Source organism: Mytilus trossulus, chromosome 8 (assembly GCF_036588685.1).
Source record: "Mytilus trossulus isolate FHL-02 chromosome 8, PNRI_Mtr1.1.1.hap1, whole genome shotgun sequence".
NCBI classification, from domain to species: Eukaryota; Metazoa; Mollusca; class Bivalvia; order Mytilida; family Mytilidae; genus Mytilus; species Mytilus trossulus.
In genome coordinates this window covers 75963369-76035457 of record NC_086380.1, presented here as the reverse complement: position 1 = coordinate 76035457, position 72089 = coordinate 75963369, and the positions used below count along the sequence as shown (strand labels likewise).

The 72089-nt window shown below is 32.5% G+C and overlaps 2 protein-coding genes, 2 long non-coding RNA genes and 1 pseudogene across 6 annotated transcripts; 4 read left to right on the top strand and 1 right to left on the bottom strand.

Moving 5' to 3' along the window:
• The first annotated feature begins 35607 nt into the window (after positions 1-35607).
• On the top strand, positions 35608-54857 carry LOC134728006 (uncharacterized; annotated as a pseudogene).
• LOC134681411 (uncharacterized) lies at positions 39129-41124 on the top strand. 3 transcript variants are annotated; one of them, XR_010100627.1, is made up of 3 exons: positions 39129-39199; positions 40410-40572; positions 40926-41124. It is a non-coding gene; the product is annotated as an uncharacterized LOC134681411 (long non-coding RNA). The 3 variants fall into 3 exon arrangements; XR_010100628.1 differs by having other exon boundaries at positions 39166-39276; XR_010100626.1 differs by lacking the exon at positions 39129-39199 and adding an exon at positions 39312-39640.
• On the top strand, positions 44887-46621 carry LOC134681412 (uncharacterized). The gene is made up of 3 exons (XR_010100629.1): positions 44887-45001; positions 45506-45611; positions 45844-46621. It is a non-coding gene; the product is annotated as an uncharacterized LOC134681412 (long non-coding RNA).
• LOC134728005 (uncharacterized) lies at positions 54670-57912 on the top strand. Its single transcript, XM_063592406.1, has 4 exons — positions 54670-54684; positions 55155-55347; positions 55748-55879; positions 56440-57912. The coding sequence occupies exons 1-4, from the start codon at positions 54670-54672 to the stop codon at positions 57258-57260; spliced, it is 1161 nt and encodes a 386-aa protein (XP_063448476.1). The 3' UTR covers positions 57261-57912.
• An 11178-nt stretch (positions 57913-69090) lies between these two features.
• Positions 69091-70740, bottom strand: LOC134728004 (uncharacterized). Its single transcript, XM_063592405.1, has one exon. It carries the CDS (start codon positions 70738-70740, stop codon positions 69091-69093), a length of 1650 nt encoding a protein of 549 aa, XP_063448475.1.
• Positions 70741-72089: the final 1349 nt, after the last annotated feature.

The window sequence follows — 72089 nt, the reverse complement described above, 5'->3', positions numbered from 1 at the left end:
AACCGAATAAGGAAATCGAAACCGAATAAGGAAATAGAAACCCAATAAGGAAATAGAATCCGATTCAGGGAATAGAAACCGAAAAAGGAAATGAATATGAAAAAGGAAATGAAAATCGAATAAGGAAAAAGAAATTGAATAAGGAAACGAAAAAAAATGAGGAAAAAAAAAAATTGAGAAAAAAAATTTGAGGAAAAAAAATTGAGGAAAAAAAATTTGAGAAAAAAAAAATTTTGAGGAAAAAAAATTTTGAGGAAAAAAAAATTTGAGGAAAAAAAAATTGAGAAAAAAAAAAATTTTGAGGAAAAAAAAAATTGAGGAAAAAAAATTTGAGGAAAAAAAAAATTTGAGGAAAAAAAAAATTTGAGAAAAAAAAAAATTTGAGGAAAAAAAATTTGAGGAAAAAAAAATTTGGAGGAAAAAAAATTTAGTTTGGACTTGTAATATTTTTCAAAATTTGAATATCGAAAAAGGAAAAAGGAAAAAGGAACCAACTTGTGTCTGGTATCTTTTTGTTGTTCGTTCGTTGCCGTGATCATACTACCCTTTTTATTCTTGATTGTTAATGGTTGAGGATTGTACGGGGTAGATAGTTTATCTTTCTTTTCCTGTTTAACTAATACGGTATCTCCTACTGTAAAATCGGGTACTTTTACTGAATGTTTTTTCTCGAAGTATGATTTCATTTTAATTTTGTTCTTGTGGTCTTCTTTTCGAACTTCACTGTCGGCTTGGTTATTTATTGAAATGTTCGGCATTTTTGTATTGATCTTCCTTCCAAATAAAAGTTCTGCCGGGGACACGTTAGTTGTTGAGTGTGGTGTTGCTCTATAATTGCGAAGAAATGTGTGTATTTCTTGCTTCCAACTGCGATGTTCCGTTTGAGCTGCACGAATTGCTTTCCCTATAGTTCTCATGAATCTTTCACTTTCCGCGTTAGCGCGAGGCCATAACGGAGTTATTTTGCGGTGCTTAAAACCCATGTTATCTGCAAAATTTCGGAACTCTCCTGAATTAAACGGCGGTCCGTTGTCTGTTTTCAGTTCTTTCGGTATTCCAAAAATTGAGAAGGTTTTGTCTAATAGCGGTATGACAGATTTTGCGGTTAAACTGGTTAAAGTTTCTATTACAGGGTATCTTGAGTATTCATCAATTATAACCATAACGTAATATCCATTCGGAAATGGTCCACAAAAAGTCCATGCTGAGATTCTCCCATACATTATTCGGTATCTCGGACATTTGTAATGGTTCGAAAACATTTTTCGGGGTTGACGCTAAACATGGTATACATGATTTACATGTTTGTTCTACTAGAGGGTTTGGATGGGGTTAAATGATTAGAGAATAATGCCCTTAAAAAATGAAGATTAGAGAATAACGGGCCAAAAAATAGTAGATTAGAGAATAATAGGGCTTATTTTTGGAAGATTAGAGAAAAAAGAGGTTAATTTTTTAAAGATTAGAGAAAAAAGGGGTGAAAATTAAATGTTTACAGAATAACAGACCTCCCCATCCAGACCCTCCTACTAGTTTGTCTATTCCAGGGAAGTATACCTTTTCACGTAATAACTGTTTTGTGCGTACTGATGCCCTTCATGTGCAAGGTCAATTACACGCATTTGTAAATCTTTCGGAATGACGATTCTATTATCATGCAGTATGATCTCCATACACTACCAACAATTTGACTAGCAATTACATGTACATTAAATGCCGCTATATTAACAGTACTTTTAGGAAACATCACTAATCAGTACATTAAATGCCACTATATAAACAGTACTTTTAGAAAACATCACTAATCAGTACATTAAATGCCGCTATATAAACAGTACTTTTAGGAATCATCACTAAACAGTACATTAAATGCCGCTATATAAACAGTACTTTTAGGAAACATCACTAATCAGTACATTCATTTTTATATAATTTTTAGTAATGTTGGGAAAAAGTTGTAAACAGTACTGAGAATTTCTGTCTTTTTCAGTACTGAAAATTTCAGTCTTTTTCAGTACTGAAAATTTCAGTCTTTTTCAGTACTGAAAATTTCAGTCATTTTTCAGTACTGAAAATTTCAGTCATATTTCAGTACTGAAAATTTCAGTCATTTTTCAGTACTGAAAATTCCAGTAATTTTCCAGTACTGAAAACTTTAGTCATTTTCAAAAATAAACTCTTTGTCATCTTTAAGTACTTCTTAACATACAATACCAGATCAATGTTAGAAAATATAATGTTTTTTTTTTATACTGCAACTAGTTCTGATTATTTCATATAAAATATAGTAACACAGCTATATTGTGTACGATGTCAATTTCATCATGGAACACTTTCTCCACAATAAGGGGTCCATTAAGGGATGAAAATAAGTTTGACATTTGTGTTACGATTTGAGTAGCTATCAATTTATTTATTTAAGTTGCAGTTTAAAAACAATATTAGGTCAACGTCAGAAAAATATATTTTTTTTGTACTCGGCGCCAAAATGGGGAAGGGCTTAGTAGAACTTCGTCCTTCCCCAGTTTATCGGCCTCATACCAAAAATATTAATACTGATACTGAGAAACTGGGGAAGAACGAGATTTTACTGCGCCCTTCCCTTTCCCAATTTTATTCAGAATACCAAAAAGTTTAAATCTTTATGACATTGACCTAATATTGTTTTTGTACTTAAACTTAAATTAAAACATTGATTTTTAAATCGTAACTATCATATATTGATAGCAAAATATCAAATTAAGTATTATCCCTTGATGAACCTCTGATGGTAGAGAAAGTTTTACATGATGAAATTGACATTGCACAAAATATAAAAATCAACGACAACGGAAGCCCAAAATGAAGGGTGTTTTAATCTTTTGCTGACGACAACTTCTAAATCTACTCAGGACCAGGATTCTTTAAGGTAAAAAGTTACGAACGTTATCAAAGTATTTCACATTTGAATATGGTGGTCCTGAAATCAAATAAGGTGTTCAAACTTGGGGTATTTTTAGTTGGGAGCAAAACTATGGAAGGGAATATCCGCCCAAATTACACAATTCTTTATTTGTAAAATGGCATGCAATTTCTTAATTTGTAAAATGTCATTTCTTAATTTGTAACATGTATTTTTTTCATTCGTTACACGAATTTCTACATTTCTTGATTTGTGAAATGTAATTTCTTGATACATGTGTAAACCCATTTTCTTAAATTGTAAACGTATTTTCTCCATTAGTTTCATAAAATTTTTATATGTAGTCACTTTGTTTTAGTCACGTTTTGTGAGATTGCGTCTGTGTAATAGTTACCGCTGCCAGCCAAAGAGAAGTGCGTTTCTATAGAAAATTACAAGTTACAAATCAAGAAGTTTGACAAGTCAAAAGTTTGACAAATCTAAAATAAAATAGCTGTGGAGCCATGTTAACTCGTACCTTCGCAAACTCGTATCCAATATTTACCAACGTGTATTTCTACCGTTGCACAATATATCTCAACTTTTAAAAATGAAACCCATTTTCAGACATTTCAAGTAAATTTAAATGATATTTATAATTCATTATGTAAAGTTAACGTTAGTGTTTCCCGATTTTTGTTTGGAAAAAAATATGAATATCTGGTGCCATCTAATACTTTCGAATAGACCTATTTTTTCAATAAATTGTGTGTCAGGTTATTTATTTTTAAACTACCACAGAACAAACCTTCGATATTTGTGATTATCAGGGCTTAGTTATTTATTTTCAAAATCCTTTCCTCCTCCATGCGTCGCCAGTAAACTTAATTTGCGACCATCAAATCCCCAATTGATGCCGTCGGAGCTTAAAATACAATATTGTTATCTCCATTCAAAAAGAAACTGACAGAAAACAACGTTAAAACATGTATTTAAAATCTGTCATATGCCGTCTGCGCTTGCGCGTAGGTCTCATAGCATCAATAGTCAATTAATGCATGTGTAAGAAAGTGACGTTATCCAATCAAAATGAACGTTACCAATGTTGTTGCATTAGAATATCAAATAGTCGTCCCCATAGTAGGACACTATAAGGACAACTAGATAAAAAAAATAGCAAAATAAACACACACGGACAATTACAGTAAGTACAGTAACCTTTTGTTATTCTAAGGATTGGAATGGGGCAGGAGGATCTTTTGCGAATTTTTTTATTCATGTTAATTTAACTTGTCGCTAATCATGCCCATTGCTTCCAGCTCTTACCAGTCCACCATATTCATATTCAAAATACTCCTGCCACCTCCCCCTTTTAACAAAACGAATGACCGAATAACACTGTTATTATCTGAATAACACTTGTAATGACCGAATAACACTTCAAATGATTTTCTCCTTATTGAACACGAGTTTAAATTGATTGATTGTTTGTTTTTTGTTTTTTAAATCAAGCGACTAATATTTCATAAATGTTTAGACAAGACCCGAAATTAAAAGTCATGTATACAATATCATAACAAGTAAGAAGATGTGGTATGACTGCCAATTTGGCAACTATCAACTGAAGTTCAATGAAGTAGTATTATCAATTTATATAACCAACTGTGTGGCCTTAAAAATGACAAATATCCATACTGTACTAGTACTGTATTTGAGTTATAAAAGGCAACGACAAAAATGTGAATCAATTAAGACGAAATAAAGTAACTCATATACTAGTGCTAGTCTCAAGTATTTTTGGGACTGTCTGTTTACGGTCCTTGGACAGACAATTTACTTAAATTATTCCCTCATTTTTGCATTATGCTTGACGATACTTACTTGATATTTGTTATATTCAATGTAGTTTAAAGAACAAGTTTAACCGATAGGGGACCATATATATTGCCATGCAATAAACAACTTTCGAGTTCGATGCATTTCCGTCAAAAACTCTGGTTTAAGTGAACATCATTTTTTACTTTTTCCGCGTACGTTTAGTGTAGACAATATTTTTATTATGAAAAATACAAGTATAAATTAAAATGTCAATTGTTCTTGAACAATTGAGAGGTCTTTCCTTTTGTAATGTAAAATACATGTTCCAATAGACGTAGAATGTATTGAAAAGTTCTTACACACAAAAAACTTATAATATAAAAATTCAGAAACCTAAAACGGGGGTTATGCCCCTTACTGAAAGGTCAAATCTCTTCGGTCAAATGAATAAAAAGTTGCGCCTCATCCACCTCAACGTTTTTAACTATTTACTATTTCTGTAATTACAAAACACATTCGCAATAAGGATTCAGAAACAAGCAACAATTGCTTATATTAATCTGTCTCCTTGGTAAATTAAATACAGTAACACAAATATATTAAAACTACATGCTCTGTTACATAATAAAAATATTGATAATGTCAGTTGAGTTACACAATTCGTGCGTTTAGGGGCATCATCACTTCCGTTCCAATGTTGAGCGAGTGGTTGCAAAACTACATTGCTTTATTGTACAATCTTTATTTTTAGTGTATAATGACGATGATGAACGGTAATAGTGCAAGAAACAGGCGATCCCCTCTATCTAGTAAATTACGTCGAAAAAGCGTGCATAATTGACGGGTTTAATGCCTAATATCACTTATTGCCGCCGGTGGCGGATCCAGAGGGGGGCGTAGAGGGCGTACGCCCCCCTTTGCTTGGACTTTTTTTTTTGTAAAATGATTAATCAGACTTCGTCAATTTTGCCATTTCCTTTGTATTTCATTTTTATGCGACAATTCTTTACTTATAAAGATAATTTCGCTGGTATTTACTGATTGTGTCAAAGTCATGTGATTCTCTATGGTGGAGGTGACCAGTGCGTAAAACAAGAAATATCTATAAAAAAGATATCCGACGTATTTAAATTTGAGTTTAATATGTTTAAAACTATCATTTCGACAACCTTCAGAAGCACAATGACTTAATGATGCAGAACCTCTTTAATAAAATCTCCATCTGAATGTAACTACAAGAAATTCTTTACTTAGTCTTGTTATATTAAGGCAATAATATATAAAAATATTGTGATGACACCTAAAACTTTTATTTGTCAAAAAGATATGATTTTCAAGACGTTTTTTTCAAACACACCAAATCACCCATCATGACAGCATTTTGTCCAATCACAGAAAGGATTTTCGAGCATTCGTATTCTGTTGCCATAGTTAAGCGGTTTTAAGTTCAAAGGGCACAAAGCGAAACTATACCGACTACGTCGGAAAAAACGTCACTCAGTCATTTTGAAATTCAAAATACAGTAACACATTGATTAGGCTGAGGATGACAACCATGCATGAAACCTTCAAAACGACACAGGATTGACCAAGAACGTAGTGACTTCTATTTCACTATTCAACCAAACAGAAAGTAAAACTTTATTACACTCTCATGAAAAAAATAATCCGCAGTAATATTATTTACCAACGAAAAAATGTTTAACCCCAAACGCCCCAGCCCTATTTTATAATAACATGATAGTTAAAATGAACATGATAGCTGAATAATGATCCACAGTCGGTATATTAAGCTCACTCTGGATAGCTTTAAAGTCTAAGGTACGAACCATTTGAATTGAGGAGGCAGTCTAAGGTATTTGAGAAAAAAAAATCTGACTCTTATTTTTGCATTAAATAAAAATTCTGGTCTTATCTGGATTGAAAAGAATAATCTTATCAAGTTTTTTGCTAATAGAAACGGAAATTTCCAACCGAATTATTAAGAATTAAATGAACAATATGAATAAAAAATAGGCGTATATTTTTTTAGGCCGGGGTTGCATATCTGACCGGAGTGTCTGTTTCGCCGAACTGTTATATTGAATACTTTTTTTTCAAGACTGCAACCTGGCTGCTGAGTGTGGCCTTTATCACGGTCTCCATTTTTTCGACCGCCATTCACAAATTCCATGTGTCATATCAGGTTCATTCGTATCCTTTGGTTGATTTGGAACCCCAGAGGCGGATTTAGGGGAGGAGCGGGTCCCCCCCCTTTTTTGGAAAAAATATGGTTGCTTAATATATAGGGAATCACTGAAGCGTGACTGGAGCGGGCCCCTCTTAGGTCAGTCAGTGGGCCTAAATGAGTATAAAGCTTTGGTTCCATACTCATGAACATTTTATGATAGACAATCATTAGGGAGAATACAACATTAAAAATGTCCAACCCTTACACTTTACAGCAACTATATAATATACTTGTCTTCGCCAGGTACCATTTAAAAAGTGCATTTTACACTTATTTTATGTTTTTTAGCCAAAAAAGGTCCCAAAAACTATTAAAACTTCGCCCCCCCCCCTTTTTCAAAATTTCTAGACCCCCCTGGCCGCTAACATGTACAAAAAATTAAATATGATTTTTTTTGTTCATTCATTTATGAAAGTAAAAAAGTCAAATAATTATTCGCATAAACAGCCAGTATAAAACAATTTTTTCATGAAATTGCCTCCTTTGAAAGTATGCAAAGTGCATGCCGGTCATAATTTAATTTGTTGAATGAAATTTTTTTTTACTATTAGCGGGTGCCATAGGAGGTCCACTGGAATTTTTAGCGAGAATAACTTGGGATGGAAGGAAGGAAGAAAGACCAATCACAAGTTGACTAACATTTGTTTTCTCTGTTTTGATTAAATTTTGAAAATAAAGCTTTCAAATGAGAGTGCATAAGATAAAAGGATTCCCTGAGGAACACCTCCTTTTTATGCTCTAAATATTCAACCCTCGAATTAAGATTTTCGATCTAAATTAAAATGAAAACCTTGCTTTCTAATCGATCTTTATAATGTGCCGGATCGGCAACTTTTTTATTTTATTTCATAAGAAAAAATCTGCATTGGCGTTAAACACATGCACGTTGTCTGCTTGGATACCCACCACAAAATGAAATAAATAGCCTAACTCCAGAATAATAAATTCTTGCATCGAGGAGCTTACCTAAAGATAAATACCGAATATGGAAAGTGAAACATAACATCTGAAGGCGGGCACATAGAAGAAAAGAAGGTTTACTACCTAAATTCAATTTGTACTTGATCCGAGTTTTGTCGTAATAGAGAAAACAACACAAGCGACATAAGTATCTACTTTATACGTTAAATGTTACTTAACAATGGTATTTGTACTGATGAAGCGTAAACTTCATGTTATTTATACCTTCCAAGCGTCATTTCAACATACATTATACATATGAAAGTGAAAATTAATAATTTGGATTGTCTTTCTTTTCCCAAAATCATGTTTAGACCGTTAAACAGGTGAAAACGTACATTTATTAATCACTGACTTTGCATGCGTAAGATGGTAAGTCCGTGATTGTTTTAACAAATTCATATATTTTTTTGACAGTAAGCTAAAATATACGATTTTTATAGAAAAAATGAAATATATCAGTATGTTTTAATTTAAGGTGTCATATTTGATACATTTTTTTCCAAATTGATTTGTTAAAGTTTTCGGTGAAGACGACATGTGTATCTTTACAGTTGTTATGTTAATGCGCAATGTTATTTATCAACCGATGGACACTTATTTGGATTATTAGAAGATCTTTGTAGAGTCCCTAGTCATCAATTCCAATTTTTTTAAATGCGTTGCAAGGATATAAATCAAGATTTTAAAATTATAAGGAGTCAAAACAGATAAAAGGAAATGTAGCTGATGGCTTCAATTTTATTTTTTTCCTCTTTGAAAGTTTATTCTCTTTCATGCAGAAAGAGCAAGAGTCATTACAACATATGTAAAGTAAATTTGAGGAAATTTCAGTCATACACTGGTACACACGATTTCATATTACATTCATTTATTTTATAGTCTGAGTAAAGCCGTTTTTAATTAATATTCTATAGTCCGTCTTTTCTGTTTGTAATATTAATATACTGCTGGTACAGTGCTGTATCAGGTTTAGGGTGAAGGTTGGCCCCTGTTAAAACGTTCAAATCCGCTGCATATATTCCTAAGTCAGGAATTTAATTCAAGAACAGTACTTGTTGTTTGTTGGTATGTTTGATAAATGTTTCTCGTTTTGGCAAATAGATTAGAGCGTCGGTTTTCCTGTTTGAATTGTGATACAAAAAATTAATGGTCATTTTGGGGCCCTTTATAGCTTGCTCTTATGCTCATTGTATTCTGCTGTTGCTTGGGATAGTTATGATGTTGCTGTTAATTTGCTGCTTTAAATAATCAAATAAAAGAAATCACATCCAAACTCATTGCATGATTTTTTTTCTTTATTTATATGTTTATGAATTTAAAGAAAAATACCCTCTGTTCGTTCTTTCCTCAAGCAACAGCAGCAGCATAACTACTTAGGAAGTGAAATGAGAACGACAAAAGTTGCAGGAGCATTGAAAAAAGTTTATTATGGAGAGTTGTCTCATTGGCACTCACACCACATCTTCCTATATCTATTAAAAAAATCTTAATATGAGTATTTTAAGCAGCAGCAACAACAACTCTCTATCCTCGACTAGCGGCAGCAGCAAAACACACACAAGAAGGTAGTGAGCACAAGAGCTGTAGATGAAGTAAAAGCATTACATGGAAACACCTTGTATATGACTCAAAATAAAGCAACAGCAGCAGCGGCAATACTTTAAAGTGTGAAATGAGCACTACTTCACTAGGCCGATATTTAATAACACAACTTGAAAACGTCACAGAAAGCACCCAAATTAGAATTTTAACCTATCAATATAAATAAAAAGATGTGGTGTGAGTGCCAATGAGACAATTTTACATCCAAGTCAAGTCCATATATGAATGTGAGAACGCAGACCTTATAGAAAACACCCCAACCCGTAAAGCCCTGTCTCGTAGTTGCAACGTTATAACGCCCAACATTGATCGATTCTGTTCCGGAACTATTTTAACTTACTCCATCTTCTAGTAAAGAGTTGGCCTGAGCTGGAACTTGCAGTGATTTGCATTGTAACCCAAGATAAAAAAAACAAAAAAAAAACACCTAGAACTATTTCTATACAAATCTACCCATCCAAGAAGTTTAGAACCAAAAAGGCGGAAAGATGTTGAGACTCCCAATCGGCACTCCAGGGACGATAAAGAAACTAACATCGACTGTATAACGTAATCCAACATTGAAGTTTAAATATATCTTCTCACAGATAAGATGAAGTCTTTTTTCCTACAGATTCAATTTAGTTTCGCGAAATGTTGCAAAATTCTGAAGCGCAAATTCAATGCATGATTTCTCGAAAAACCTTTTGAAATTAAATGATGCTGTTAGTATTCTTATCACGGTAGACCAGTTGCCGCATCACAATGTAAGTGGTATATTCACATCACCTTATGTCATGCATCTGATATTTCAGGAAGCTATCATTTGATTTTAGGAGTGGGGGGGGGGGGGGGGGCTACGATAACTAATTTTCCCATTTTATGAATCGAAAATGATTTCCTTCAATTTAATTTGTTTTACAATGTACTCTTATTTTCTTTGTGTATATATGTTTAATACCTGTATGACTTTGGATGATGATGTGTGCGATCTATTTTTTTTGTGTAACCTGAATGGCAACCTGTCTTATAACATGTTATTGTTTGTTGTACTTTTACCTAATGGGTAACTGTATCGAACAATACAGGTTGGCCATAGGGTTATTTAACTCAGGTAAATTTCATTTTTCCGGATCAGATAATTTTTGTAACGGAGAAACATTTTCGGAAATTCTACTTACCAATTGTCGTTGTTCATTTCTCGTCGTCTCCTTGTCGCTTCTTCAAAGCCTTGATCCAAACATAAATGTTTTATTCCTTCTATTTGTGTTACATTTTATCCTTATAATTGGAAGCGTTGAACAAAATCCTGGTCCAATTGAACATGAAAACGATTTTTCTCGTGAAACTGTTAACTCCATATCAATATGCAATATTAACATTCGTAGTTTACGAAATAAGATTGATTTCATTCAAAATTTCGCAGAAGAGTTTGATATTGTAACAGTCACTGAAACGCACTTAGATCCAAACATAAATAACGAAGAATTAATGATAGATTCATTTTCACAAAATATATTCCGTAAAGATCGTAATAACGCCGGAGGAGGCTTACTCATTTATACAAAAGATGATATGTCAGTCACCAGAAAAGGTGTACTCGAAAACCACATTGACGAAACTATCTGGGTGGAGATCAGAGGTAAAGGTCAAACTTTTTTATTATGTTGTACTTATCGACCGGAATGGTCAGGTGTTGAATATTGGACACGGCTAAATCATGCTATAGAACTTGGTTATCAGTATACAGAAAACATTGTGATTTCTGGAGACTTGAATTCAGATTTATTTTCGTATAATAATAATAAGTTATATGATATAATTCATCAATTTAATTTAAAAAACGTTATTAATAAACCAACAAGGGTAACTGATCACAGTAGTACTTTACTTGATCCAATCATTTTAAGTGATGCTATACAATTTTCTTTTTCTGATGTACTGAATGTACCTGATAACATCAGTGACCACGATGCCTCTATTATTTTTTTACAATGTCCAAAGTCCGAAACAAAGTCGTTTAAACGGGAAATATGGTTATATGAAAAAACAGATGTTGAAAAGTTTTCAAATATGTTGAATGCAATTGAATGGAATGAACTCTTTTCCAATGTTGAGGAAGTAGACGAAATGGTCACTATATTCACTGAAAAAATCCTCAGCATTGCAAGAGAGAGCATTCCAACCAAAATAGTAACTATACGTGGTAATGACAAACACTGGTTTAACACTAATATCAGAAAAGCAATTCGAATAAGGGATAGATTACGAAAAAAATCAATTAAATCTAAAAAAGAAACGGATATTAATAAATATAAGAAACAGAGGAATAAAGTGAACAATATGAAAAAGGAAGCGAAAGAAAATTTTGAGAAAAACTTGGAAAATATAATACTAGATAACGCTTCAGATTCTAAGACTTATTGGAAAATTATGAAGATGCTGATTAAGCCAAATAGAGGATCTAATAACATACCCCCATTAAAAAATATTCTTAATGATAATCGTTTTGAGGAGTTCGCCGATAGAGACGACGAGAAATGCGACATTCTAAATAAGTATTTTTGTTTCATTTCATCGCTAGCAGATGTTGATGCTCAATTACCCGATTTCGACAAAAAATCTAACAATTTATTGAATGATATAGTGATTAGTACTAGTGAAATTGTTGATATCATAAAAACTATAAATCCCAAAAAAGCGTCCGGCCCGGATGTCATTAGTCATAAGATGCTTAAAATTTGTCCCGACAAAATTGCAATTCCATTATGTATTATATTTAATAAATCCTTGCATCAGTGCAAATATCCTTCCAGCTGGAAAATTGCAAATGTCATAGCCTTATTTAAAAAGGGGGATAGTTCATTACCTTCAAATTATAGACCTATATCACTCATAAATTGCATAGGCAAAGTCATGGAACGTGTTGTATATAAATATGTTTACAACCACTTACAGAGATTTAAATTAATTTATGAGTATCAATCGGGTTTTCTTCCTAAATGTTCAACGGTTCACCAACTGTTAGAAATATATAATTGCATATTGAACTCACTTGAAAAGAAAGAGATAAGTTGTTTCGTTTTTTGCGATTTCTCTAGAGCCTTTGATAAAGTTTGGCATGATGGTTTATTACATAAAATGAAGGCTTATGGTATAAATGGAAATCTGTTAAAATGGTTTAGAAGCTACTTAAGTGATAGAAAACAAAGGGTGGTTATCAAGCAATCTTCTTCAAAACTTTGCAGTATTTCAGCTGGAGTTCCTCAAGGGTCGGTCCTTGGACCATTACTTTTTATAATATATATAAATGATATTGCAGAAAGACTTATTTCACTGTGCAGACTCTTTGCAGATGACACATCGTTCAGCTGTGCGGATCGTGTTGCTTTTCAGATAGAAACTGTGATAAATCATGATCTAGAACAGCTGAACGAATGGTCCAAAAAATGGTTAATGTCTTTTAATCCAGATAAAACAGAAATTATGTTATTTTCTAATGTTGAAACCCCAGAAATGAACTTTATATTCAATGATAAAAATATACCTATTACAAATATGCATAAACATTTAGGGGTTACATTTAGCAATGATGCTAAATGGAATGCCCACGTTGATAATATTATATCAAGCACGTCTAAACATATAAATATGCTAAGGAAGTTGAAATATAAACTGAGCAGGAAAAATTTAGAAAAACTCTTTTTAGTTTTTATAAGACCTTTATTTGAGTATGCGAGTGAGGTTTGGGATAATATTGGGGTAGGTTATGTCAATAAACTGGAGCAATTACAGCTCCAAGCTGCTAGGATAGTTACGGGCTTACCTATATTCACAAGCTCAAGGGCTATTTATGAAGAACTTGGATGGGAAACATTAGCTGAAAGAAGAGAGAGAAGAAAAATCCAAATGTTTTATAATATTCAAAATAATAATGTTCCAGAATATTTGTCAAATTTAATTCCCCAAAAATTACAAAGTATGACGGTTTATCCTCTACGCAATGGAAATAACATCATTATTCCATTCTGCAGACTAGCATTAACTAATGATTCTTTTATTCCATCAACCATACGTCTTTGGAATAATCTTGATGATTCAACTCGTGATGTGGAATCAATTAATAAATTTAAAACTGAACTAAAAAACCGTTACCCTCAGAGTAATATTTTTGTTCCGAAGCAATATGAATTTGGAAATCGAAAATTGAATATAATTCTCACCTTACTTCGATGTTTTGCATCATCCTTAAACTATGATCTATATAGGGTCAACATTATTTCTGACCCTTCCTGCCGCTGTGGTGTTAATCGTGAAGATTCCTACATGTATCATTTCTTTTTTAAATGTATATTATATTCAAACATACGAAATAAAATGTTTGAAAGTCTTCGCTGGCTTCCAAATGATTGTAAAATTAACATAGAACTACTTACCTCGGGTAGTTGTCTTCTTACTTTAGAGCAAAACCGAAACATTTTCAAAAATGTCTTTGAGTTTATTAAAAGTTCGGAAAGATTTCAAATTGTCTAGGTAGCAAACCATGATCGCACACACATCATCATCTAAGATTTCTTCTCCCTTTTTTTTGTCCTTTTTATTTTTTTTTAATTGTTTTTTTTTTTTTTTTTTATTATTATTATTTTTATTTTTTTTATTTTTTTTCTGTTTTCAAAATAATTTATTCATTTATATATTTTTATTTATTTTTTCTGTATTATTATTGTTTTCTTTTTCTTCAATCTCCAATTTTCCGTCTTTTGATCCATATTTATATATATATTTACTAAATTAGATATACCATTCTTTACATGCATGCTCATACATATATTTTTGTATTATATTGCTATAAATGTTAAATGGAGAAGACTTCATAAGTCTGTTTGACTTGTGTCTTATCCAATTTGTACTTTAACAAATAAAATATGTTTAAACTAAACTACGATAACAAAATTGTGTCCTGCATTTTTTTAAAGTTGTAATTTCTGTCCTCATTTTTATTTTATTTGGTCCTGGTTTTTTTGCCAAGTTGCTCATCCTGCCTTTTTTTCAATCGAAACTCATGTCCTGTATTTTTTAAATCAAAATTTCTGTCCTGCCTTGTTTTTTAAATTTCATCTAACCGGAACTTGTACAACCTTATCTAAAAAAATCTAATGATGAAACAAATGATTAAAGCTCTTTGACTGAAACAAATGTGTAATGCTCTTTGATAAAACAAATGTTTTAATCTCATAGGTTAAATTCGTTTACATGGTGTCAATAAGGGGGTATAAAAGCGTCAAAAGGGTGATATGAATAAAACAAAAAGTCATTTATATCACAGAAAACTATTTCTTGTAGGAAATTGTTGTTTAAAAACAAATTACATTTTTGCTTCGTATCACTAATTAATTCTTATCTGTCAAGTTCGTAATCCAGTCGTAGCTTTATTAGTTACGACAACAATTACATGAACCGTCAATGAATTGTAGTCTAGGCCTTTTATCTGCAATATAGTAATATGCATTTTCTACACAAAATGTAAAGCTCTGGATCGACTCAGTTTTGAAGAGACCAATAACTGTGATAGACTCATTTTTTAAAGATTAACAATAAATTATTAAAATCCTAATTAATGTACAAAAAAATTAACGAAAAACAAATATGTAACACGGCACCAAACGACAACCACTGAATTACAGGCTCTAGACTTGGGTACAGGCACATATGTAAGTAAAACGGGGTTAAACATGTTAGCGGAGTCCCAATCCTCCCCCCAAACTGGAACAGTGGGGTTATAGTACAATATAAGAACGAAATGTAAAAATCATTTGAAAAAGGCTTATCTGTAGATATTCGGTCCTTCATGTACCTTTTGGGAACCCGCAAATATATTTGCTTTTCTCTTTATTTTATAGCAACGTTATGTTACATTCTTATATATGACGTTTAAAACCAAGACGCAAATATAGGCTGATTAAGGAGGTTTGCTACACAGTTTTTAGACATTTTGTCAGATTTTCGCAATCCTCGGGTTTTACCCTTCAATGTGCCTCGAATTTTTTTGCCCATTAACTCCCTTTTTATTCATATTTTCATAACATATATTTAAATAATCCATTTTTCAAAATCTTATAAAATCCTTGTTAATTTTCATAGTTGTTTTAAATAGATTGTGGCCAATGTAAAATGCATGAAAAGTCTAGAGAAAATTGTTTCCCGCCGAATTTTCAACGACTTATGTCTCGAAAACATGCACACGGACCGTCCATTTTTTTCAGCTTTTATAGTTTCTTTAATTGTATACTATCAATTTATAACAGTCTTTTAAAAAGCTTGTTATTTTAAAATAGAGTAGCAATCATCCTTAAGTTTAACTTGGGTTAATTAAACTAAATCGATTTGTGTGGGACTTGACGTGCTTAATTATCTAAATAACATTTAATTGATTGATATACATGTAGATCGTTACTCATCTAGTGTTGACTGGTTATACAAGTTCCTGACCTGTGAAGTGGAGCTGTAGGAGACTTTATTATATTTGTTTGACTGTCTACCGGGTGGTCTTGTCTGTCTGTCTGTCTGTCTGTCTGTCTGTCTGTCTGTCTGTCTGGTCATGTCTGTCTGTCTGATTGGTGGTCTAGTCTGGTTGTCTTGTCTATCTGGTGGTCTTGTATGTCTGTCTATCTGGCGATCTTGTCTATCTGTCAGTTTATCTGGTGTTGGTGTCCGTCTGTCTGTTTATCTGGTGTTTCTGTCTGTCTGGTGGTCTTGTCTGTCTGTCTGTCTGTCTGTCTGACTGTCTGTCTGTCTGTCTGTCTGTCTGTCTGTCTGTATGTCTGCCTGTGTCTCTTTGGTGGTCTTGTTTGTGTGTCTGTCTGGTGGTGTTTTTTTTATGTCGGTCTGTCTCTCTGATGGTCTTGTCGGTCTGATGGTCTTATCTGTCTTTCTGGTGGTATTGTCTGGCTGGCAAATGTCCATGATTAAATCCAGATTAAGTTCGAATATGTTTGGGTCTTATGAGTTTGACCGTGTTATTCTTTATATGTTGGATACAATCCACGAGCCTGTGTCCACACTTATTTCATTCGATATTTCATTAACGTGTTTGCAAAAAGTTCTTCCCCAAAAAAACCTTCGTTACTTATGTGTTCAACCTTACTGTAGATACTTGTTTAAAGAGATGTTTGGTACAATATAACCAGGAGATTGCCACTCAGATGTTCCGTTAATTTTCTTTCAAATTTTGACATCATAGAAGGAACGCACAATCTTTTTATTTGTTTAAAAATTTGGTGCGGAGGGGTATTTTATTTCGTACAGACAATTTGATGAAGTATATATGAAGCATAAAGAATAAAACTTTTAAAAAATCCTTTGTTTAACCAAAAAAGATGAATGGTCGATATCTAACAATATAAACAATCAGATAACTAACTACAAGGGGGAGAAATGTTGATTTTAAGCAACTATTGGTTACCGTATGACCTTCATTATTGAGCTGAAGTCCAGACCCAGGGCTCAATTTCAGATTGCCTTAATTATGTACTGACGACAATAAACAAACAAGAACTATCTTGAAATAAGATATACGACACATGTATAATGATTATGTTGGCGTGAAGTTTTTATCAACCATAAATATTCATCTTTCGATTTTTTTATATAATTTCACACATGGTGATTCTGACTTGACAATAAGGTTTATCTGACGGGGTTAAAAAAATCTTCAAAATACTAGTTATGATAACTATACGCCAAACACAACTTTACGTCAAACACAACTTTAAATTAGAGATACAACCTATTTTGGTGTGAATATCGTGGATATCGTCAACAAAGTCAGATGATATTTGTATTTTGAGATTTTTTATTTCAATTATTATATTATAATAATAATATGCTTTGACTTATTTTATTAACCCTTGACATTTAAATAAAGTATAACAGATGTATAGCAGTGTCTCCAGTTATTGAATCCTAAACTGGATATCAGCTCTTTATACCTTCCTTTGCTTCCATTTATTACGATTATTTTTCTTGCGATTTAATGGTTAATAATTTTAAGTTACCAGAATCATTAAATACTAAAAAAAATCTACACTGCTTTTTCAAGTTTAAGACGTGCATGCTAGCTTAAAGATCGACTAATTGTGCACTGACGAAATCTCTTTTTTGGAAAAGGAATTAAAACGAGAAAACAAACATGTGCAAACCAAACACAAATATTATAAGCTGCAATTTAGTCAAGCACTGAGAAGCATATGACCGAGCAAAAATTATGGCGGTGGACAAACATGTTTACCGACTCAGAACTCTCTCATAAGTTTAGAAAGCGATGCAACAGCAGTCGGTAAAAATCAGTTTAAAAAGACAGTTGCAACAACTCACAATACATAACTCGTAAGAAATAGTCTAAGCTATGACATAGATTAACGATCTGAGATAATAAAGTCCGGGATGACTACGTATGAAAAAAATGAAAGACGAAAACATTTCAAAAAAGACAACACCAGACCACAAAGCAGAATTAATGGCATTGGGCTGTATCTGTTTTTTGATCGGTTTGTTTCTATCAAACACGTACAGTATCAACCAACAAAAGATTGTTTAATTGTCCAATGTATTCATGATTCCCTAACTGAAAATAAACGTTTTCCACTAATGTTGTCTTAATTCAAATATCCTAATTAGATTAAGGAAAAATATGAAGATAAAGGCGAAATTATGGCTGAATGCATTCAGGAAAAAGGGAGACAATTCAATCTCAAATATAGTCTTAATTGTGATTTCTTACGTATACTTTATGTATGACGTTAGTAAAGTCAGATATCGAGAATTCTCTAATAAGTATTGTTTATAAGTTACATAACATTTGGTTAAGGCAATTTAGGCCGTGTTCACATTGACCTAAAGCCGGTGTTGTGTTAGTGTAACTCACACGTAAACTAAACACAATTGCGTTCCCATTGATAAAACTCAATGTTTACATGTAGTGTAAATCATGTTTTACCTACACACAGTCGATAGTCAATGTAGGCCTTGTGTAGGTTAAGTGTACACAAAACTAGGCATTAAGGGCATTAGTTTTATCGTGTATATATTTAAGGAGGAAACTATTTTTGAGTAAAATTGATATTTTTGATAATTATTAGTTGAAACTATTTTTGAGTAAAATTGATATTTTTGATAATTATTAGTTGTCCAAATTTGACAGATTTTTTTTGTTAGAAAAAATTAACGTACTTTATTAACCCCTAATCAAGACTCAAAGCAGCATAATTGCCGAACCCATAAGGCAGCAACCAATTGATTTTCGGTGTGTGTGTGGGGGTTGGGGGGGGGGGGGGGGGCTATTATAGTCGAGTATAAAACATAAAGGCAAGGGGGTGGGGTGGTGAGCTATGGATTTTGTTTTGGAAACAAAAAATGTTTCCAGTTTTAATCATACGTTTTTTGATTGAGTTAAGTCTGCCAATTGATATTTTATCGTATGTTTTTCTATGTTGTGATGTTATGCTATTGTTTCAGAAAAAGGGAGAAGGTTTGGGCCCATTAAAACGTTTAATCCCGCTGCAAATGTTTGCACCTGTCCTAAGTCAGGAATCTGATGTACAGTAGTTGTCGTTTGTTTATGTAATATATACGTGTTTCTCGTTTCTCGTTTTGTTTATATAGATTAGACCGTTGGTTTTCCCGTTTGAATGGTTTTACACTAGTAATTTTGGGGCCCTTTATAGCTTGTTGTTCGGTGTGAGCCAAGGCTCCGTGTTGAAGGCCGTACTTTAACCTATAATGGTTTAATATTTAAATTGTTATTTGGATGGAGAGTTGTCTCATTGGCACTCACACCACATCTTCCTATATCTATTTTGCCCTGAAATTTTTTTTGTTTGTTTCACCCTAAGCTGCCACTATATATAATGCTAAAATTGATTTCGACTTGTCACCAAAATTTGTCCTGAAAAAAATCAATAGCTCACGCCCCCCCCCCCTTCCACAAAAAATGAAGTAAATAGTTGCTGCCTAATTCATTTGAAAAGGTCTTCCCGAATCGACTTGACGTACACAGAAATATTCGCCACTGGTTTTTACTCAAAAAACGATTCACGCATAAATGCATGACTGAAAAAAGTGTGAGGTAAATGATATGTTTGTCTAGTATCTCAGTTCCGTTAAAAAACACGTAAAATAAATTAAAAAAACGTTACCCTATTCCTTTACCAAATACTCCTCGGAGAAGAAATACCATTTGAGACAAACAGAAAAAATAAAAATGTAGTGATCCCTAACATCTCAATCCTTTTTTTTTTGGCTGTAAGCACGCTGTTGCAACTAACGTTTTCTAATGCGTTATCCAGACATCTCTAGTGTATTCAAACTACTGCAAATTATATAAAAATGGCTTTCATAAAGTAACAACCACTTAACTTAAAAAAAGGGTGAGGGTTATTTTTTTTTATCTGAGTCAGATTTTTTTTCGCGCGTACGTTTTTATTCCTTTTTTTCCGATGCTGGTAATCAAATACTTTTTCTTCAATATTTAACACTATAAGAAAATTAACGGTACCAATGTTCTTGCACCAGATGCGCATATAATGTATGGGGAAACTCTTGATTCAGAATAATTTTTTTTATCATCTGCATGAACATTTTTTTTTTATCAATTTGGGGATCGGAATATTTCCATTTGAAGTCAAATGGTTGTTCCCTTACCGCTAGAAAAATTTTCCAAAAATTTTGAATTCAGTTCTACGTAATGAACATTTAAATGACATATAGTTTACAAGTGGGAACAAATCTTATGTACAGGTAGCTTAACAAGGTGTATAGATGTGATCAAATGTAATGTGAAACCAGTGTACACTACACTAAACTAATTGTAAACATGTTTACTCTACACGGCGTTTGGTGTGAACACGGCCTTAGACTAAAGTAAAAAATAGAAAAAAAAAACTTTTTTTTCATTTGTATAGGGGCATAACTCTAAAATGGTAAGAATGTCAGACGAAACTAAAATTCAAACTTGATCCGTTTTTTTTTGGTTGTATTTAGCATTGTTTATAAGTTTCATAACATTTGGTCTAGACAAACTAAAGTTTATAGCGAACAGAAACGAAAAAAAATCAGCATTTTTTTTAAAAGGAGCATGGTTAAGGTGACCACACCATAATTCAAACTTGGTCTGTGTTTTGTAATAATAGGCAGTGTGTATATGTTTCATACAATTTGATTGGGGCAAACTAAAGTAAGAGAATGGAAACGAAAAATTCAGCTATAGTTTTCCAATTGTAAAAGATATAATAAAAGACCAACACAGGCTAAAGGTCCCGACTTCGGTCAGACACAAAAAGGCGGCTGGTTAAAGCCGGTTTTATACACGCCCATCATTTCCCCATCAACTCTAGCCAATGTAGACATATGTTATTTTAACGTCCACAATTTTGGGTGTCATTGTCAAAGAATAAATTTTGAGGTCCCTAACGAATATTACCCGGCTCTACAGCTGCCATAAAAAGTTTACTGTAAACGAAACTTGCAGAAGGGGTCTTTTACAAATATGTACCATGATAGCTTGGTTGCTGTATCTTCCTTTACGTTTAATATGACGGTGCTAGCTATGAAATTCAATTATGATTAAACTGCAAGCTCTCCGCTGTATCTCAAAAGGCTATCTGCTATTTCAGAAAATCTAATAGTAGTGATTATCAATCCATTTTATTTTTACGAAGAGATAAAAACAACAAAAGTAATCAACAATACTGTATACAATTCTATATGCAATCATCATTCCAAAAAAACAGTTACACCAAAAAAATAGTTTCGTTTCCACAGTTTTACGCAATTCGACTTTTGTAACTCACAACTCGACTTTCTCAAGATCGGAACTGGACTTTCTTAACTCGCAACTCGGCTTTCTTAACTCGCAACTCGACTTTTGTAACTCGCAACTCGACTTTTGTAATTCGCAAATCGACTTTCTTAACTCGTTCCAACTCGCAACTCAACTTTCTTAATTGAAGGTGCACTAGCTGTCAAATTCATGGTCACCGATTTGACTCAAATTCTCATATTTGATTTATAACAATGTAAAACATTTATCCAAACTACCAAAAGTCCAAAATAAACAGTTCACAGAGCATGGGGTAGAGAATATGTTAGTTCGTTTCGTGTGAATTTTAGTCCAGACACCATCTAATTATCTATCGATTTGACCTCAGATGACCATATAAGCAATGTAAATGTTCCGGACCATATGAGTATTTGGACCATACGCGTATGGTCCGACCGTACGCGTATGGTCGGACCATATGAGTATAATACGAGTATAATACGCGTTTGGTTAATGAGTATTTGGACCATAAAGGTAATTTTTTTTAAATTACATTATAAAAGTTTATATAGTAGAAAAACTTTATTTACCAAAAAAATAATGATGGTTAAATGACTATGTATTATTCTTATAATTCAAATACTTCGTAAAAAATAAATATTGATGCTATAGTGTTCATCGCTTATTACATTCTTGCATGTTACTTTCCAGAGACTTCTTGTGTAACAGTTCAATAAGAAATTTTTGGAATTTTTTTTTTAGTCGCCATTCACTCGTAATAACAAATCGGTAATGACCATTGATAATGACCATCGGTGTAAAATGCTTTTATTATTGTTTTGACAAGTAAGAACAATTAACTATGTAAAACTTTTAATTTTTATTTATGAAATTAACTATTCTTTTTATTATAATATAAATTAATCAAACTACCTATATGATAGCGTCTTTTTAAATGATAATCATATTATATGACGAGTTTAAAGATATTAAAAGTAACTGTAAAAGAGTGTTCATTACCCCGACCATACGCGTACGGTCGGACCCTACGAGTATATAACCATATGGTCATGACCATACGCGTATGGTCCAAATACTCATATGGTCCGGAACATAAACATAAATAAAGGTATGAATAGATTAAACCAACACGTGCAATTTGATTTTTATAGGTATAATGTTTGATTTTATTTTATAGATTAAACATGTATGTTTCTCATTGTTTTAACCGTATAAGAATGATTTTATGTTGATCGAATAAGTAATCAGATGGTTTACCGTAGTTTCACTTTCATTGTTGACACTCTTTTTCTTTAAAAATAACCAGTACAAGTTTAATGCATGCGTTGTCAATATCTAGCTAGGGGTTAAACTGAAGTTCACACGGATACGGATTTAATGAGGTCGACTGATTCACTTGCAAGTGAACTAGAAAATATCAATGTTTCTTCGCTTAATTTGACAAAATTGAACTATTTTGGCTGCTAAAAGCGAATTATTATATTTCACTTTCATTATTGATTTAACAAAAAAAATCTGACTTTAGATTTTTTATATATCTCGTAGCTAGTACCCCTTTAACTCTTATTGTGCCTACACATAGTAAACAATTTTACAATACCCGACTTTCATCATCGGATAATTGTATTGTCACTAAATCAAATACAGAATTGTACAAATCAAGTTTTTCTTTTAGTGGTCCAAAAGTGTGGAATTAATTATCCAGTGAAATTAAAAAATCAAAGAGTATATCTGCTTTCAAATACTCCTTCCAGTCGGAAAGCCAGTTAAAATAGAACAAAATAATAGAAGCTCTTTGTTAGAGAAGGCGATACATGCTTACTGTAATGTTTACTATAGTAACAAAATTTTAAAATGTAAATAGAACTGAATAAAACGCAATTTTCTCCTCAATAACGAAGTGTTTTATTTTAAAAACACCATTTGCATAAGTTTTCAATTTATCTGTTACTTAAGAATTGAATGCTGCTTTTTGTAAATTTATTGGGGTGTAAAAGCGTTGACTGAAGTACATTTCGTATGAAGCGCGGAAGCGCTTCAGACTAAAAATGTGCACACGGTCAACGCTTTTACAACCCTATTAAGTTACAAAAAGGAGCATTCCATCCTTATAATTACATTGTATGCCCCACCTACGATAGTAGAGGGGCATTATGTTTTCTGGTCTGTGCGTCTGTTCGTCCGTCCGTCTGTCCCGCTTCAGGTTAAAGTTTTTGGTCAAGGTAGTTTTTGATGAAGTTGAAGTCCAATCAACTTCAAACTCAGTACACATGTTCCCTATGCTATGATCTTTCTAATTTTAATGCCAAGTTAGAGTTTTTATCCCAATGTCACGGTCTACTGAACATAGAAAAATGATAGTGCGAGTAGGGCATTCGTGTTCTGAGGACACATTCTTGTTTTTAGCTAGCATCATGAACACAAGATTTTTATCAAGTTTTCATTTAATTCACATGTGCACTTCATTTTGGGACCTCGTGTCATCATAAATGATAAATTTTATTGTGTAGTGCAATTGTTTCAGGAATAGCACAATTTTTTAGTGTTTTAAAAAATGATTTTACCTTGTTGCCGCGTATTATTTGAGAAACATTCAATGTTTCTCAAATAATGCGAATTTTCTGTATAAAGTCAATAATTATGTTGACTTTTGAAGCCCAAACTTTCTACAGCCTTAAATACGCAAATAAAAGATCCAAAAACTATACCAATACAGAACCACATGTTTATTTAATTATAGCAAATCTTTTGGTTTACGAATTTTTATTTCATGAATGGCTATTATTTATTTTGAATTTATTGAACCATAAATCTAGTTTTTGACTCTTCACATTAAGTAATCCGCGAAGCGCATTATGCAAAATGTGATTAGTCAAAAAATAGTTTAATGGTTCAATAAAATCAAAATAAATTATTGCCATTCATTATAAATAAATTTCTATCAAAAATAAGGCTCAAAGAACTTTTTATAGTATTTATCTTGACAATAACAACGTACACACATGTCGGCGTATGAATACACAACGTCATAGTAGGCGTGTCGCCATCAAATTTTACAACATTGAAAATAAAACTAATAATTTTAACCAATCAGAAGACAGTATAAATACACAAAATTTATTTATTCGTTATTGCAAAATAATGAACTTAAAATATCTGTCATTTTCTCCCTACCGAGATTATCCCTATTACTTTTTTTGATGTGGATTATATATAATTATCTTTATTTCTCAACAAACCAAATTACAATGGTATAGAGATACACACAATAATTACATAGTGTATATGTACAGACATACAAAAATTATACGAAAGCAAGAGAAGGTACATATCTTATATTACGATATACATATTAAACTAAAAGATATCAAGTACATGAATTACCCAGGAGAGCCTAAATGAATATTTACAAGTCTTATATATTTGCACAAGTTATTAAGATCAGAAAGATTTTTACTATTCATCAGTTCATTAAATTTCAATGCATTTGGTTGATTTCTATATATTTTTTTCTCAAAAACTGTTAACGATCATCATTGAATACAGAACACATAAAAATATAATGAAATTCATCTCCGATGTCATCAGAATTACAAAGTAAGCATTTTCTATTTTCTCTAACAACGTTTTGCCATCTACCAGTCTCAATAGGAAATCTATGACTTTCTGTTCTCAATCTATATAATGTAATAATATTTCTATCATCTAAATGTTTAAAATAATATTCAAATTCACAGTTGTCTTTATACATACGGTAGTTTATAGCTTTTGGCGATTCTTGCACGTTAGTGTGCCATTTCTGTTTAAATTGATCAACAAGATTTTGTTTAACAATAGTATATAGCCATGTATCGTTTACAAAATATTAGGTATCCCACACAAATGATAAACCAGATTCATCAAGAATGGATTTAACATGTTTCAACCAAGTAATATCATTTTCATATTTATACAATGAGTACTTGTATAGTATTGCAGGAAGTTTTTCTTGTTTTCCAGACAACAATTTAGTCCAGTAGTTAATTAAACGGAGTTTTATATCAATCTCCAAAGGATATCTGCCCAATTCTCCGTATATCACGAAATTAGGTGTAGAATTTTTAACCTTAAGCAAAAGTTTGCAGAATTTCATATGAACCCTTTCTATAACCGAATTATTACCAAAACCCCAGACTTCACTCCCATAAATTAAAATAGGTTTAACAATCTTATTAAATAATTCAATTTGACATTCAATAGAAAGATTGTGCAATCTGCCTTTTTTGATAACGTCGTACATAGCACACATTGCTTTATTTGCTTGTGCTTTTTTAGCCTTTAAAAAACTTCCTGTTCTACTGAATAAGACACCTAGATAAGTAAACTCGTTAACAATTTCTAGTACAATATCTTCACAATTAAACTTAATATTATTAGTAAAATACAATTTTTCTTTTTTGTACATTCACTTTCAGTTTCCACAATTTACAGTATTCAGATAAAGTATCCAGTTGCTTTTGTAAGTCAACCTGAGACTCTGATAACAAGACTGTATCGTCTGCTTATAATATAATAGAAAGTTTAAGATAACAATCTAGTTCAGTTTCTAATTCATCTGAAAGAGATTTCAAACCATCTATGTTCTTTTCTATTAGAAAATCTTCTAGATCATTTACATATAAAGAAAAAAGTATAGGAGATAAATTTTTCCCTTGCCTTCAACATTACATGGGAAAAATTCAGAATATTCATTACTATAAAAAATTCTAGATTTTATGTTACTGTACATATTTGTAATAGTATTAAACATTTTACCATTCACAGAGTATTAAAGTAATTTTGACCAAAGTCCTGCATGCCAAACAGTATCAAAGGTCTTTGCAAAATCAATAAAGGCACAATAAAGTTTTTTCTTTTTCTGTTTTAACAGTTCAAATAATAGATGAAGTACAAAAATGCTATCGGTCATTGTTATTAATTCGTAGGCAAGTTGATTGGATTAACTTGTTATTAGTTTACCTTCAAACTTGTTTATACTTTTCATACATAACTATTGATAATAAGAACGTGCATACATGTGCCTGGTAACTAAAATGACCTTCAAACTGGACACTGGACGAGTCAATATTATGTTTTATCAATGGAAGTTAAGGTATGAAAGGTAAGAATTGCCACTTCTTCTATTATCACAAAATTTTCCGAATACAAAGTTGAAAGATTATTTTTTAAAAGCCTATTGTAAAGACAAAAGAGAAAATTTACAAATAAGACGTTTTGTTCCATTAAACAAGTCATTTTCTTAAGAGAAATGCCGAAATAAATTTTACGCACGGTTACGACAGGTAAAATAATTATTTATCATAACCCAAAAAAGAATTTTTCAGTCTCATTGGAATATATTAATTACAATTAATCCAAAACTTAAGTTGTAAGCAAATGAAGTCAAAATATGTCTGATCTGCCTATTTTTGGACATTAAAAGTCAATACGATCTTTTTAAAGTCAATTTTGTCTACCTCACAAAATCTTGTTAGGCACAGTGACTATAGTTTAGCAATTAGATTTTACAAAGGTTACTTTTATCTATAAATAGTCGAACCTTCTGGAGTAAACAACAACGTTAAACGACATATTTATATACTACTTCATAACGTGTGACCTCATGTGTGTGGTAAAATTTGTTGATTGATGCACGTGGCTATTCTAGTAAATGAATTAATCTACAACGCGAGAGCACTTTCCATTTTCATCAGCTAAGAGTCGACTATAGCCCTTTTTGAGAGGCTAATGCTTGTATACTAATGATCTTAATTATTTTACCAAACTAGGGCACAATAAACCTTCATAGGGATATCTAGATTGGACATTTTTAAGGGGATCCACAGAACTCCGTGTCCTGATCTGCAGTTGCTGCTGTTAGTGTAATGTAAAAGTGTGATGTTGACTTCAAAAGTAAGATATTTATCAGTAATATACAGAATTCAAAAGTATATATATTTGTGTATAAAATACTTGTATATAAATTACACGGTTTTTAAATACTGATAATAAAATCCATGTTATACCAATAACAATAATATATATATATTGCACCTGTCCTAAGTCAGGAATCTGATGTACAGTAGTTGTCGTTTGTTTATGTAATATATACGTGTTTCTCGTTTCTCGTTTTGTTTATATAGATTAGACCGTTGGTTTTCCCGTTTGAATGGTTTTACACTAGTAATTTTGGGGCCCTTTATAGCTTGTTGTTCGGTGTGAGCCAAGGCTCCGTGTTGAAGGCCGTACTTTAACCTATAATGGTTTAATTTTTAAATTGTTATTTGGATGGAGAGTTGTCTCATTGGCACTCACACCACATTTTCCTATATCTATCGATCTAATTTAAGGGTAAAATTGGTATAAACGTATTAGAAAAATTTTCTTGTTCTAGTTTATCATGGAGAATGCAATGATAAATAATAAATTACAAAAATTCCTTAATCTCACCATTGCACATGTCAGAAATGCGAAATATGTTGACTCATCTTTAAAATTCCTTAGTAATAACCCTGATTGGGAAGGTTACCGTAGTATTTGATTATTTTACGAAAATTGTACCCTAAATTTTATTTTTAGATTGCAGCAACAGAATGAAGAATTCCAAGAGTCTAATACGATTTATTTAACAGGATTTTATCATTGAATCAACATCCTACAAGAATACAGTGTTGTATTTTCAAAGAGACCGAAAGAAGCTGTAATAACTTGCCATGAGTATATTTTACCAACCAGAAGCTCGCTCATAATAATATACAATTTAAATTAAAATTATTTTGTGAACATTAAAGATAAAGTCTCAAAAGAGCAAATTTAGTTTTAAATGAAACATTAAAGTACAAAACATTTAAATAAAAATAATTTTTACAATCTTTTAGTCCTTTCAATATTGTGGGACATGTAGAAAGTTTATGCTTTGACCATTTATGTAGCTCCATATAGGGGACTGGATCCATACCCCCTAAAAGAAAACTCCTTCGAATCCGACAGCAATCAATCGATAAAAAACACCAAACAAAAATCTAAAGGGAAACATGCCATTCGTACACTTGATACATGTAGCATGCTCTCCATTGTGAATCAAAACTAAATTAACAAAGATTTTTTTCTGTTTTTTTAACATGAGAAGGTTCCTACCTTGGTGCAGGCGTTTGAATAGATTATTTTTAGAATACTAAGTTGATAAAAGGATTAGAAAAAAAATCATAGAAGAATGAACATCTTTCGTTCTGTCTTGAGCAAGTTAGACTCTTTTCCCTGAGTAATTTGTTTCAAAGTTGATCAACAAATACAGCTAAATTCCAGGATGCGAGTCATCGATGTACATGACATTGCTTGTCTTCTTGCTTTATTGTCGCGTCTGTGACATGCGAAAGATACAAATAACAGTCCTACGGAGTTAGCTATTTGTATTAAGCTTGATATTTCATATGGTAATTGACTTGAATCGGAGTCTTCATACCTTGTGTACAGATGGCTTATTCATGTATAACGAAACTCTGTATTGTGTCTGTTGGCCTTGACCTCATTTTCATTGTCAAGCAATTGCTTGAAAACATATTTCTATTTTTGTTATGTTAATTTCTCACTTACCTATTAGTGAACTACCGAATTGGACTATTTACCGGGTTTGTAATAACACGGGAAACATGATGGGTACTACATTTATATGTGGAGCAGGATCTGCATACCCTTCAGGAGCACCCGAGATCAAACCCATGGTGGGGTTCGTGTTGCTTAGTCATTAGTATTTTATGTGTCTGGTGTACTATTATTTGTTTAATTTGCACAGGTCATTGGTCAATGTTAAATTTTGTTTTATGTCTATTTCTTTAAGTAATAGATAAAACTAGATCTAGTGTATGAAATGATTTTATGATATAAATATCTTGTCTAGCAGGGTTCATCTGACGAGTCACCTTGACTTTGTTTTTTTATGGTTCATTGGTCAATATGTAATTTTCATGGTTTTGTCTGTTTCTTGTTTAAGATAAGCAATAGCAAAACTATATTACGTGTGAGTAATGATTGTCAGCTATACATGTCTTTTTGGCTTAAATTGGTTTATCTCACATGATCGACTTTTTTCTAATTTTTTTTGTTTATTTATCACTAAAATTCAAACGACTGTGGTTTATCTCACATTGACTTCATTTCCATGGATCTTTGACAATGTGTGGTGTATGTGACACTTGTACTAAAACTCTATCATTGGAATTTCAGCATAAAATAATTCGTGAATAGAAAAGCAGGCGAGACGATTCAGCTTGAGCATTCTTGTTACATCTTATGTTATAAGTTATATTTGAGACATTATTGGTTAGAGCTTACAAGACTGAATGATTGTTGAGGACCAAGAAATTTTAAACAACAAGAAAGAAATAAAGAAAGGTTGTATAAAACATGCTCACTACCAAAAAGGAAACATATTTACTTTCTATAATATTATCTAAAATGTGTTCAGATAGAGTAAGGGAGCTACCATTTGATTTTTATGGGGAGGGGGGGGGGGGGGGGGGCCTAGGATGACAAATTTTGTCCTGCATTTTATTTAGTTGTAATCTCTGTCCTGCCTTTTTATTTTTCACTCTATCCAGTTCTGCTTTTTTTTTTTTTTTAGTTTATCCTGACTATTTTTTACACAAATTGTCATCCTGATTTTTTTTTCAAGTGTCTCATCCTGATTTTTGTTTTACTCAAAACTTCTGTTCTGCCTATTTTTTTCAAATTTCATCCTAGCCCCCCCCCCCCCCCCCCCCCCCATAAGAATCAAATGGTAGCTCCCTAACTGTTAAATTCATGTGAAGGCTCGATTCGTGTTCATTTCCAATAAAAAAAAAATCATGTGATGGGTCGATTCACTTTGATTTCATAGGTAAAAAATTTGTCTGTAGTTCAGATAATTCTTTTACACTAACCGTGATTTTGAAAGTGCTTAAGGTCAAGGACAAACAAATGCAGTTTTTTGCAATTGAACACTCTTTTACTTCTAATGTAAAAGATGCAGAAAACCGAATTAGACTCCATATAGTAATAGACTGAAATATCTTTGGTTGAATGGTTACTGTTTCGTGAGAATTTAACTAACATTTCTTTTTGTATTTTAATTAAGAATATGTATTTTAATTGGATTCTGCATGCCATACTACCCTAAAAATTAGTCCAGCGTTTCATTCAAAATCTACTACTGTTAAAATTCTTATGCTATATTAAAACCACACAAAGAACAATAAGAAGCAAAGTTCTATTTTCTTGCCGTTGAATAGAAAATATCGATGTTGGTCAAAATAAGGAATGTGGTTATAATTTTCAATGACACAACTATAATTCACCAAAGTTTTAGTTAGATATACGCAATTGTACGGCCTTGATAGAGTGAGTAAAAGTCGCTATAAAAGGTTGTGAAAACATGTGAAATATGAATATGAAACAATTCATCTGAGAATTTTAACTGCCTAATGTATAACAAAACAATTTACAAACATCAAATATGACCGAAATGAACCAACCACAACCACTAGACTATAGGTTCCTAACTTGGTCCAAGGTTCATGTTATAAAAATGTCTTGAAACGTGTGCTTATTCTTTCAAATTACTTTGACATTATTACTGATAACAAACTGTCATGGTATCAGAAGGATCTTTTCTTTCTATAGGAGAAACGTGAACTATATTAAAGACTTCTTGTATGGTGTTGACTGCTTAATATTGAAGAACTACATATTGGTGACGTCTGTTTGATGGTTTTGTATTTGTTGCTTATGTGATCGAATTTTACTGTCTATATGACAGCTCCGTTTCCGTCTTTCACATGAATCAACAATAAAAATATAATTGCTCATGGAAAGCTGTAAAAGTCTACTTGATAACTAGTGAAACTAATCGTAAGGAGAAAAAAACACTGATCTACGCCAAAAACATTGAATAACACAAATTATGACATACAACAAATAACGACAATCAAAAATGAGAAGCCGTGGCTTGAAACAGTCACATAAAGATCATCAAAAGAATCCTCTTCAATGTGTTGATATGAAAGAATACATAAAGCCATGGAGTTTTAAAATAGAATACTTGTTTTTATCCCAAACCAACTTAATGTGATACTTGTTGATGATTGATTGTTGATTGCTTTATGTCATGTGGCAAATATTTCACGAAGGTTCAGGACGAGAACAAATTAACAATAAATACAACAGGTAATAGTAGGTCTTGTAATAATAGAGGCCCACCAGGATGATGATCGGGAGGAATTTCGACTTCCACTGGAAAAAAAGGTATATTAGATAGGGACAGAAATTTTGCCATGCAACAGGAAGAGTTGTTGCAAGGGTTCTCAACGTGAAGAGATCTTGTCACTCTCTTTACACAATGCATTGGATTTAACCTCTCCATATGCATTCTAACAGGACGTAGTTGCAAACTTGATACATCTTGCACAGCCAGACAGACGCCCCACTTTGGGAAGCTTTTTACTGCCGGTCGGAACAGGACCAAGTGACCATATTTCTATTCCCAACTCACCCTTGTGGCTTATGATGTTTGTGATAGCATAAAGGAGTTTTTTTATTAGGTCTTGAATTTGACTTCAACTTTCTGAACTTAAAAATGATTGAATTTTCAGTACTATAAAATGACTGAAATTTTCAGTACTGAAAAATGAATGAGTTTTTAGTACTGGAAAATGACTGAAATTTTCAGTACTGAAAAATGACTGAAATTTTCAGTACTGAAAAAAGACTGAAATTTTCAGTACTGAAAAAAGACTGAAATTTTCAGTACTGAAAAATGACTGAAATTTTCAGTACTGAAAAAAGACTGAAATTTTCAGTACTGAAAAAAGACTGAAATTTTCAGTACTGAAAAATGACTGAAATTTTCAGTACTGAAAAATGACTGAAATTTTCAGTACTGAAAAATGACTGAAATTTTCAGTACTGAAAAAGACTGAAATTTTCAGTACTGTTTACAGCTTTTTCCCAACATTACTAAAACTTATATAAAAATTAATGTACTGATTAGTGATGTTTCCTAAAAGTACTGTTTATATAGCGGCATTTAATGTACTGTTTAGTGATGATTCCTAAAAGTACTGTTTATATAGTGGCATTTAATGTACTGATTAGTGATGTTTTCTAAAAGTACTGTTAATATAGCGGCATTTAATGTACATGTAAATGCTAGTCAAATTGTTGGTAGTGTATCATTAACGGGAACAATTGTTAATTCGTATCTTAATCTTGAGAATGTATCTAGCGTAAATACTCTCATACTTGTCCCACCTGTTTGATTTTAATGCAGTAATTACGGTTTGCAGATCTTTATCTTTTTGTGTACTTTCAGCTATCTCATTAAGGGTCATTGCCTTCGGCGCAGCGTTGTCAGTTAAGTATCGGACATATTCTTCAGCTAATTGAGAATGTTTACATGCGATTGATGTATTCGGTGTCGGATGTCTTGATAAATAATCAGCTGCGTTCACCTTTCCTGGTTTATACTGTACTTTGAAATTATATCCCTGTAATCTTAATCTTCATCTTTCAATGCGTGCTGGTGTTTTTGCCTTTGGACTGTTGAATATAGTTTCAAGCGGTTGGTGATCGGATACCAATGTAAATGATTGTCCGTACAAATAAAGGTGAAAATGTTCAATTGCCCATACAATTGCTAATGCTTCCTTTTCTGTTTGCGAATAGCGTGTTTCAACGTCTGTCAATGATCGGCTTGCGTGTGCGATTATTTTTCCATTTTGTGTTAATAATCCAGCTAATCCAACGGGACTTGCATCTACTATCAACATTGTTTCTTTGTTGGGGTCAAAGTATGACATCACACGGTCAGCAACAAGTTCATTTTTTAGCTTGTCAAATGATTCCTGTTGTTCAGATGTCCATTCCCATTTAGAATCCTGCTTTGTTAATCTGCGGAGCGGTTCAGTTATAGTTGAGTAATTTGGAATAAAACGTCCAACATAATTAGTCATTGCTAAGAAACTACGAATTTCACCTACGTCTTTCGGTACTGTCGTGTTCCTGATAGCGCTTATTTTTCTTGGATCGGCTGATATGCCATCTGCACTGAAAATGTGACCATAGAATTCAAGTTTGTTCTTATTAAATTCACATTTTGCCTTATTCAATGTCAAGTTCTTCTCTTTAAGTCGTGCAAATAGTTTTTCCAATCGTTTATCGTGTTCGTCCTGGTTTCTTCCAAATACGATTATATCATCGGATATATTTCGGACTCCATCTAATCCTTCAAGTGCATTACTCAGTGTGTTTTGGAATAACTCTGCGGCTGATGAAACACCAAAACTGAGTCGTTTGTATCTACGTAATCCTACGTGTGTCGTGAAGGTTGTGATGTTCCGGGATTCTTCGTTTAACTCCAATTGATGATATCCACTTCGAAGGTCCATTTTCGAGAATACTTTAGATCCGTTTAAATCCAAGATCATATCATCGAGTGTTGGTGTAATATGACGTGAACGCAAAATAGCTTTGTTCGGTTCCCTCATATCCACGCATAATCGAATTTCGTTCTTGTTTTTCGGTTTAGGGGCCACAACTATCGGGGACACCCAAGGTGTTGGTCCATCCACCTTTTCTATTATATCCTGTTTTTCGAGTTTCTCGAGTTCTGCTTCTACCTGCTTTCGAATGTGAAACGGTATACGCCTATGTGGTTGAATTACAGGTTTTATACTTCCATCAATATGAATATTCACTTTTTCATCTTTTAATTTTCCAATTCCATTGAACACATCGCTATATTTATTGCATAATATTTCATGTTTATTTGCTACTGTCGAAATGACTGGCACTATGCTTAAGTCAACAGATGTATCATAGCATAATAAATTCCCGTATCTTCCTTTCATCACATACACCGGTGCGGTTGTTATTTTATGGTCAGTCTCTATTGTAGCGTGAAATTTTCCCATTAATTTCAAGTTTTTATCTGCATGATCCATATGCGAAGACTTTAGTGTCAGCGTGAGAAAGTTTGGGTTTACACTTGATGTTCTCGAATGTGCTTTCATCAATAACATTAATACTTGATCCTGTATCAATCAAAATATCCACATTAGAATTGTTGATTTTCACATTTAATTTCGGTTGTCCTTTCTGTACTTTATTCACAGTATTTTCTCGTAATCCAAAAACGTAACCGTCGTCAGAACTGCTATCACGAGCATCATCATGTTCGTAATTGTCAACTTTGTTTACTTTTCTTTTAAAAGTGCTAGTTCCATCCATACGTTTGGATCTACATACAGAGGCGAAATGATTCAGTTTTTTACATGAGTTGCAACTTTTTCCAAATGCCGGACACTTGTTTGCATGTGGAAAGTCACCTCCACAGTTTCTGCAAGTACCAGTAGTCCTTTTCTTTACGTTTTGGTCAGTTTGTGTCTGTAGAAATCGTGGTCCGTTTCTGCGTTTTCCAACTCCTTTTCTCACAGCATTTGCGGATTGTTTGTCTGATTGTTCAATTTCCGTTGCCTGCTTTTCGGAAAGTTCTAACGCTCTAGCTGATGAAATTAATCCTTCAAGGGTCGTGTCTTCTCGAAGAGCCTTTCGTCTTAGTCTAGTTGAATGACAACCTTGAATTATTTGCGATTTCACTTCTTTAGATGTTTCCGCGAATTCACAGTTTACAGCTAGCTGGCGTAGTCTCGTGTGAAAGCTGTCGATAGTTTCATCAGATGTTTGTTTGGCTTGCCTAAATTTGTAGATTTCGTACTCTGTATTCTTTTTCGGAACAAAGTAAGCGGTTAACTTTTGTTTAGCGGCATCAAAGTCTTCTCCTGTATTATCAAGGGTATCAAAGACTTCGTTGACATCTTCTCCAGCGTAATGCAGCAAGAGTGCTCTTTGTCGTTTGCTGTCCTTTATGTTTAATCCAATGAATAAATTTTCAAGTCTACTTATCCATTTACGCTACCTCATTTCAGCATTATTCTCATGTACCGGAAAACTCGGAAAATTTGGCAAAGATGCAGCCATGGTTTAATTATCAGTGTCACTAATTAATAAATCCATAAAAATACATTTTTAACATTTCCAACTTTTGTTTTTATCCTCGTCGCCAATGTAACGTTGGTAGCCTATATATATTAAGTGAGAGACAAGCCATGTGTACTGATTAACATACTTTAATATAATGCTAGAGCTAACTTATCAACACAAATACATAAAGCAATAAGACGCGACCTTATCTGCTATGTCCATCAACACAACACGTGCGTGAACTCTGAACTCTATAGATATTTATGAATGAATGAAAGTTACAATATTACATCAGCAACAGGCTGTGCCGTTTGCTGCCCCGGCATTGACAAACTTTTGGAGAGTACAAAGATAAATACCAGTACCTCCTGGCATTCGGGGAGAAGATTGGTGGAATGGGGAACACTGCTGGACCATCTTAAATTTTGTTCGAGGTGTTATAACGGCCCTCTTATATTAAGCCACGAGACTATAAAAGGAGAGATGAAGTGTGGACTGGGTGGCTATCTTTATATCCAGTATATATTACATCATGCCAAGAATTGAACAGGGTTCCATATGGATCAACGCACAAAGAAAACCCAAGTTCCAAGGGCATGCCAAGTTTCTGTGTGAATACTAAGCTTGGGGCAGGTAAGAAACAATTTAGTATGCCTTTCAGTATTTATTTATTATTAATTATTATTTGTATCCTATCCTTCATTCTTCTTATTCTTCTTCCGAATACGGGAGTAGACTCCTAGGTAGGAGTGTAAAACTTCCCGGAACTTGTGTGCTTTGTACATATGGACTTAATTTAAAAATAATATGACAAAGAAAAATCGTTATCAATAACATATATACATTATGTACAGTGGCTTTAAAGTTTAATACGTTGCTGTGGATCCTTCAAGTGTTAGAGTGGAGGTGTCAGGTCCGTTCGCGCCCAATATACTTTCGCACCCTACACGTTCGCACCTCGCACGTTCGCACCCAAGGTCCGTTCGCACTCTACACGTTCGCGCCCAATTTTAATTCAAATTCCAGTTGAATAATTAGAAAATCATGATTGTTGTTTTTAATTGCTTTGATGTAAATACTGAATGTATTTATAGCTTGGTATGAGTAAAAGATTAAATATTTTAAATGAAAAACACAAAGGATAATTGTTTTTAACAGCTTGGTCCCTTTGATCTGAAGCAATGAAATAAGGAAATATAGCAATACATTATTATATAAATCAAAACATGATAAAATTTATTGAACGCAAAAAAAAACGTAGTCAGAATTTCACTTCATTTTGAAACAAGTCAATGAAACAAAGTTATAGGCAATACACTAAACAAAACATGATTAAGTGTTATTCAACACAAAATAAAACGTTGACAGAATCCCTTTTAATTAGAAAGGAATATTATTTTTTTTAACAATACACTCTAAAAAAACATGATTAAGATTCATTAAACACATAAAAAATGCTGTCTCGCTTTATTTTGAGACAATAAAATCAATTATACTTTTAAGAATACTACTTGCCAAAACTTGATTACAAAGTTATTAAACACAAAACCTGCAAGGACTTAAAATATATATACGTCCCTGACAAAACCAATTAAAATTGGGCGCGAACATGTAGGGTGCGAACGGACTTTGGGTGCGAACATGTGGGGTGCGAAAGTGAAAGGGGGCGAACATGAGTGGGTGCGAACGTGAATGGGCGCGAACGGACCCGGATTCTCTTCTTTTCTTCTTTTGGTATCCAGTTATCCATCATATTTTGATGATTACTAACTGCTGCGCATGCGTAGGATAATAATAAATAAATATTTACAAAATAAAGTGCCAAAAAATAAACAAATACTAACATGACATGTGGTTAAAACTATTTACATAACTACTAGGTTTACTGTTCTATATTGTAGAGAACAGTAGGTGTTAACTGTTCTCTAAAAATATTTAAAGTGGGAGAAAGTACTACCTTTGGAGGTAGTACATTCCATTGTGTAATAGTATACGGAAAAAATGAATATTTGTAACAATCTTTAACTGTAAGTAAATGTCTGTAAGTTTGTGTATGAAGTTGTCGGGTTCTATTGTCTGTTGGTATGAGTAATGTTGATGGTACAGCGACAATATGGTGTACAATTTTATAAAACATTATAAGTCTTGTTTTAAGTCTTCTTTGTTGTAGGGTAGGCCAATTTAAAGTATGGAGCATGTCTGTAACGCTACTGGTGTTGTGATAACGATTACAGGCATATCTAGCAGCCCGACGTTGAACCATCTCAAGTTTATTGCATTGTTCAGCAGTATGAGGGTTCCAAACCGAACAAGCATATTCTAGTTTAGGACGTACGAGTGCTAGATATGCCTGAGACTTAATGTTTGTAATGGATGTTTTCAGATTTCTTTTTAGAAAGCCTAGGCTTTTATTAGCATTACCAATGATGTTGTTTGTATGCTGTGTCCATTTTAAATCTGATTGCAGTGTTACTCCAAGATATTTTGCGGAGGAGACAGATTCTAAAGTGTGGCCGTGAAGGATGTAGTCGTGTTTGATGGTATTTTTCTTGTTTGAGGCAGTGAGAACTGTACATTTGTCTGGATGGAAAGCCATCAGCCAGTCTTCTTCTCACTTTGCAGCAGCATCAAGATCTTCCTGAAGGCTATCACAATCTTTTTTAGATTTGATGCTTTTGTATATGATGCTGTCGTCTGCGAACAGTCTGAGTTTATTGGATTTCAAATATTCTGGTAGGTCGTTAATATATACCAGGAATAGAACTGGACCCAGAACTGTTCCCTGTGGGACACCAGAAGTAACTGGAGCAATGTCTGATGACTCTCCATCCAGGACAACTGTTTGTGTGCGGTTTGATAAGAAGGCAGAGATCCAGTTAAGTGTTTCATTTTGTATACCGTAGAAATGTAGTTTGTATAAGAGTCTTTGATGTGGGACTTTGTCAAAGGCTTTGGCAAAGTCCATAATTACAAGGTCTGTTTGGATGTTATTGTCTGAATTTGAAGCTAGTTCTTGTATGAAGGATAGAAGTTGAGTTTCACATGATCTAGAGTGTCTGAAGCCATGCTGAAGGTCGTATAATAAGTTATTTTTTTCTAGGTGGTTAATTAGGTGTTTAGTAATGACATGTTCCATAAGTTTGCAACTGATACAAGTGAGAGAGATTGGTCTGTAGTTGACTGCGTTATATTTTTCCCCTTTTTTGTATGCTAGAGTGGATATGCCACTTTTGAAGGATTCCAGGGTGTCAGACATACCTATTGCTTCAGGTAGTGAGTTCCAGTCCGAAATAGTGCGAGGATAAAATGAAAATTTATAGAAATCTTTATTTGTGGATATTTGCCTAAATTTATGTTCCCCCCTAGTGCGTCTATCAGAAATTGTTAAGTTGTCCTTAGGAACTTCTACTAACCCCCAATTTATTTTATACAGCATAGTTAATCTAGCCTATTTCATTCCGATTCATCATTTAACATTGTACATGTACTGTACTACATGTATTGGTATCTGGTATGTTCACCCTGATTACATACCTGCCGTAGGTTGGTACGTCCTAGTTTTTACTACCCTGAGTTCGTTTTTATATAGTTATTAGTTATATGATGCAAATATTCTGTGATTTTTCAACAAACTTTGAACCTGACCAATGAATATTCTGCAATTTAACAACAATGCCAAAAAAAATAGGCGAATGGATCTAGGGCGAATGTGTAACAGGGCGAACAGACCCAGATTTGTATCTATCAATTTCCGGTTTGATTTTCATGAAACAGAAAAATGGTTGGTTTTCCTTCAATTCAGGCCTTCCTAACTTCCGGATAGGCGCCATATTGGAAAAAACTGGACATACTCAGAGAGGTAGGTCGTCAATTTGAAATGTTGAATTAAGAAAATCTAGCAAACCAATTTTGTATTGGATTAGTGCAAATTGTACTGTGAGTTAAAAATTTATAAGTTATCATATTTTTATAAACAAAATTATTATGGTTATTGAGAAAAAGTTCAGGATTGCCAAGAATGTTGCGAAAACACATGTCTGATAAAACCAAGTCTTGGTTTTATGAATTTTTGACAATTGTTCGTTTTTGGATAAGAAATTTCTTTAAATTAAAGGTCCGATAAAAGTTTAATATGTTTTTGAATGTTTATATGGCAACAACATTGCAAATCGGATGCAAATTATGCATTTTGACGCACATGTTATGCCGCTTCATTGTTATGCAAATGAGCGACTATAACCGGTTGTTTGTGTACTTTAACACACATGATGTATCATTGAAAACGTGCAGGCATTGTATGGTATGAATATTTCAATATATCTGTAATTTAAACTTTAATTTCTCAATTCAATACATTAATTAATTGTTACATGTACTTTGACAGAGAGTTGTCTCATTGACAATCAATCGTATGTGCCATCCTTTTCTTCTTATTTATCTGTATATATTTTTAATACACACACATTTATATTATATGTATAATAATTTGAATTCAAACAAGTATCAGATTTTGTTCAGTTTCATTTCATTTTGTTCAGTTTCATTTCATTTTGTTCAGTTTCATTTCATTGGACTAGGGAGGACACAATTTAGAACAATTACTCTCAACTCAAAAGGGGGGGCACTACCTATACAGAAGGTGAAATATGCTGCTGGAAAACATGAAGGTCATCTTTTCAAGCTTGAAAAATATGTGTGGATAGGTCTGGAAAACTATCAGAAATATATGATTACATCATTAAAGTTACAATAATTTCTTCGTCTCTCATCCTTCTTGGTGTTACAAGCTGTTTTTTCAATCTCTTTTTACACATTGGTATTCTACTTTTTTATTGCAGAGCAAAAATATTGACAGGAAACCCAAACAATATAGGAAAAGGTTACATTTTCACCTATATCTGTATTCATCATGATGCAAAACAATATATATCCATGTCAGATTGGTGAAGTTATTTCACTCAAGTATGGGTCCTTTAGCTACCCTACACTATGATATTTATTTATTCTTTGATTGATCCAGTACTTTATAGTCATGTCCATATTCATATTTTGTCTTCGTATAATTTCAGTCAGTGGAAATACTAGACACAACATCCTAGCTGGTTTTCCAATTTGTCCTACAGACTATGAAAACACTGCTGTAGTTGTTTGATTCTTTGATAACTTGTACATGTTGTTGTGATGTAACAAATCACTTTTCATAAACTACATGTACAAAATGAAAGAAAGAAGGTAAGTTATTAAAGTTATACTCAAATAGTTCTTCATTTTTTGGGTCATAGGCGACAGGACACCCTGCCACTTTTTAAGAACATCAACGATTATTTCAATTTAATTTTTTAGATTGAAATGATTTTGTAAAATTTATAAATTTATGATAATTTGATAAAGCTTAAAAAAATGTAAGGGTTTTGTTTTAAACTTTTTTTTTTTATATCTGCAATAAAATGAGAAGTGTTATTGTCTTAAAGACTTTAGACATTTATATATAGTTCACATTTAAATTGTTCTTTTAAATTGCACATTGTTATTTTTTTCTTTAAAATAGATTTGCTTTTTGCTTCATGTACAACATTATATTTCAGGTTAGAATGCAGAACTGGTGAAGATGAAGGTTATAATTGTGATCTACATATTGATTAATTTGAAGCAGAATTTGTTCTTAAGAGTGAAATAAAAAAAAACAGTGTGTTTTAGAAAGATGTTCCACTATTACCAAAACAACAAAAATATTCATTGTTTGACTGAGAGATAAAGTGTAAATAAAGAGTACTAGACACTTAATTTTCTTTTTCTATTCAATTTTTTTAGTAGCTATATACAGCTATATTACCAAGCTCCAATTAGACCTATATTTATTTAACCCTGTTTCCAAATTATTTGAAATCTTTGGTAATCTTATTCAATTAGGTGGTCCTGAGATATTGGTCTATGTATCTAGTGCTGACAGTTCTTGTTGTTTTTTTGTTTGACTTTTAAGATACATGGTCCTAGACTCTTTGCTATAGGATATGCAAATAATACCGTATTGATGTAGATATCCCTGTCACATTGATCATTATGGTGTCTTTAAAGGTAGTGTTGTTTGTTGGTGTATAATCAGGATCCCAACACATCTAACAAGAATGTGTCCTCAGTACACGAATGCCCCACTCGTTCTATCATTTTTTATGTTCAGTGGACCATGACATTGGGATAAAAACTCTAATTTGGCATTAAAATTAGAAAGATCATATCATAGGGAACATGTGTACTAATTTTGAAGTTGATTGGACTTCAACTTCATCAAAAACTACCTTGACCAAAAACTTTAACCTGAGGCGGGACAGACGAACGGACGCACAGACCAGAAAACATAATGCCCCTCTACTATCGTAGGTGGGGCATAAAAATGCAAGTGTCAAACAAATAAAACTCAATATGACCAAAAGCAAACAGAGTTTCAAACTACTTACATAGAACAAAGTCATACAGAATGAGAATGTGGTGGGCTTACACATACTGTACATGCAAATTCTCCTGTAACTTGTGACGGTGTACACTGTAAATCTACCTGACGCCTGACGCGTCCGGACGCGTTCAAAATTTGTACACCGATTGTTCAATATTGTAACGTCATATGTTCATGCTTAGAGACGTGTTCAAAGTTTTAACGTTTGTGTTAAAAATATTAACATGTGTGTTCAGACACAGTGTACACCGGTGTTCAAATTTTGATCTGAAAAGAGGATACTATGTTGGTCCGGTTTTCTATCCTTCTAATTGACAAATTTACAAAGAATATCCTTTTAAAAATATGCATGTACATGCAGGATGATGATCTTGTGAATTTTTGACAAATAATTTTGTAATTGTGAAAAATTAAACTTCCAAGCTGGCATATATGTATAGTTTATGAACTTATTTTATTATTATTACTAGTTTTACTTATAAGTGACATAATTATGCATATCAATGAGGCCTGTTATGATAATATCGTAGTACAAATATGTCGATGTTTATCTTATTTCATGATCCGTTCAGTTTATTAACATTACATGTTCAATCGGTGTTCAAATCGCTTGAAATTTTGAACACCACGCGTTAAAAAAAATATACATCTACATCTACATAATACTTCTTAACTTCAATATGTTGAAGATTACAAGAAGGCACATGCTAGGGAAACAAATTAAAACTAAACATATTTACAATAATTGCAAGAAAAAACATTTTTTTTTTTTTTTTTTTTTTTTTTGTATATAGTTAAAAAACATGGTTTGATTTAGCAATACATATGTGGTTTTGCACCAGACTTAAAAGCTTCTAAGTCTGGGCTACAGGCTACTTGGTATGGTAGGGTATTCCACAACCTTATTGTTCTAGGAAAAAATGAATACAAATGATAGTTTGTGGGAGAGAATGGCTGTATAAATTTATGTTCTTTGGATGGTATTAGGTATGTATTTACTGGGATGGAGACTAATTGGTGTTGAATTTTGTATAGCATGGTGACGGATGCAAGATTTCTTCTTTGTTGTAATGTTGGCCATCTTGGATGTTCAAGCATGGCTGTTACACTGCTTTGATAGCTGTATTGGTTGAGTGTATACCTGGCAGCTCTTCTCTGTACCATTTCAATTTTATGTATTTGTTGTTTCTGCCAGGGGTCCCAGACGACACTGCAATATTCAATTTTTGGTCTTACGTATGTTTTGTAAGCCAGTTCTTTTGTTTTTATGCTGTTAGTTTTGACGTTTCTTTTTATAAATCTCAGTGATGCATTTGCTTTGTTCGTGATGTCATTTATATGAGAATTCCATGTCAGATCGTTTGTGATGGAAACGCCAAGATATTTTGCTTTGTTTGTTGATTTTAAAATATGATTATGTAATGTGTATTTATAGATGATTGGTTTATGTTTTCTTGTTATGTGGATGATTTCACATTTGTCTGGGTTGAAGGACATAAGCCATTCTTGCTCCCATTGTTCCAGTTTATGTAGGTCTGATTGAAGGGTGTGACAGTCATCTAATGATGAGATTGTTAGATACACAATAGTGTCATCTGCAAAGAGGCGAACATTACTTTTAAGGTTTTCTGGCATGTCATTAATGTAAATTAAGAACAGGCATGGCCCGAGAACAGACCCTTGGGGAACGCCTGACAATACAGGACAACTATTTGATGTGTGACTGTCAACCACCACTTTTTGTGATCTATGCGATAACCATGCCTCTATCCAATTTGTTGTTATGTTATTTATTCCCATGCGTTTCAGTTTTAGGATAAGTCTTTGATGGTCCACCTTATCAAACGCTTTTGAGAAGTCCATGACAACTACGTCAGTTTGTTTACCGTTTGCCATGTAATCCAGTATTTGCTGTGTAAAAGTTAAAAGTTGTGTTTCACAGCTAACTTTTGATCTAAAACCATGCTGCAGTGGATATAGTAAATCGTAAATGTCCAGATGTTTCATTATGGATGATACTATTATATGTTCTAGTGATTTACTAAGGATACAGGTTAGAGAGATGGGCCTGTAGTTTTCAGGTTTAGATTTTGCTCCCTTTTTGAAAACTGGTGTAACCAAGGCCTCTCTCCAGTCGTTTGGTACTGTGCCTGTATTTACTGATGAATTAAACAAGTCAGATATTATAGGTGAGATTTCATGATGAACTTCTTTTAGAAAATGAGGTGATATTTTGTCTGGACCAATAGCTTTTGATGGGTTTAAGTTTTTTAGTAATTTAGATGTTCCTTCTGGGGTGATGTTTATTTGCTTCATTTCAAGTTTATGTGTTGCTGATTTTAATGATTTTAGTTCACAAATGTGAGATAATTTCAAAGGTTTAGGTGTGGTAAATGCTGAGTGAAACTGATGGTTAAGTGCTTCAGCCTGATCTTGGGGGTTTGTTTTTGTGATACCATTTACCTTTAGTGGTGATACACCTATATTTTCACTTTTTTGGTTTTTTATGAATGACCAAAATTTTTTGCTTGGTTTACTGTCTTTCAGTTTACTATCTTCGATTATAATGTTTTCTATGTAGTTCCAATACGATGTTCTAAGCTTTTGTTGTACTTGGTGTTTTAAGGATCGGTGCTTTTTGATAGTATCCGATTTTTTATCTGATTTTGTTGCCTTTATTTTCTTATGTATTCTGTCTCTTTTTCTTATTAGTCTCTTTATTTCTGGTGTTAGCCAAGGAATATCTTGTTTTTGTTTCATTATTTTTGATGGAATATTTTTGTCTGTTATTTCTTGTATTTTGTTTTTGATCAGTGTCCACTTTTCTTCTGTGGTGTTATTTGTTTGTGCTAGAGAAAAGTATTCGTCTTGGAAATTTTTTACTTCTGTGCGTATTTTGTCCCAGTCGGCTTTTTTGTATTGACTTATTTTTCTTGGTGTTTTCTTTTTTCTACCTACTGTGATGTTCATTTCATGGAAGACAATGTCATGGTCTGATGTTCCGAGACTTGGTAGTGTTTTTATGTTTTGTACAAGTGAAGGCTGGTTTAGGTAAAACAGATCTAGTGTGTTTTCCTGTCTTGTACCAGGGTACCAAATACCGGAAACAGATATCGGCTGGTGATTTAGGCGGTTAAACGAAGAATGGATACATATAAGGATTGAAGAGCACTGGAGAAGGGACTTCTATCTCACATGAACACGAAAGAAGTGAGTAACAAGTTAGGATAATCTCCATAGGTAGTAGTTCGATGGCTTCCTTGTTATTTTCTCATGTCAGATATATATATTGTCAAATATTCATAACTGTTATATCCAAATTTTCTATATTAAACATAAAAGACGAATTAAAGAACAGTATTTCACGTAAATAACTGTAAGCTTTGTTATGGTGATTTTATAAACTGATGAATAACCAGTCTGTGATCGTCTGTCTGTTTAATACAGAATAGATTGACACGTATATTAGCTGAACACTAAGTGTTAAGAACTCTAACATCAAGTGTTCAAAAATGAAACACAAAGGCATTAAAAAATGAACACCACACATTCAATTGATGAACACTAAGTGTTAAGAACTCTAACATCAAGCGTTCAAAAATGAAACACAAAGGCATTAAAAACTAAACACCACATATTCAATTGCTGAACACTAGTGTAAACATAGGGAACACCATTTTTGACTTAGAAAATGCATTTTTATTTGATTTGCAGGAATCGTTAGATTGAAATGTTTGAATAAGAAACCGGTAGCCAATAAGCCCACGAAGGTCATTTCAGCATGCTATAAAGTGTTGGAAAAAAGAAAGATGTCATTAAGGTATGACAATATATGTATATTAATAGCTTATGTAGGTGTATCATTTCTATATCTGTATACTTTAGGTCAAGAAATCGACTTATGTAATTTATAATGTCAAAACTTCCAATTCGCTGCCACAGAATATCAATTTGTACTCTAGTATATATCGAAATTAAAGCACAACAACTATTGCATAATTTGATGCTTTATGAAAACCTCTCTTCTATTAATTTTAACTTTTATTGTGCAGGATATATAGGCTGATAGACAGTACTTATTGTAGAGGATTTTGACGTTGGAAGTGGATGATAACACGTAGAATGCCATCCAGTTGATAGCTTTAAGTGAAGATGCACTGAAAAGTTGAGCGTACATTGTGTGTGATCGTACAAGAACTGTTGGAATTTGCAAACTTTTAAACTTTCATTGTGACAAATATCTATATCATTAACTATCTACTTATCACATTGACATGCTTTTTTGGTTAGGATACACATGATATAGCAACTATATCTTGTCATGTAGAAGAAAATAATTATTTGTGATATATTTAAGTCGGTTTAAAAACATTATATATGTGATTTCATTGACTGTTACTTGTAATATCATAAGGTATTCTTGTGCACTTTTCTTACATATATGCTCATTTGATTATATAAATAATTACTTGTTAAAATATGTTTTATTGTTGTATTTTGCCTGATTCAATATAGTTTTTATAACAGTTTAATTAAGTTTAGTACTTATGGAAAATTATGTACGCTTAACAATAGAACATGTTCCACATTTGAACACCATCAATTTGAACACCTATGTCAACTGTTCTGAATGTTAACGTCTGGTGTTCTGAATCTTAACATTTTGGGTTTTGAACATGTTCGGTGTGTTCAAAAAGTGTTACATGGCTGTTGAACGCGTCGACGTATTAAGATTTTGAACATTCGGACACGTTAAATCGTTGAACACTAATGTTAAGGTCTTTAACATCAAGTGTTCAAAAATGAAACACAAAGGCATTAAAAACTGAACACCACACAATTAATTGATGAACACTAGTGTAAACATTTGGAACACCATTACACGTTCAAAAAGTGTTACAAAAAAGCGTTTAAGCAGTGTTCTATTTATTAACACTTAGATTTACAGTGTAACAGCTTAACATTTAAGAACAAACAGTTGAACACAGAAATATGAAAATATGTGGTAAGATTGCTAATGATTGAAAAAGACAACTCTCAACCAGAGACCAACTGCATCTACTGAAAAATGACTCATAAATTGTGTCCCTGCATGTAAAAGGTCTCTAGTCAATAAACCCTGAACATGGGCTGGTCTAAAAAAAAACTCCATGACTTTTAGTATAAGATGTGCTTCAGTAAATACAACCCGATGCATATCTAGAATTTGTAAAAGTGGTTTGTGGAGGGGTCCCAAAGCTAGACGAATTTATGAGTGAAACCTGCAAAAATCTTGACTGACCCTAAATGAAGCTTAATGAGGGGTGCGAGCACCCTAACTACCAAGTTTTATCCAGCTTCTGACAACTGCATTCCAAATATTATGGACATACGATTTATGGTTACATTGCTGACTGCAGCTTACGGTTCATACCTAGCTGTTTCTTTTGTCACAGCTTCTAATCGTCATAGTTAAAAAAAAATCATCAAAGATCTGCAATCCAGATTTATAAATATGCAAATTATAGAATTAAGCAGACAATATATATCAACCAAATTTGTCACTATAAATTGGGTTAGATCCGCCTATCCTGATTCAGTGAACAATACTTAAGATAAAGAAGCCAACTTGCATAAAAACTATATATATTTCTGGATCCGCCACTGAACCAGGGGCGGATTTACGTGGGGGCGTGGCGGGCGTGCGCCCCCCCTAAAATTTGCAAAGTATGGGTTGTCTTCAACTTGTTTCAGTATCAGAAGAGACCATTCCTTCTTAACATTCAAAGTATATAAAACAGTCAGTTTAACCAGGGACTTTCTATACTAAGTAACAGAATCAACTGACCTACAATTTATTCAAGTTCTATAAATATTATATACTTCAAAGGAAGGTGTGTGATTGAAAAATGAAAAACATGTTTAAGCAGTTAAATTACAAACAATTGTTACATTGTTTTTGCCGTTTTATAATCAATTTCTTTGATAATCGAAGTGGCGAATTATGTATACCGTAAATACGTGCATGGCCGTATCCCCACAAAATAAAAATAACTTCGTAAATGTATCTCATTCTGATTTTAGTGGTTTGTGGCGAACACAGTATATGTATATATTAAGTCTGGCACGACCTCCGAAAATCCAAAAAGTTAAAACATATAATTAAAGGACAATTGGAAATCACGGCGAAAAGTGGAAATTTTCGTTTGCGAAATCTAATACTAGTATCTAGTATTGGTCATGTGAGCTGATGTGATCTGTCTTGTCTCACTTTGCTTCCGTCGATCCACCCGTCTATCTGTCAACTCTTTACATTTCCATCGTCCTAACCAAGTTTGTCGATGATGGTGTTATGGAGTGTTAAAGTAATTCTTAAGTGAATCGGTTTCATTTCACATAATTTAAACCATGTTGAATGGCTAAGTGACATTGACGATCTGCAAACAAGGGCTTCGTATTTTTGTGATGTTTCTGTTTATCACAATTACCAGCACCAATGTCTTTCAGGGATATTTATGACCTTATATTGATTATTTTAGAAGTGCTGGTGTCTTCAGTGTAGATTGGTCTGCACACTCAGTTTGCATAGGAACACAGAATCAAAATAAAATGTTCGCATGATCTTCAGCTTCTGTTTTGGGTTGCAGCTTTATAAACTCTATCATAGATATGCAGAATAAATCTCTTACATGTAGTACGTAAGTTATTGGTGTTAGAAGTTTGTTGAAGATTTTTCAAGTTTGTAAGAGACCTTGTCATCATAACTGAGAGGTTTTTCGCGGAACAGGAACATATATTGTTTTACATCTGTCCGTCCATGATACTATAGTGATTGTAAATTGTTGTCAGGTTGGATTTAGGTGGTTTCTACTTGAAACTTTAATTTCTTGCTGACTGTACCTCACAATAGTTCGAAATACCTACATTGCACCCCTTTAGAAGAATATTTTTAAAAAAATAACCTCAAAAATTTTTGCCTCGCTCCGCTTTTTTTTGTTATTTACAAATCTTTAAAAATTGTAACTCAGTTTAAGCAAATCAATGCTTACACGAGGATACCGCAAGTGTTATACATGATATCCAAAATCAAAATTATGCAAGTGAAAGCACCGATAGTTTTTCCTCCGGTTTTCATAATACACGTAGAAAACACTTTGATTGAGTACATTCGTGTGCTAGACGTGTTTGTTATCATATTTTGGGAGTGTAGAAGAAGACCCCAAATAACCGGTCAAGGGTTCATACACTTATCAAAATAAAAACACGAAAAAACTTTAAGCCAATCGAACTAGCAGGATAATTTATCGGTATGTTCGGACTGTATTCTTATTTGTTATGTAAAATCTAGATATTTCCGAAATAAAGCCGCCATTGTCTGATTATCATCTGAAGCGAGTTAGGCTCCCCTCTCTATGATTTCCCCTGTTCAATTTCATTGTAATAATATCAAGACAGGATAAATAAATACATGTAAGTTTAAGTCCACTCACCCGCTCACACACGGGTACCCCATACATGTATTTTAAGAAGGATTAAGTGGGTCCTGATCCTAAAATCCTGGGCTTTTAAACACAAGTAAGAGAAATCCTGAGGTCTTGAGATAAAAAAAAAATCAATCTAGTCTATATTCTATAATCCCAAAATAAAAACATTCTACATGATACCAATTTTGAGGTTAAAAACACCTGATAAAAGCCTCCCTCTTTTCATCAAGACATTGGATGAGAAATCAGAGAATGTTTTATTCATGAGCAGATTGCCAAAAATAGGACTGAATTATAGTATTTATCATGTTTATAAACCAAAATCATTTTCAAGATCTCTTTTACTTTAATTTTTAAATGAAAAGTTGTTGTACTCCTACAATAGAAACTTTTTCGATGTAGTTACATGTACATGTACTTAGTGTAGTAGAGTGATTTTTATGATCATTTTATATATATTGTAAAAATCATCTATTTAAATACTATATTTATTATAAAAGCTTTATTACATATTTTCAATATTGTATATTCAGTTTAAATTATTACTTGCAAACCATATTTTTATGTATAGTAATATTCACGTTATTTTATGAATATTCATTAGGGATTTACTTAAATCATTGTATCTGATTGGCTGTTTATATTTCGCGGTCAAGTTTAATTTCCTTTGTTTTGTACCTGTACATTTCCACGGACGATAGCAGTCCATTGAATTTATGTCTGTTTATCTTGACCACATAGTTTACCTGTAAACCTTATATATTTTTGACAACATTATTATAGAATACTGTAAGTTACTTCTTTATTAACATTATTTATATTTTTCATGTAAATGATATTCTAGTAAAGTTTCTATTTTGCTTTGTAACGTTCTCCTCATATCGCATGTATGTAACACAAGTACACGAGATGTATATGCTAGTATTTTATTAAGCTATAAGCATATGATTTTATAATCTACGGTTTATTTGCCACGGTAGAGTTGTATTGTCAATTTACGTACATTACTATTTGATTATTGTCATGAATAGTCTCTATTTTATAAATGACGGCTTATTAAGTTAAGAGAAGGAAAAGTCTTTCCATTTATATAAAGTAATAGTTTTGTAGTAAATAGTTTTATCAAGTACAAATATGAATGAGTAAAGAATATTTGGAACATTGTATATTTTTATAATTCGAGTCCGAGTATTTATGTTCGTATTTTGGTTTCAGGAATCCATGTAATGTAATTATGTAGAGCACATGATTGTTGTTTATATGATGTGCCGTTAACCGTATCAGTTCAACTCACTCCACAAGTGGTAAGAGTATATCATATTTATTTATAGTTTAGCTTTGTTTATATTGTATTGTAAACATGAGTTATCTCCCGTTAGTTTGGAGCTTTTAATGAATCGATAATATTGACATCATAAGTCTTTATGATTATTATATTTGCAACTTTATGATTGTTGTATGATATTATATAGTTAATTATTATACATATTATATATTTTAATGAAGTCATTATTTATAAATGTAGTTGTAACATTTAGTATATACCGTTTGTAAGGTAAACCAGTATTGAATACAAATACACAGATACACGTAAATTACGTATCACATTCCGATGTAGTATATAGTCAAAGGTCAAGCATTTGTAAAAGTACACGTGACACCCGAGGTCAATTTCATTAAATGTAAACATCGAACATTTTCTACTTGCAATACATTTTACTTGCTACTTAGTTAATAACAGTTAAATGTATTATTAATTATATTCCTTTACTATATAACCTGTGATATTCGTAAAAGTATATATCTTATGTTATATGAACTGATAGCTTGTTATTTATATTTGTTGTATTGCTATTTCAGACTTGTTTTATATACTGGTAATAAATCATCAGAACTTTAAGCTCTCATTGGTGTTATTCCTAAGCCTTGAAAACAACCTACTACATTAGTAAGAAATATATGAGAGATATTTATCATTTTTTAAAAGCATTATTCTTGAGACACCATTTTTTATTATTTTCTTACAAATGGTAATATTTGCTTACATGTAGGAAATCTTGCATGATATTTTGGGAAATAAAAGATGTAAGACTCCACAGCTTTTTTTATATATAAAAAAAAGCAAGATGAACGGACAATATTTTTCTTTTAATCTGTGAAAATACATTTCATTTATAAAACATTTAGAGAGGAATATGATCAGCATATATTAACTCAAATTGATTTTGCTGAGAAAAGTTTTTGTCAAAAATGTCTGCACTTAAATTAAACATACATGCATGTACAAGTGTTGTTATAATGTACAATGATGTATATATAATGATTTACTTTTTTTCAGCAATGATTGATGCCTTAGGTGGTCCTCAGAGGGTAAACAATGTACTGTCCACTTTGAGCCTGCCACCTATTTCACCTAACAATTTAAAAGTTATGGAAAGAAGAGCAGGGGAAATGATAGAAGGTTTTGCCAATTTAAGTATGGATCAAAGATGCAGAGAGGCATTTGAAGCTGAAAAGAGGTTAGTTTTCATGTTTACATGTTTTTTTAAGACTTTATATGATCATGTATGCAGAAAGCATACAAAAAAAGGAGTTTTTTTTTTTTAAAGAAGGAAGTTTGTACAAATGCATGACCTAATTAACACAAATTAAGAACATGTTAAACACCTTTTTATTGAAGTTCTAAAGTGATGAGTCATAGTACTTTACCTCATAAACAGACATTTTCAATAAAATGAACAACAGTTTTTTTTTTTTGTTTTTTTTTTTTTGGGGGGGGGGGGTGATTTTTGTGTGTTATTGTTATTAGGAATCGTATCATAAAATACTTCATAGCCATATATGGGGAAGGGGTAGGACATTTATCGGGAATCCAGGATCTGGTGTTTTTAAGCTCGTGATTTCAGGATTGACCTAATTGTTGGGATCTATAAATTCTTTATTTAAATTTAGGGATGTCTGGATTTCAATTTATTTAAAATCGGGAACTCTTAATTTCGTGTTTCTAAGCCCGGGATTTTGGGATGAGGACCCCTCCTATCCCCCCCTCATATATAGAATATATTTTATGGTTTAAATAGATTTTCATAACATATCTAAATCATTGGTTTTTTTTTAATCGCAATATTTGCAAAAAGTTGTGTAAGCTTAAAAATTGGTTAAGAAATTGATATAAATTTATTGCTGTTTGATCTTGGTTCAATTGATGTGAATTTCATTAATAGAAATTGTGTATTGAATATTTTACAGCAATGCTGCAGAGGATGAAAATGGAACTGAGAATATGCTGGAGACTAATACTGATAGTCATACTGACATGACAGATACTAATACTGATAGTCATACTGACATGACAGATACTAATTCAAATAATAGGTATTAGTTACACTGATTTTTTAATTACACAATGTTTATATAAGAAAGGATATGGTAAAATTACATTGTAGATTGACACAAAATCTATAATTTACATAAAATTAGTATTTATTTAAACATAGGAAAAAATAAAAAATAATGTAGCAGGTAGGGTTGCCAATGAGACAACTCTCCACAAGAGACCAATTGACAAAAAAATTAACAACATTAGGTCACCGTACAGCTTTCAACAATGAGGAAAGCCCCTAACGCATAGTCAGCTATAAAATTCCCCAAAATGACAATGTAAAACAAGAAAACTGACGGCCTCAATTATGTACAAAATAATAAAAAACAATATGTAACCCATAAACTAACGACAACCACTGATTAACAGGCCCCTGACTTTGAACAGGCACATACATACAGAATGTGTGGCTTAAACAATGCTTTCGATGCTGTTTTTCATCTTCAATGATGTACTTATACTGATGATCATGATGAACCAGATTACGTGACAAAACAGAAAATTGAAGCAAATAAAAAGTGCCTTTAGTGTTGTTTATCTTGAAAATTACAGTGCAATCTCCAATACAGCCAAATAATGTTGTTTTTAATACTGCCTTGTCAACAAAGCGTTTTAGGGATGTCATGTTAGACAGAGAAATCATTTCCACCATTTTTTAGTTCACCTGGCAGGCGAAAAACAATCTATTTTTTTTGCAACAAGTCGAAAACAATTTTTTCTTTCAATTTTAGCATTACATATAGTGGCCGCTGAGGGTGAAACAAACAAAAACTAGAAACAAACTTTTTTTTCCGAAAAAAACATAGCCCCCCCCCCCCCCCCCGAAAATGAAATTGTTGCTGCCTTAGGGTATCTAGTTTTAAAAAATGTGTCTGGTGACCCCGCACACCAACTGTATGATTTATTCCACTGAAATATTGACATGTTGATTGCTGTTCTTTAGTGTGTATCTTTGAATTTGTTTGCTTTTTTTCAACAGAAATGAATCTGTGCCAGCTGTTAATTTTTCTGGAATGACTGTTTGTGCTGACCATGGATGGCAGAAAAGGGGATTTGATAGTTTAACTGGTAATGTATATTTAATTATCTTAAAATTATATAATTTTGCCAGACATTGACAGAGAGAGATTTAGTCATGCTACCGTCCATCATTCCATTTTGTACATACTTACTACTTAGCTCTTACAAAATCTTGAAGTCTATTGATTGTCAAGGTCTTAAAGAGCATAAATGTGGTAATCAATATAAAAATTGGCTACCATGAATTATCTGTTAAATCATCTAATAGAGATCTTTTTATTTGAAACTATTAGGCCAATTTTAATCAATTCCTTCACATCTAATTTCTATTTTTTGATATAAAATAGCGAAAATTTATATGTCTGTAGGTCATACATTTTTGATGAGCAAGCGTGAGTATGGTAATAAAGTTATCAAAACAATTGTTAAGCATCGTACGTGTGGAACATGCAAATGGTGGAAGAGAAATAGGCCAGGTAGAAAACCAAGACCACACAGATGTGTGTGGAATCACCTAGGGTCAGCTAGATTGATGGAAAGCCAAGCAGGAATGCAGGCTGTCAAAGAGTTACTGGAACAAGGAACCCCTGAAAAGACTATCGAGGGAGATGGGGATAACACATTGATAGCAAGGCTAAAATCTGAACTTAATTTAACAGTTACTAAAAAATTTGACAAAAATCATACCATCAAAAACATTGTTGCCAGATTATATGATCTACAAAAAAATAACAAGAATTTGAAAATTAGCAGCTTAGTCATAAGACATTTGACAAATCCATCAAATATGTTTTTGCCAAAAATCAAGGTCAACCAGATGACATGAAAAATAACCTGGAAGCATTAATTCCACACCAATTTGGGGATCATAGCCTCTGTCAACCCAGGTTCTGTGGCTACAAAAGGAAACCTAGTGTGATATACCTTCATAGAAGCTTACCATAAAAGCCTCTGCTGCCTGTATTAATGAAGGAAGAAACTACTTGTCCGAGGTTAATCAAAATGAAATTTTTATGTTATTTTTTTCTGTTTGTCTGTCTTGCATGTCATTTCTGTGCATGGTGTCATTTCAAAGGTTGATTTCAAGAATTGTTTTTGAATGTAGTGACTATTTCCATTGGAAATCCAATTACAATTCATTATTTAGGTAACATATTTCTGCAATTGAACAATAGAATTTATCTGTAAATTTAAGTCACCTTTTTTTAAATACGGGTGTAAATATAAACGACAAACTTAATTTATCATTAAAATGCATTACTATTTAGCAAAACAAAATATGTGTTGAAAATTATAAATTATGGTATCTGCATTCTTCTGCTTCAATGTTTATCCTGTTTTTTTGTATTTTGACTAATGGAGTAAACAAATTATTGAATTACATTTGATTATTGAAGGTTGAGCCTCCCCAAAGAAAGTCTAATTTAAAAGTCTTTAAAGATGTAATTATATAATACCAAAATATTAGATAAATAAACATCTTTTTTTGTAATTACAGACATTCAAAAGACATGGACTTTCTCCTGGAAGTTTCACAGTCCCTTACAATTCCAAAAAAAACCATGAAAGAGAAAAAAGGCAAAAGAAATCAAAATTACCAGAACAAAAATTAAGACGATTAAAACTTAAAGAAGAAAAAATTACATCCAAAGGAGCCTGTGAGGCAACAGAAGGAGCTAGCTATGAATCTGGTGAGTGCAATATGAGTCAAGTATGTTTTATTAGGATTTACTAGGAATTCCAAAAACATGAATATATTATAATGGATTAAAATGGATATGGTTAAAAATATCCTGAAAAGTTAAAAAAAAAAAAGAAAAAAAAAGGAACGTAAGTTCCCGCAAAGGAACCATGTTTTTATTGCTGTTCTTCATCTGTAAAATAAGTGATATTTTCAACAAAGAGAACTCATTCTCACCTCAGTACTAGTTTCAAGACAGCTCCTAGTTGCGGTTTGAGTAGTATCACATATATACAAATGTAAGACAATATCAAAAGTTACATAATCCCTGGTATAAAAAATGTTTAGACATTGATGGAAAGAGTCCTTTGTTTAATACCATAATGCATGTGTTTTGTTATCTTTTATAGAAATAAGTTTTAGTGAACAAGCTGAGGACATTGAGAGAATTCCAGATGCTATCCCCAAGCCTTTATTTACGGCAGTGTCCTCTTTAGACAACCCAACTTTTGTCATCAATGATTTAGAAACTACAGATTTGAGTAAGTATTTTTCTGAAACAAAAATTGAAAAAAGATAAATTTTAAAGATAATTACTTGCACATTGACATCAATATTTCAAATTATTGCTGTTTTGTTAATTTTTCCTTTGAAGGTCAAAAGCAAAAAAGTTTCATTGAACAAAAACATTGATATTGATTCAAATTATTGCTGATCTCTAAGCATTGTCAATGCAAGCGTCACTTTAGTCATGGGCAAAACAGCAATACACAGATTATGATAGGTACTCGTCACTCAATCTCTCACTCTCCATGTTAACGCCTATAGTGAGAAAATCAATTACGTGAAGATGACCAACAATAATCTATATAGAACTAGTAATAACTTTTGTAATATATCTTTCATTGTTTATCATGGCTTCATAATCGTTACAATAGAGGATATATCTTTATAATTGCACTTAGTCCAGTTTCATTATAATTATGTTACAAAGGGATACTGTAGACAATATGAAAACAAAACACCTTCAAAATGGTCAACAAACTTGGACAAACATTTGGAAAAACTGAAATTTTGATATTGATTTTCTGTATATTTTCAGTCAGAAGAAACATCATTCCTCACATAGTACAGATAGCTGCCAAAGAACACAGAACTCAAACCAGTTTCAACCGTTACATACCACCACAGCTACCAATGTCTAATGAAGCCGAAAAGGTGACTGGTATTGTTTGGGATGGACGAAAGGTTTTTTACAAAGGTGTTGAACTAGACTTTGTTAATATAAAGGTTGCCATATCTGATTTTTTTATGTGGTTAAATCAATTCAGTAATGCTGTACTTGTAGCACATAATGGGAAACATTTTGATTTTCGGGTTTTGTCAACAGCTGTTTATAACTGTAATATGTATGATAATTTTACTCAGATTGTTATGGGATTTATAGACTCATTGGCTCTTTTTAGATCAAACTTTTCCAAAATAGAAAAATATAATCAGCCATTTTTAGCACAACATTTTTGTAAGGAGGAATATAATGCCCACAATGCTGTGGATGATGTAAATATGCTTGATAAAATACTCATTGCTGCTAATGTTTCTAAAGAACTAATGCTTAAACTTTGTTACAATTCTAATTCTCATTTACTGCAAGAAAACTTCGTCAAGGCAAAAGCTAAAAACTTGCCAAGCTTTCATCCCCTGATTGCTAGCGGTTTAATGAAAATGAAAACAGCAGAGAATATTGCTGGATCAGGTTTGAACTGTGCTCATTTAAAACTTATTTATACTCGTAAAGGAGAAAATGGACTTATTGATGTTCTTATGTCTAAAAATGCTTTTGGTAGGCCAAGAGTTTCTAATGATAAAAAATTAATGTGTTCTGTGGTACAAAAAATGGGCAATATGTTTTCAGAATTGTGAGATTGCTTGAAGAAGTGATCTTTTATGTCATGACTTGTATTATAATCTATACTTTAGTACTATGTTTGAGCAGTTATTATAAATTTGTATGTATGTGTAATTTTTTTGGTATATTTGTTTATTCAAAATATTCTATCATGCATTATTTTTCTGTGAACTCATAAATGACTTCATAAACATTTTTTCTAAAAGTAGCTACCATTTAGAATAAAAATGAATTGTGCTTACTTGTTTTCTCTCAAATTGACCACATTGTGTGATTTATTAGTCAAAGTTCAGTTTTCTTGTAATTTGTTGTATGAAATGATTATTCAGCCTTCATGTATCAACATTTTATGTCACCTTTATCTCAAATACATAAATTTGCTAATTTAATGTATTACATTTATATATAGTGTAACATTATTTTTTTTAATTCAATATAAGTCGATAATAAACATTGAAACAGGTATGACATTTCTGGTTGTCCACTCTTGTAAGCTTTCTCTTTTTTTTTTAAACTGAACATGTATTTGTAATTCAATTAGAATTTGCTTTACTGACATATTTTATAGAAAAAGTCTTTTTTTATTATATAAATATGATCTTATTTATTTGTATCCTTTTTACCATCATGACCATGATTATACTTTATTTAAAAAATATCAGTATAATTTGCAAATAAATATTGAAATTTTATTGACTTTATGTTTTACTATGTGCATGAAGGAGTATAAACCTGATCAAACATATTTCAAGGGAGATAATTGACCTGAGTTCAATGTGAAACAGGAATAATAGGGTATTCTTTAGTGAGCTGTAGTTAATGCTGGTATGAAATCAAATAATAGTTATCCTCTGGACTCAATAAAGCCTGATGCTGTTTTTGTGATGTCTGGTGTTACACATTGACAAAATTGGAAATATTTGGCATAACTATAAATATTGTCTATGTTTACATTCTTCAAAAACCTCAAACAAATATCTTTGCCACTATATAACACATTTTTCATTTTTTCACATACATATACAAACAGGACATACATCCATACATGTATTTTACTATATTGCTAAAATAAATGTTTCAACCAATAGATCCCATTAGTTGATATTCACTAGATAAAGGATAGGGTTCAATCTTTAGGTCAAAGAGTCAAATTTCAAGGGCATACAGAAATGAAAGTAAATAAAGATTCTGTATTTAACTTTAAAAATTTATCAGAACAAACTTATAATCATCATTACAGATGCCCTAACGCAGACAGTTGCAATCCTGGGTAAGACAAAGGGTTATGCAGAACGATTGGAATTGTTTTAAATATAAAAGGAGAAAACGATAGATTAGTAAGTTACTAAAATATTCTCTTTCGTGAATAATATATGGGTATATGTCAGATTCTCAGATTCGCTGCAAACTCTTTAAAGGTCTTTAGATAGACATTCCAAAAAACGAACTATGCATTTGAACATAATGTTAATTGCTATAATTTTAACTGCTGGAACAACACCATGTTTGTCTGTAAAAAATGAAAACGCATCGATAAACCATCGTTGCTTAAATTTATAGGAGTTTCACAATAACAAGATTTAAACAAACAGGATGTGCACACAAACAAAAATAATCAAAAAATGAACAAATCATATCTTGCTTTGATTGAACTAACTGGTTAATTTAATTGTCAATTTGTCTTTAACTGATAAATAAATACAATGAAAACAATATAGAACTTAATATTGAAAATTAAAGTCAAAAGTTAAGAAACAAAATAAGCTAAAATCAATGACATGTTGTGAAGCCCGTATTCCAGATATTTTTTTTATTTTTTTAGTTTTTACAACGGCGGAAAATAAGCTGCCTCAGCCTTTTACCTTATATTTTCATTGCACTGCTATAACTAATTATATTTCAAATTATATAAATCTAGAATCTGCTTGAATTTTACTTACTAAACTTGTATGATTTAATGAACTCTTATATGAAAAAATGAGTATTATTGGGCAAGATACTTTATCCTGTATCAAACAAATAAAATCAAGGAGATCGAACATCTGACGGAAGTTCTTAAATCTGACCAAAGTACATCCTTAAAATGCAATCTCAACTGAAACATACTGTGGATTCATTATTATTCGGTGGATACAAATTTCCGTGGGATTCGTGTGTACATGTGAACCACGAATTCAAATGTTGACCGAATTTCAAATTCAAAAAAGACTTTATGTTCTGAGATTGAAAAGCCTCGAAATCAAATATCCACGAAAACTGATACCAACGAACGTAAATGAATCCACAATAAGCCGATCGAAATCGCAAATAAGCTTATATGCAGTCAAGGTAAATGTTTATATCACCTTTGTTAAACAAAATATATGGTTAATACAATGTACATAGATGTCTTGCACTCTTAACATTGCATAGGTAACACACGTGTTAAAGTATCTACTATTTTTTCCTAATCACCTCCGTTTTCTAGAATCTCACTATCGGTCAATGATTTTAGAGCACTTACAGTATCTAAAAGTATCCTTATTTTCATGCTGATAAATATACGTCACTTATTCTATTCTTTTTACAATACATTAATTTCTCGCATTTGCCATGATGGATTAAAAATATTTGTAATTTCATACCAGTTCACACAGTTTTTAAATGAAAAGACAGGTTTTATTGTAAAAAAAAATGATCTTCCATAGTAAAACTAAAAACTATACTTTTTGTATATAAGTTACATTTTGATAAAGAAATCTAAATTCTTTGACATATATTTTTACTTGCATTTGAATACATGTACGGATTTGCAACCGTTATTAATAACACACAGTGTGGTGAAGTCATTGTTAAAACACATTCCAGACGGATGTCTAATGCCATTGTCTTTATTCAGCATTTCTTCTCTGTTTTTTTTTTTAATCTGATGATATTCTCAGTATGTTGTTGGTCCTGTAACCACCGACATAAATGTTCCCTTGTCTATCAAGCGTAATTCCGGATAATCCTGAAACGTCCTAACTGTATACAAGTGTTCCATGTAATTTTATCCAAAGGAGTTTGTCAAGACATCTAACAATCAATTGGTCATGTATATCATCATATGCAATGAAGAAAATACAATCAAATCCTTGTTGAATTACAAATGTATTTTAAGAATTTTCCTATTGATGTCTAATGTTTTGATAATTGCACCTTCACCACCAACGTACACTCTCTCGCGTCCAGCAGTGATACCATAACATGTAAATCCTACGTTAACTTTCTTGTCTCTTTTCATCGTTGTAGAATTTATGGACTGATATTCAGATAAAGTAACAACAGCTCTATTGATATCAGGTTTCACGGCTTCACCATGAAGGATAGGGAAAAATGGCATCTTCATCTCATAATCTTTGCATTCTGTTTTGATTCTGATAATGAATGATTAATAAGAAGCAATTCATTATTATCTGTAACATCCAAAATATTATTTATTCTTTAGTTTTCTATGTTGTGTCATGTGTACTATTGATTTTCTGTTTGTCTTTTTCATTTTTAGCCATGGTGTTGTCAGTTTGTTTTAGATTTATGAGTTTGACTGTCCCTTTGGTATCTTGCGTCCCTCTTTTATTTTCATAGGATTTAGTTCTAACTCTTAATTCTGTATCATCCTTCTTAAACTCGACAATGCGTTTCTATGGTTCGGTCATTATCTTTGGTCTGTATTGAAGCAGACGTGGTTGATAATTTTTCTAACAGTGACCTGAAAAACTCGAGCTTAGCATTTTTCTTTTCATGAAAGATAATATCGATTTCTTGTGATTTGGATACGATCTGCTGAATCTTAGCCTCGGTACTATGAATATTTGTTACTTTTTATCGGAAGAATATAAAGATCTGATTCCTTAATCCATAACCTCGTAGGAAATCCATTTCGGTTTTATTTTCTATTACATCGACCAAGACCTGTGACATTTCTTGGTTTTGTTTGTTTATTATTTTTTTTATGTTTTCGTTGAAGAAATGAGAACCTCGTAGAAATTTCACGCTCCAACTCGTCTATTTGTTTATGTTTTCGTTGAAGAAATGAGAACCTCGTAGAAAGTTCACGCTCCAACTCGTCTATTTGTTTATGTTTTCGTTGAAGAAATGAGAACCTCGTAGAAAGTTCACGCTCCAACTCGTCTATTTGTTTATGTTTTCGTTGAAGAAATGAGAACCTCGTAGAAAGTTCACGCTCCAACTCGTCTATTTGTTTATGTTTTCGTTGAAGAAATGAGAACCTCGTAGAAAGTTCACGCTCCAACTCGTCTATTTGTTTATGTTTTCGTTGAAGAAATGAGAACCTCGTAGAAAGTTCACGCTCCAACTCGTCTATTTGTTTATGTTTTCGTTGAAGAAATTAGAACCTCGTAGAAAGTTCACGCTCCAACTTGTCTATTTGTTTATGTTTTCGTTGAAGAAATGAGAACCTCGTAGAAAGTTCACGCTCCAACTCGTCTATTTGTTTATGTTTTCGTTGAAGAAATGAGAACCTCGTAGAAAGTTCACGCTCCAACTCGTCTATTTGTTTATGTTTTCGTTGAAGAAATGAGAACCTCGTAGAAAGTTCACGCTCCAACTCGTCTATTTGTTTATGTTTTCGTTGAAGAAATGAGAACCTCGTAGAAAGTTCACGCTCCAACTCGTCTATTTTTTTATGTTTTCGTTGAAGAAATGAGAGCCTCCTAGAAAGTTCACGCTCCAACTCGTCTATTTGTTTCAACAATTTGGATTTAACTGCTTTGCTCGAATCTAGTTAGTTATTGATGATTTAGAATTCTCTAATTTTTGTGCTATTTTCACATTTTCTGACCTGTGTGAGAAAAAAATATTTCTCCTCACTAGTGAAAAAATGTTCTCGGCAAATGATTAGTTTAAATTTGATTATGACGTCAAAATGTTTTGTTTTCTTTTCAATTTTCCTAGTGTCACGTCATGAAAAAAGGCGACCTTGCCTGATGACGTCGCATATTACAATACAATTTTCTGAAAATCTTTGAAAAAGAACGATAAAAAGCATTAGAGAAACAGATTCCGACACTATAACTCGTGTACTACGATATTTCTCCACCCTCGACAGTTTAATTTTATTATTTAAAGGGCTCGGCAAGCCTCGCGCTTTAAATACTTAAATGTAACTGTCTCGAGTGGAGAAATATCGTAATACACTTGTGTAAGAACATATATTTCGCTATTGATTGTAAGTTTTTCTGTCTGTTATCGCTCAAAGCGTTCAATGTTGTAATAAGATGCTTTGTGCATTATTGTGTCTTCACTAACATCATCAAACAGTGCAGATTTGTTGACATCCATTCAGGCAAGTTTCAATGGAAGTACGTTCTGATAAACCATGTGTTCATTAGATATACAGGCTCTTCAGTATACATGGTATACGATCTCATGGTCTGTGTAGTAATAATGTAAAATCATTTCTGAATGAATGTTGCAGCTTACGTAATTGCAGGTATTTACGGTTGACTTGCAAACACAACACATACTCCCCACGACACGTATTAAATTGAAATCGTAGATAATCATAGGTCTGTTCTATGTTTCTTGTGAATTGCGACCACATATGTAGAACAAGATCTTCCATCACTGTATTGGATAACTCAACTATATAAGAGTCCTTACAAACAACAGAATATTGCCATGTCTTCAAGTGAAACCTCTATTTTAAATAATTTACATCAATTGTATCAACAAACAAAGCCGTTATTGTGAAATTACCTATTCTTTTCAAAAGATCTTTTTGGGTAAATACAATTTATCACACTTTCACTTTGTTATAGTATGAAAACATTTGACAGTTCTATACTTAAACAAGAATTCCCCATTTCAAACTAAAAGACAAATTTAAAAAAATGATCCTGCTTTGTTTCATTGAAAAGCATGGCCAGTATAGACACAAGTGATTTTTTTAAATGAGGGATAAATCATACTTTGCAGAAATATTCTCATATTCCAACAACATATTTTTTAAATCAGCCTGATTTCCTATTTAACAAAATGTTTGTAACATTTATTATGAGGATCTTTTTATAACAAACAAACGGTAATTCCATGAGAAAAAACTGTGTCCCTCTTCTTGCCGACTTGTTCCTTTATTCATATTAAGCTGACTGCAGATAGGAATTTCTTAGTAATAAACAACAGAAGTTAGCAGTATCTTTTAACTTTACTATCCGCTATATAGATGATGTTCACTGACAAAAGATTATGTTTAACGCATCAATCAAATCGAACTTGAGTTCATGGATACAACAGATACTATTAAGACTGCCTCATATCTTGAATTACATTCAGAAATCGACCATGATGGTCGGTCACAAACAAAACTTTACGACAGAAGATTCAGCTTCCAAATTGTTAACTTTCCATGTCTATGAAGCGTCATTTCAGCAGCGCTTGTTTATGGAGTATATATCTTTCAGTTGATACGAATTTGAAGGCATGTATGTTATTATCATGATTTCCCTCACAGAAAGTTGCTGCTTATGATAAAGCTGTTGAACCAAGAGTACCAAGAAGTCATGTAATGGATGCCATAACTAGTTAGTTTACTGTTAAGGAGAATCTGTGGATAACAGATGTGTTCCTTAGTCGTAACTATAATCCTGTCCAATGTCCCTTAATGTGACCTACCGAAATAGACATATAACCGGCTTTGCACTACATGAGCAACATGACGATTGCCTGATGTGGCGCTGGATCTCCTTATTCCTCCAAAGCACCTGGGATCACCCCAAATCTTGGAGGGGTTCGTGTTGATCAGAATTTAGTCTTCTGTGTTGTGTTGTGTGTCCTAATGTTTGTCTACTTTTGTCGCGTTGTTTTTTGTTCATCATGGCGTTTTCAGTGTATTTAAACATATGAGTGTAAATGTACCTCTTGTATGTTTGATAATTTTTTTAAGTATGGTCATTGTAATAAATAGACAGCTGTCCTTCGTTATATCGAACGAATAGCATGAATAAACGGAAATGATGTTTTAATTTCGCGATCGGTTCGTGAAAGTTCTGGCATAGTGTCGTGAAGGAAATTGAACACAATTAAATATCACAAGGTTCAAATATTTCTTAGAAATTGCAATTTTATTTCTTATAAAAAATATTGATATAATGATAACTAATCAATCACAAAAATGAAAAATTACTTGAATGTATAATTTTTTAGAAAAATAAGTAATGATGGAAACACCACCCCTACACCGCCCCCTGTATATGACTTGCGTGTATTAGACTTTAAAATGGCTTGGTCCAATGACTGTGAATTTGCGACTGACCAGAGGAACAGGGGATCTGATGCTTTTAACCTTAAATACATTTGATGAGTATGTAACTTTTTTTAGCCAAAGGGTTGTTACTTCCCATGACAAATCAGTTTACAACCTCAATGATCAAATGTCCATGGTATGTATTTGATATACTTCATAATATCTAATTAGATTGTGAAACTAGCACCTAACTAACGAGCTCCTCATCCCGCTCCATCCACGGTACGTTAGTTGTTCATTTTAAAAACACATTTGTATGCTCAATACATAAAACAATCAAAATACCAATAACACTCTAAAAAACCTTTAAAAAACTGACCTACACAAACTCCTTTGTTTAGATCTCAACCAACCCCTTATACCTCTAGCCAATGCAGGAAAAACAATACACAATAACACATAGTTGAAAGGAAGTTCGAGACCAATGTCAGAATAGGTAACTAAAGAAACTAAACAAATTGACAATGGTACATGAATTAACTTAAATCTACTAACAACTATTAATCAGAGGTTTATAATTGCCCTTTATTCGAGTAAAGTATAATGATTTACCCTACAACAAGCAATATAGACCGTACAAACGCTTCGCACTTTCCAAAACGTGACTTAACTTACATGTCTGTTATATAAAGATGAATTGAAGCAAAACATATATCCATTTCAAACCAAAACATATATACAAAATCATATTATATGTTATAGTAATATGAATTAGAAAATACTTTTGAAAAGAATCAAATTCGATTTAAACAAGGTTAACATAAATTACATCGTCATAAAAAAGAACAACAAAAGTAACTTACAAAATTTACTGTGTTTTTTTCAGATCAGAGTTACTGTAACAGTTTAAAGAAAACAAACAAAATCCTAATATTTGCTATGAATAAAGGCAACAGTAGTATATTGCTGTTCAAACTCATTAATCCATGGACAAAAAACAAAATCGGGGTAACAAACTAAAACTGAGAAAAACGTATTAAATATAAGAGGAACACACGACACAACACTACAATGTAACACACACAGACACGGACCAAGCTTCAGACAAATTCCCACGAGAATAACAAATATAACATCAAAACCGTTTACATGAATTTGGGATAGACCAGTACCGTGACACGTCTTTTCGCAATATGAAAGTTTTTGAAGATAATCATATGTTAATACTCTCTTATGTAAGATTAAAGTTCAATATATGACGTTTTCATATAACATGTGATATAATGTGTCCTATGTAGATTTCTAACGACAACACATAGATAAAAATCAAATCAAATAAATAAAAAATTGAAGGTTAAATGCATCTGTTTGATGTATTCTTATGTTTTTTTTTACAGTACGACACTTTCAAAAAGATCAAATTGCTAAGTCTAGGACTTTTGATTCATAAAACAAAAAGAGTTTACATAGAATTGGCGAGATATTACAGTAGAGAATCATACCGACTGTTCGGGTATTTAGCGATTCAGATATTTATAGATTTATTGACATAGAAAGTTGTTAACCCAAAAATTCAAGAAGTAGCGTTACAAGTCTAGTGAACAGTAAATTAAAACAAAGTCATTAAAAACGGTGAATTTAAAGAACTTCTATCAGGAAACTAAAAAATATTTAACCACACAATCCTTATAACAAAATGCTAGTGACGGTTCGGTATGATCATAAGTTACTTTTCAATAACAATTAAACATTCTAAGAAATCAATTGTTGAACTAATTGTACAATTCATGTGTACTTTATGATGTGGTTCTACTGCATTCGTACAACATCTCATAACAAGACTAAAGCTCTATTTTCGTATGTTTGAAACCCTCGTATAAGATTTGTATGAGTAACTAATGTAATATTAAATAATACAACAATGATTATGTACAAAAGGATGGTAACTACGAGATTTTTTTTTAAATTAGACACCCTTGAAAGACAATTTCGGTCAACGATATAATAATTTGATCCTGATTTTGCTTTTTTAATCGAGATTTGGTTAAATAATTTGGAAATCAGGCATAAGAACCCTAAAGTTTTCTGTGTCAGAACTTTCTGATAAGTTTCACAAGGATAGACTTATTAAAACTGTATAATTCAATCGGATGATCAAGAATTGTGCATAAGAGACCAAAATGACACAGACATTGACAACTGTAGGTCATTGTATGGCCTTCAACAATTAGCAAAACCCATACCGCATAGTCGGCCATAAATGGCCCTTGACAATGTAAAAACCTTAGTTTTGCAGCTATATATGTCGCGGACAGGACTCCATTATGATTGGATCCATATCATAGTGACCCGATTTTAGTTTATGACCATCCCCTTTTATATGATGTATATGCATATCTAGTTCGGAAAACCCAGGTTCAAAGGTTCAAAACATATGGACCGGACACAAACCAGACAAGAACGAATCAAACAATGTTTGAAAACTTGACGGCTCATAATATCAATGCCACTGTTAAAAGGAACTGATTTAATTTATGAGGAACCACGTGCCATCCCATTATACATTTTTGAACTAAGTGTGTTTAACATCAGTTCTATAGTTCAAGGCAATGCATTTTATATTTGAAATCATTGGTTTTTGGATCAACTGTATATCTGTATACATGTTTAAGTTACCTGATTTAATTTGACATGGGCCGAAAACAAGTGGGGACTGACGGACGGACAGACTTAAAATGTGATTTATATGTCCTTTTAAACTTTGCTTGTGGTTGTATTAAACATGTAAGATAGTGATTTCCGATCTTGACACGGTTTGTAGGCTGTTAACAAACAAGAGACTATTGTCACTATTGATAGGACAAAGACGTCTACTTTTTACTCTCTTTATGGCGTTGTTTTCTCTCCCTTTTACTCGTCCAACTTACAAATATTTCATCATATTTTTTTTATTTTGCATGGCACACCATCAATTATAGCAAATAGTAACACTTGTTAGGTCAAATATTTGTTATAATACGACGTTTTTTGTAGAAAGAACCGTTTTACCTATAGCAGAGTGAAAACGTCAAAATTACGTCAATTATCGCCAAACCATGAACGATATGCAACTAAGAATCAGAGAGACGTTATCATAGTATCGTGTAAAGTAAAAAATGAATTAGCTATATTACCAGCTGCTTCAAATAAACAACAATACTACAAAAGTGTTTTTCTTTCAATTTTTTATGAATGACCTTTGACCTCAATTTGAAAAAAATTGCACCATATTTCATTTTCACGACCGGGAAAAATGGAATCTACACATTTTTTACTTTCGAATGATATATAATATAGCCGTGTGTTAGATAGGTGCATTAAAAATATATTTTAGGTCTGAATGGCACTCGCCTTATTGATGTAAACGTCTTTTGGTTTTGTTAATGTTTGTTTACTCCTTGGTTTTGATTGTTATTGTCTGTCAAATAAACACACAAAAAATGTAAATAAAACTTACATACATTTCGCGTAGGCAACCCTTTGATTATGATCGTATTATTACCTTATTTGATATCAATTAATATAAAATTAATTATGTCGTTGAATACAATAGAATGACAACTACAGGGAATAACAAAACACAAATTAATACACATGTACACTTGAAACACAAATTTTCTTCATCTATACCGTTTTTTATATGTCCATTTGATAGTGATTCTGTGTTTTCAGTCGATACTTGTGTTGAATAATTTGGCAATCCGGGATAATATTCATCAGAGTTTACGGTATCATAATTGTCTGATAAGGTAGGAAAATATTGATTAGGTTGCAGAGCGTACATACCATTATAATATTATCCAGAATCGTGCAAAAGAGTGCGACCATAGTTTTTATATTGATTCATAGATCTTTCGGTACAAAGCTAACGCCAGACAAACCCGAGAGCATTACCTCGTACACACACGCTTGATCTCCCATTGTATGTGGTAAATTTATTTGAATTGGTATCGAAGTTTCAAACACAGGAATTGAATATAATTTCCAAAAATCTTCCGCTGTTCGGATTACCCAGATATGTGTGAACGTGTCATGAGTACTTGAAATTGTTGCTGATCCATTTATATAATGTGTCTCCTAACTGTACTTAAATTAAATCCGTAAGCTGCAAATCAACATGCTCCCCTCCCCCCCCCCCCCCCCAAGTGCAAATTACGTAATGAAACAAGTTGGCGATACACAATATAAAGATTTTCACCAAACATTATACTACTATACAACAGATACTGAATACATATCCAGAATAACTGTCGTTTCTGAATTAAAATACCTATTTACATATAGACTCGTAAATGTTTGTTTAACATATGTTTGCTTGTATTGTTTGATAATGCGTGATATTTATGTACGCTATTTGTTTTTATTTTTCCACTTTTATTCTCAATCTTCATATATTCATTTTTGTTTATTTCGTCTTTGATTGTACTTTACTTATTTTTCTCCGAATATTATTTCTTCGTAACCGCAAATAAAAAGCGAAAATTAAACAGAAAATATAAAAAAGAAGTTTGCACTTATTGTATATTTAAGTAACACGATAAATTACATAATATAGTTTACAGTGTTTCACAAAAAAAAAACATTTACTTGCATTTGTATACACAAACAGATTTACGATAGTTATTACTCACAAAGAGTTTTGTGAAGTCATTGTTAAAACACAATCCCCATGGATGGTCAATGTCATTGTCTTTGTTCAGCATTTCTTCACTATTTTCTCCATCTGATGACATTCTCTGTATGTTGCTTGTATAGCAATCAACGTAATAAATGTTTCTCTGTCGATCAAGTGTTACACCTGCTACCCCTGAAACGTACTTACTGTAAACTAGTGTTCCATCTAATTTTACACAAAGGAGTTTACCAACACAACTAACAATCGAATGATCATGAATATCATCGTATGCTATGAAGAAAATATCACCAGATCCTTGTTGAAACGTTTTTAGAACTGTCCCATTGGTGTCTAATGTTTTGATAGTACCATCCTCACCACCAACGTAAATTCTGTTATGTCTAGCAGTAATACCATAACACCTAAATCCAACGATAACTATGTTGTCCTTTGTCATCTTTGTCGTATTGATGAATTGTATAGAATTCTCCTTAGGTAGGGTAATAACAGCTCTGTCCGTACCAGGTATCACAGCAACACCATCAGGTTCGGAGGAAAAAGCTATCTCTGTCTCGTAATCTTTACAGTCTCTGCAAACATAGAGTTTGTTATCGGATGATTCTATATTAGTCATGAGCAGCTTATTATTATCTGTCACTGAAACGCTATAAAGACATTTTACCACATTAGTATTAAATTTTAATACTGTATCCTTCTCAAACCCTAGAATATTTTTCATTGGTTCTGGCCTTATCTGGGCTTGTTGAAATTTCTTTGGCTTGTATTGAACTTGACATGGTTGGACATACTCTGACAGTGACCCGAAAGACTCAAGCTTACCATCTTTCTTTTCGTCAAAGGTAATATCGAATTCTTGTGCATCGGATACTATCTGCTGAATTTTGGCCTCAGCGCTATGAATATTTGTTACTTGTTGGCGAAGGAAAATAAAAAGCTGATTCTTAGATCCATGATCACTCAAAAAATCCATCTCGTTTTTATTTTCTATAACATTGACCATGACTTGCGATATTTCTTGCCTTTGTTTGTTGATTTCCATTTCATGTTTTCGTTGGAGCGATGACAAACTGGTCGTTAAATCACGCTCCAAATCGTCAAGTTGTTTCAAAAATTTGAATTTCAATGCTCGGATCTGCTTAGTTATTGTTAATTTAGTTTTCTCAATCGATTGTAAGTTTGACTGTCTGTTATTGTCTAAGGCATTCAATGTTGTAATAAGATGCGCTATGTCTTCCATAACATCGTTAAACAGTGCAGACTTTCTAACATCCTTCGAGGCCAGTTCCAACGGGAGTACGTTCTGACAAAGCCTGTGTTCTTTAGATATGCAGGCTCTACAGCATACGATCTCATGATCTGTGCAGTAATAATCCAACATCATTTCTGAATGGAAATTGCAGTTTTTCTTCGCGGACATAAGAATATTGGATCCAATGGACGACAGGTCGATAACATGGTGAGATTTGAACGCTTTGAATCTGCAATGTGATTCTGCACAGTCTGTACACAGTCTTTCTTCACAGTCTGAGCAATACCTTGTTGCTCTTAAAGACTTGTCAGCTTCGGAACAAGGATCACAGAAACTAGTTGATGCCATAGAATGATTTCTGAAAAAAAAATTAGTATATAAAAATGAAACGTGTTCTCCGCGTTTCAAATCAAAAGGTTTTCCTTCATTTTCTGTATTCAATTTGATAGAGTAGTTTTAGCAGTTACAATTTATCAATTTATGCATGCAAATTTGTACATAGGATGTTCACCCTTCTAGAATTGAACATTCAATTGCCTTTTAAAAGAAAGAAAAAAACAACCATCCGTTAACTGATAGCAGAACGTCGTTTTGTTATAAGATTGGAATGGTATATGACTTAAACTACCGACAGTAAACCATTCATAGTGATTACCGTTCTATAAACGTGTCGTCTTATTGACACGTCGAGTATACTCTAATGCGACCAGAAAGAAATATATAAATACCTTATAGTCACTTAAATTGGCGCGATATAATGATCATTCACAAAGTTATCAAAGGTACCAGGATTATAATGTAATACGCCATACGCGCGTTTCGTCTATATAAGACTCATCAGTGACGCTCAGATCAAAACAGTTAAAAAGCCAAACAAATACAAAGTTGAAGAGCATTGATGACCCAAAATTCCAAAAAGTGGTGCCAAATACTGCTAAGGTAATCTACTCCTGGGGGGGGGGGGGGGGTAAGAAAATCCTTAGTTTTTCGAAAAATTCAAAGAATTGTAAACAGAATTTTTTTTAATAAATGCTCATATAATTGATATTCATGTCAACACCGACGTGCTGAATACTGGGCTGGTGATACCGTTGGGGACGAAACGTCCACCAGAAGTGGCATCGTCCTAGTGGTGTTTATAGTTATCAAAGGTACTAGGATTATAATTTAAAACGCCAAACGCGAATTTCGAATACATAAGACTCATCAGTGACGCTCAGATCAAAAGAGTTAAAAAGCCAGACAAATACAAAGTGGAAGAGCATTGAGGACCCAAAATTCCGAAAAGATGTGCCAAATACGGCTAAGATAATCTACTCCTTAGGGTAAGAAAATCCGTAGTTTTTCGAAAAATTCAAAGTTTTGTAAACAGTAAATTTATAAAAAAAAAAAAAAAGCCGATATAATTGATATTTATGTCACAAACGTGAGATCTTTCAAAAAGATAACGATTTTTAAGTGTCGCATGTTTTTGCATTGCATTTACTCGAAGTAAAATAGATTAGGCACAAGCTTAAGTAAACCATACTTATGAGGCCCGTTCCGAATAACAACAAATTACAGCACAAAGATTTGGCATCGTGTCGTAACTTATATTAAATACAGTTCAACTTGAAAACTTCCAACTTTTTTGTTTAGAAATTGGGGTTTTATTGATCATTAGAATTACTGATATAATGATTATTAAACATCTTCTA

Coding starts and splice junctions, on each gene's coding strand:
- LOC134728005 (XM_063592406.1), top strand. Junction 55,348..55,747: donor AGGAGCTAGCTATGAATCTG/GTGAGTGCAATA, acceptor TATCTTTTATAG/AAATAAGTTTTAGTGAACAA. Junction 55,880..56,439: donor TTTAGAAACTACAGATTTGA/GTAAGTATTTTT, acceptor GTATATTTTCAG/TCAGAAGAAACATCATTCCT.
- LOC134728004 (XM_063592405.1), bottom strand. CDS start 70,740: ATGGCATCAACTAGTTTCTGTGATCCTTGTTCCGAAGCTGACAAGTCT.